Source organism: Lycium barbarum, chromosome 8 (assembly GCF_019175385.1).
Source record: "Lycium barbarum isolate Lr01 chromosome 8, ASM1917538v2, whole genome shotgun sequence".
NCBI lineage: Eukaryota > Viridiplantae > Streptophyta > Magnoliopsida > Solanales > Solanaceae > Lycium > Lycium barbarum.
This window is the reverse complement of record NC_083344.1, coordinates 20,471,688-20,543,776: the sequence shown is the minus strand read 5'-3', so window position 1 is coordinate 20,543,776 and position 72,089 is coordinate 20,471,688. Positions and strand designations below refer to the sequence as shown.

At 38.8% G+C, this 72,089-nt stretch overlaps 1 pseudogene; it reads right to left on the bottom strand.

Moving 5' to 3' along the window:
• Positions 1-27,831: 27,831 nt before the first annotated feature.
• Positions 27,832-55,757, bottom strand: LOC132607747 (uncharacterized; annotated as a pseudogene).
• Positions 55,758-72,089: the final 16,332 nt, after the last annotated feature.

The window sequence follows — 72,089 nt, the reverse complement described above, 5'->3', positions numbered from 1 at the left end:
TACTTTTTGAATAAAAGAGTAGTGACAACAGAGAATCTAAAGTGAAAAAGGTCAACAATTAAGCAAAATTGTAATAAATAAACCCAGGTCTTTTCGATAGAGATTAATGAGAGGGCGCAGAAGATAATTGCTCATTAATAATTTGTTTGTGTCTATTTATAAAGGAAATGTTGTGGGCTGCTTGGGTTTAGCTCTTTTAATTGTATTTTTGGCATTATCTTCAAATTATTTGAAGTTCCACCAGTAACTAGCACTTTTATGATGTTGATTAGCATAATTAATATATGTAGAATTAACTAGATATATGATGATTTAATTGTGACGTATGAAGTTCGCAAGCATACAATTTTGTAACAGAAATGAAAAATAGAGGAAAAGATTAGGAAACATTATTTTAAAAGTTCAATAACTTACTAATAAAAAAATAGGAAAAATTAATTTAAATGTTTGATAACTTACTAATAGTACTGCCTATTGGTAAGTGGATAAATGGTTGTAACAAATAGAATAATTACAAATTCAGATGTTGAGGTCTCATATATAGGAAGGTATACGTTATAACAAAATCAGTAAGGCTGTGTTTTTATATAAGAGAATATAGAAAATATTTTATCTTAGAAAAACAAAATCTAGATCATTTTCAAAGTTTAGTAATAGATCAATTTAGAGAATATGATAGGGAGATAATGGTTTTCTGACGCTTTTGGATGCTAATAGTTGATAACAATATGTAAGTGTTGGCTGAAACAATTTAAATGGAGTAATATGCTCAGATCCATAAGTGATACAACTCATTTTCTTATAATTTAAAAAGTGACTTTAAAAAAATACATTTAAGTAACTAAACACTAAAAATGATTTTATCAAGAAAACATTGCCCTCCGCACTAAATCCCTAAAAGGAAAAGCATAAAAAAAATAAAAAAAAAAAGGACAACAGCATAACCTTGTCTTGACTCAAGAAAGAAAAATAAATAAATAGGTCAAGTCAAAATTATTGTATGGTCAAACACTAAACATGCATACTAGCCGATAAAGAATACTTTATAAATAGGCTTCAAAGGAAGAGGATAGTCTACCAAAAGAGTTAAAGTGTTTCACTGACAAATTCAGCCTTTTTACTATATTTTTCCTTATTTTTTTGTATCTCCTTCTTGTTACGTCCGAAGAAGAAAATTATCAAACTGTTGAAGGAATAGATAATCCCATGACAACTCCTTATCATGATATGATGAAAGAGGTTCGTGTGATGCTCGTTGATCATGATTCAGATGGTTGATTTGCTAAAGTCTTATGCATATAAAGGTAAAAAATCACCTTCGCTAAAATATATACAAACTAAATTATGTGTGATTTTTTCTTAAATGTGAGATTTAATTGATATGATGTGTGTTATCTCAGTTTTATTTTAACATTAGTCATTTTTTAGATTTCATTTATCTTGTAAATCTTGGATCTCTTTTCCTTGTTGTCATAACACTGTTTTTATGCTTATTTATGATATTTACAAGTTAATTAATGAATTTTTTTGTGGTTATAAAGTTCCAAGTTAAATTCTCTATTTTTGGTTCTTCCTATAAGCTTGTTGCATACTAGATTATCATCCTCCATAAAGATGTATATGATTTGATTTTTTAAAAGATGGTCGATAAATTTATGTTAATCTCTGTGTCGTTTCAATTTTATCGGATTTATGTTAATTTTAGTTATTTAATGTTACACCTCGGAAAATCTTCCGTTGGTACGCAAGTGAGTGAACTAGTAAAATACGAGTATCGGGTTAATGATGACTTAAGGGCATTTTGGGAAAGAGTTATAACATCCCTTAGATTGGCAATGAAGTGTTAAACAAGTGTTAAGAAGGTTCCATAAGGATTGGAGATCAACGAAGTGACGAGAACAAGTTCAGTGGACTGGTGAGTTTACAGCACATTATACGGACCGCATAATGTTTTACGGACCGTATAATGGACCGTAAAACCATCACAGCGAACGTTGCTCACTGGTCCAATTTTACGGTCAATTATACGGACCGTATAAATTTTTACGGCCCGTATAATGAACCGTCAAATGGTCATAGTGAAGGGTGAAGGAAAGGCATGTTTTACGGTCAATTATACGGACCGTATAACGATTATACGGACCGTATAATGGACCCGACATATCAGTGAATGGGTTATTTAATAGGGACCAAGTTCATAAAATTATTTCCACATTTCATCTCTTTCTCTAAAACATCTCTCTACATTTATTACACACGTTTTCAAGGATTTTAAGCCATCAACAACATAAATCAGGTGAATCAAGGGTAAGGAAACCCATTAAAGACCATTCAAGTCAAGAAATCTAAATGGAGGAAAACTAGGGTTTTGATCAAAGTGGAGTATTATCAACTAAAGCTTGTTCCTACAACATCTAAGGTAAGATTCATGATATTCATACGTTGTTTAAGGTATTTGAGAGTTAAAATGTGTGGTCATTAGAAGAGTATAGCAAAATGGGTTATGAATGATGAATAGTGACGTTTTTGAGAAATAGTTTGAATTGAATCATGATTGTTGTTGTGTTGTGACATGAATGTGTTATAAATGACGTTAAGACCATGAAATAGACATTGTATATGAATGGACGAAGTTGGGTGTTGTGACCATGAACATGGGACAAATGAAAGTAAATTGAGAAACCTTGATAATGTGGATAATGTGGATGATTAATGGCCATTGATATGATATTATGAATGTATTGTTGACGTTTGGGAGTTGAATTACAATATGGACAAATGTTGTATAAATAAAGGAGATGCTGTCCGATTTTCTCTAGCTTTGGCCATGTGTGTTAGTTATCGATTCTAATGATAGTATGACCTTAATTAAGGTAGAAACGTGAGCACCGAAGGAGTACGTGCAAGTGTAGAATAGTTCGACGAAAAGGTATGTAAGGCTAACCCTTCTTTCATAAGGCATGGTTCTTTGGCCAAACGTCTAAATCCTCAATGAGTCTATGATTTCTTCAATGATTGATCTTCCGAGCTAGTAAGCTCACGATGCTTGAGATGTACTACGATTGTACTAAGTTCCTCATATGACGAGTAAGCCTAGAATATAGATGTCACGATAACGATGATGATAGTATGATGATAAGAGTAAAAATGATGTTAAAGACGCTTATGAGATATTAGGTGTATATGTGCCTATGAAGGGCTATAATGAGACCCCGAGCTTATGATGCCGGGTAAGAATATATGTTTATGAATATGTATAAAGTATGTATATGATTACGTAACGCGCACGCACGTCTGCAGACGGTACGGATAACCCTGATGCCTTGGTAGGGCCATATAGATATAACCTTGAGCCTTGGTTGGCCAAGTATGTATGAAACACCGAACCTTTATGGTCGGGCACGCTATGTATCTATGTATATATGTATATATGTGAATATGCTATGTATAAGAGATGTAAACGATTATGAGGGCAATTAAGTACGGATATGGATGTATGTATGCGGATACGCAATAGGAATGGAAAGTCCCTATGGAAAGTAAGTAAGTGTCATGATGATGATATTATTGTCTCCCCTCCTATGCTACTTCATATGTTGTATATTGTGCTTCTATATCGATATTGATCATGCTTTACATACTCAGTACATTCTTCGTACTGATGTCCTTTTGTTTGTGGACGCTGCGTCATGCCCGCAGGTGCACAGGGAGACAGACTTGATCCATAGCAGCTTTCTCAGAGATTACATAGCAGAGCTCCATTTCATTCGGAGCCATAGCTTTTGGGTACTTATTCTTTTGTGTATATAGTCATGGGCATAGCGGGGTCCTGTCCCGCTCATGTGATTGTGATATGTATACTCTTCTTAGAGGCTCGTAGACATGTGTACGTGGGTAGATATGTTTGGCCTTGTCGGCCTATGTTTTGTATATCATTTTGTTGGCCTCGTCGGCCTTGTACATTTGATGTGGCATAGATGCCTATGATGTTATCCAAGATGATTGTCGCCCAACGGGACTAATATGATTGATGACTAGAATGCATGACTTAATTTATGAATCGCCTAGATATTATGTGAATGTGTGTTAAGGGGTGCCCGGGTGGGATAGCACCGGGTGCTCGTCGCGGCCCCCTAGTCGGGTCGTGATATTTAATCAATTAGAAAAAAATAATCTTTGTCAATTGGCCTAGAGTGACATAGAGTTGGAGGAGAAAATTAATAAAGTCCCTCAAAAATAATTTTTTATTTTTATAAATCTTTGATTTTTACAAATCTTATCTGTCAATTTAGAAAAAATAAATTATCTTGGGTGGTGGAAACACAAGATTAGGATAACGGGTGGGAAAAAAAGAGAAAGAGAAGGACACGATAAGAACTAATATGCTATCAATATTATTGACCTTGAGATAACTTTTTTAAATTTTTTTGCCTTTTATTGGATGTAGACTTTTTTTGCCTTTTATTGGATGTAGACAAAAAAAGAGGAGAGACCCTGATTTTCATAAATAAATAAATAAATAAAATCTATATATTTTTTTTACTGTTCTAGCTTTTTTCCCTTGTAATCAACAAAAAACTTGCATCTTTAAAGAAGTTTTTACTAACTTTGTTAATATGCACCTGTTATTTCATCCTTTTGCACGCGTGCCTTGAAGTTTAGATTATTTCAATTTTATTATTTTTTTCTTCATCTGAAAGAAATAAATTTGGATCTTCTCTAATGGTTTCTTGCCAGATGTTAACTTTTATTTTTGGTCAACTTTAATGGTCATTCAATCACTTCCTCCCTTTTTTTTTTTTTAATCAAAATGCCAAAAACAAAACAAAAGGGGAAAAAGTGCAAAAAGAAAATTACATGTGTATGAATTAGGAAAGACAATTTGAGAATAATTAACGTATGTTTTTATGTTCAAGGTGTGCTAATCGTTTTGACTTGAATTGTTTTGCTAGCTACTTTTATATGTACCATATAGTAAACATGCATAGAATAAGTAATTTTGTGGTAATAACAAAATACCTAATTAACAGTAAGAAATAAATTTTAATTCCATGAAATGTTAAAGAAAAAAATCACAAAATCTGGAGAGAATTAACTTCTATTTTTTCAAGTAATGCATTTTTCTAGAAAGTATATTTATTCTCTTTGCGGTTCAGTATTCTACAAAGATTTATAATTTAATTTGTCGGTTTTATCATCTTATAACCGTTTGTACTTTTGTGGTCGCACTTAAGATTCTTGAAGCAACCTCTCTGTCCCGCGAATGTAAAGTTAAGGTCTGTGTACAACCTACCCTTCCCAGACCCAACATGTGGGATTACAATGGGTATGTTGTTGTTGGTGATATAATAATATGTATGAGACATCTAATGACATCCGGATTTCACTGAACTTTCTATTAATATCTTCATAATTAATTGAACTAGTTATATTATTGATACCAATACTTAAAAGATCATTGCTAGGATAATAGATAAATGAAATGAGAATAATTAAAATTTTATGATAAATACTTTCCTCTTTCTAAATCTTCTAAACTTATTAGTTCAATATTCATGAAAGAAGATTATCTCAAAACTTTTGATCCTATTATCTCTGGGTGTTGATAGTAATCCGTATTCAGTGTTTATTTTCAACAAGTCATTTGAATAAATTGGAATAGATTCTTTAATAATATATTCCTGCATGATTTTTTCTATTCCATATAATCCAATTTTTTTCTAATAATATATAGCTTTTTATGGGAACCTACCTGTCTAAGATTGCACAAATCAATTACAAATTATAAGTTGATTAATATGTGCAATTGAATAAACTAAATCTAGAAATATAACATGAAAATTTATAATTGAAATTGTATATGTTAAATAACAAACCCTCATAATAATTTTGTGTATATTTTTTTTATTTTTTATTCTTCACTGACTTTCAAGTGCATTGATACAATTACGACGGTTGATATTGCTTCCACAGACATGAAAATACTCTCCAAAGGAAAGGAAAAAATTGATGTGATGATAGTCAATGCCCATTCACCTGATTTACTTTGTTTTCAACTTTTGCCTCAAGCTGTAGCCTTGGATATTGTTTCACTCGGTAGGTATTTATTCTAGTACGATTTGATCATTGACAACTGCTGCTATAGTGGGTAAAATTTATTATTTATATAATACACTATTAAGAAAATTAAGTACAAATTCATCAATAATCTACCGCAAAATAGTCTGTAGCTAAATGGATTCATCGTGAATCTAACTAGTCACATAATATTTATGATATGACATGAATATCTTTTATGACTTCATTGTTTTAGTGGGTAAAGTCAATTGTTTTAATCAATATATTACAAAAAGAAGTACTATCTATGTAATTCATCACAAAACAGCTTGTAGCTAACATAATTTTTAAAAATCTGTAGCTGAATAGGATTAGTGACAGATTTATTTTGTAAGCATTAGAAGTTAGCAGTGGCTAATCCTTTTATTTTTGTAGTGATATGAGAAACAATTATTTTGTATCAATAATATTTATCATGGATAAAGTTCAGTAAAAATACGTGAAATTAACTCTACAATATATATCAATCCTAACGCTAGCTTCTCAAAATAATTATGCAGTTATATGTGAGGAACACAATGAATCCTTAGCGAAGAAGGCTTTGGAAGATGGAGCTTACATGTACCTAAAAAAGCCACTTGACAAGGAAATTGTGGAATACTTATGGCAATTTGCAATGAGGAAAAAAATAAAAAGGGAGAAAGCGAGGGAAAGATTAGAAGAAAATGAAGATCATATAAATTTTCAGGAGGCTGAAAACAACATCACATCGAGTGAGAAATACAAGTTGAGGATAAAGAGAGGTAAAAAAAGCGCAAAACAGATTAATGATGGAGAGAGCCATGGCAATGCTATTAATAAGACCATTAGGTGAAAGGTGTGCACAGAATGGACTTTGGATCTTCATGCCAGATTCATGGATGCGGTGCAGCAACTTGGTGAAGGAAGTAAGTTTACTTTCACATTTGTTTAATCTTCTCTACATTCATTTATATAGAGCGATAGGAACAATGAGAATTCATACTTATGGCTAACGTCAACTTGTTTGGAATTAAGGCACATGTACCTCGACTTGATCTAGGAATATTTTAGTTATTAAATTATTGTTACATTGTTATGGAACATGTAGGATGTTACCCGCAAGAGATTCTTGAGGTGATGAATGTGCCTGGTCTTACCAAGATGCAAGTTGCAAGCCATCTTCAGGTACATACTTAGAAACTTTTATGTGGTAAATTATGTATAATTTGTGTGTGTTTGATTTGGAGAAAGTTATTTTGCATAAAAAATATTTTTTTATAAACTTTTTCTTGTATTTGGTTACTAGAATAAGTTTTGCTTGAAAAGATTTTTCACCAAATACTTGTAAGAGAGGTCATTTTTCTACTATCTTAATTTTAACGTTATATAAAACAATCATTTATCAGAACAAAAATTTAATTTTATACCACTTCTTCTAGTAAATGTTTGGACATTATTAGCAATCTATAATACTCAAAAGTTTTTTCAAAACACTCTCCAATTAAAGAGGATTAATTAGCGATAGACTTTTGTTGCATGCTTAGGGACAAAAGTAATTTGTTGCTAATTTCTATTTTTTGTAGTGACTTTTCAATTAAATAATATTATTATTGATTCATATTGTTACAAAAGATTTTTTTTATCATTTACCAATTACAAAACACCAAAAATATTTTCTACGGTGTTTCAAACACACCTAAATATCAACAAGTTCAGATGATAAATATATCCATGGTCCAACTCTCCTTTCCTTTTTGTCTAACACCTCTCAGAAATGTCGTAGCAACAATTGGAGAGCTCCAAAAGACCGAAAATCTACTCGTAAGCCATCAGGTCAAGGATCCTCAAGTGGTTCTCTACAAAGACGTAGCTTTAGAAGATTTGGAACAATGCCTCGTCTTCAAACAAATGTTCCAAATAGGCAACAACATCAACGTAACCCAGATCAAACCCAAAAAGGCTCAGAGTTTTCATTTCCCACAATCAATACCAACAGTATTTTTGCTAGAGGAGATAGTTCAACTCAGCAGCAGCTCTGTCGCTCACAACTTCAGATTCAACCGCACCACCTCAACATTGACAACCCATTCAATAACCCATTTTTGTTGGCCCAAAACAATGCTAGTGGTGAGCTACAACACCAACATGGATCATTATTTGGAATGTCGGGTTCAAAAGGACTACAAGACCCAACTATTGGGAGCACTAATTATAGATTTAGGTTGGCGTTTAACATTGAGAATCATCATACTCAAAATGACTACAACTTGGATCTCAATATGGCCCATGTAGCAACATATTCAGGCAGTACAACAATGCCCGGTACAAGCATTCGAAATGCGACAATTAATGAATTAGGGGCAGTAAATGCTAATTTCCAGCAATATATTGGTGAAGCAAACGTGTCTAATTCAAACAATATTATCGCGGCATCACATGCAACTGATATTGAAGGAAGTGATTCAAATGAGAGGGAAAATTGTGATGCGTATTTCGATTTCAATAATATGGGTTATCTCTTCCAGAATCTTGTACCTCCAAGTGCTAACCTACCTAATGAACATGGCAATGAATTTAATCAAATTTACTCTGATGATCAGGTTAGTGCTTCTATCTAACTTTACTTATCTCGCAAGGCTACTCTATTTATATGTATATTAGTTTGATATGATGGAAGTTGCTTTTCCAAAACATATTTTTCAAAAACTGACATATACTGTTTTGAAAAATACAATTGTCCAAAAAAATTAATATTATCAGATGTTTGATTGTAGGATTAAAACTATTAACTGTCAAAACAGTTACATTGATTGATAATAATCTTAGGGACTGTTTGGTTATCAAGATTAGAATATTAATCCCTCTATGAAATTTGGTGTTACATTTATTTGTGTTTAGTTATTGGTATTAGCTAAAATGAGTATAAATTTTAGGTTAAATTTTTTGTACTATATATTAATATAGAACGCGGGATTAAATCTCATTTTCCGGTGTTTTGCTGGGATTATAATAGTTAGTATCCTTGTTCTGAGCCAAACTAGCCCTTAGCAAATTTGATGAATTAACTTTCGCGTAAAAGTGAAAGAAGTCATTTTCCTCCTTTTGGTGAAAAGTAATTTCCATAAAAGATGTTTTTTTTGACAGCTCAATACTGAATTAATGCTCGGTAATCAACGGTGTATTGAGCACATATTGAACACACTCGTAATCTCCTATAAATTTAACCTTAAGGCTACATATGCAGGCAGCACGAACAACAAGTGTCGAGTTTCCAGGAATAGCAAATTGTTTTAACAAATTATCAACATGATGATCCAGTGCTATTAGAGAATATCAGCGACAGTTCTCATAAAGGCTTTTTGTAGTGACAAGGTTGTTTTTCAAGTGAAAATTGCTATCTTTCATTTTTCTGGAGACTATTATGTTTCATTTGATTTGGATTGTTGGAACTAATGGTATTTTATTTTATTTTTCCGTTCAGAACTAATGGCTGTTATTTAATTACAAGCTTCCGTTATTTTCTTCACTTGGGATTATAATTTCTTTTAGTATCCTATTAATCATCGTGCTATTACAGATTTTTGGTTGACTTATCATATATTTATAGTCTGAGGACTCTTTGTAGAAAATAAAGATATTTTTTGAAATGAAAATTGCGTCTCTTATTTTTCTGGAGACCGTCTAATTTCATTTTTAAATTTTTTATATTACATTGTGGGAGGAAGATAAAAGAGAAAAAGGGAAAGAGAATACTATATATACCTCCTCAAGTGCACCATATTTATAGAGAGACTAATATGGTGCCGAGCAATCTAGCTAACTATGGGTAGACCAGTGATTCGCATAGTCTAGCTAAAGAGAATGTTGTATTTTGAAACTCTCCTCCATTTTACGCTTCACTCTTTTCTTTTCTTTTTTCTCAAAGACTATTTGAAATTTGGATCACCACAATAAGTTCTCTTGTACAATGAACATTTTGATAATCTACTTTTGATTTAAGTCACTTATACTAGTAAAAAAAGGTTCATTTTTGGCTTTAATTAATAGGAAAATAAAGTAGAGCCTAAAAACTCATCTTTATAAATCAAGAACTGCGAGATTAATCCTCATTCTGGGTTGACGGGGGGTGTGGGGGGGGGGGGGGGGGAGTAGGGGGTTTGTACCATTCGAGGTTCCCATGTTAGTTCTACAAGAGTCAATTTTGTTTTTGCTAACAAGAAGGGATAATTTAATTCTCAAATTGAATTTTATTTAGAAATAGTTATTGGTTCGGGTTTACCCATAAGATATGCTAATTTAATTTGTCTTCCTCGTAAACCCTACATATAACGTACAAATGTATCATTATGGGTGAATTTTTAATAGAAAAGATGTTCCACCATAATATGACAGCTAAAGTTTACAAAGAAAACGTTCTACAACTTCTAGAGGATATCTAGGTTATTGACAAATTAAAGGGAATTCATCCGTTTCATAAGGATTCTCAATGATTGGTGACATGAGTCGTGATTGTTGTAGATTTGCTTCCGTAAAAGGAGAAACTCGTAAGTTTCCTAAACTAATATGCACGCTTAAATACTACACATTTAAAATGAAACGAGTTTGACTAGTTATAGCCAGGTGATATGGATATCAATTCCAACAACAAGAATTCAACATTGTAGATCTGCTTCCGTAAAAGGAGAAACTCGTAAGTTTCCTAAACTAATATGTACGCTTAAATACTACACATTTAAAATGAAATGAGTTTGAGTAGTTATAGCCAGGTGATATGGATATCGATTCCAACAACAAGAATTCAACTCCAAATATCATTTTTCTGTATTGGACTTTTGGGGTAACCGCAGCTTTACAATCTTAGAGATTGTCCCTAGTACATACCACCAAATTTTCAATTCGTTTATTTTCTAGAGTAAAAAGTCAATTGCACTCTATTCTTTTCAAGGTTCATTGAACAGTTCAACCCATCTGATTTTATAAATTTGCGCAGTAAACGGTTCAATATTGATCACTAATCTATGGTTCCACAGCCTATTTCAATAATAAAGTCACGGATGTTAAATATTTGGAAGCAACATTGTTTACCCCGAATTTAGATAATCAATTGAATTTGTAAGTGAGGTATAAGATATGTGGATGAACTTTAATCTATTTTGGGTTTATGAGATACAATTATGGATTTGCGTGCTATAGCATGTGTACGTGAATATATACGCTAATGATTTAAATAAAGATATGGATGTTTATGATTAAGCCAACTATGTTAAATGGATAAGCATAAAATGCCACTGATCCGGACCAAAAGAGAGAGAGAGAGCTTCAATGTATTTTCTATTACAATGTTCTTGATCTCAAAAAAAGCTAACCCTTAAAAGTAGGGAAATGTCTCCTATTTATAGTTTTGCCTTATGGGCCTTGCATACAACATAAAGTCTTTTTCAGAATAAAGTAAATCCTAAAAGGATAAGGTTGGGCCGTACGGTCTGACACCCGTACGGCCGTCGGTACAATGTGACAGAACGATGTTGACGCGTGGCGATTTTATAACTGATTAACCGAACTAACGACCACGATCAACTCGGTCATGCTGAAACCGGACCAACGGCCACGATCAACTCGGTCATGCTGAAACTGGACCGGCTATGATGCAGAGTTTGGTCTGGCAGATTCGCTTCACTTTTCTCAGGTCAACCGTAGCCGGTGCAATATCACCAGTTCTAAGGGAAGACTTGGTGATCATGCCTGTCTCTTCTTATCTCGGTCCCCGGTCTCACCGGTCTTGCTTATATCCGATTTTTACCGTATACAGATAGTCCCCACACTTCACGGATCGTAGTTTTACCGGAGTAACGGGAAGTGGATGAATCAACAAACCGATGGTGCCATAAGCCCGTTCTTATCTTTAAATTTTTGGCGGGAATAGTTGTGTCACGTCCCTCAGCCGTCAGCCACGTGTCTCACCTCGAGTGGTCGACTTTGGCAATCGCCGTAACGCACGTCTCTTCAACTCACGTCTCATTAATTGTGGGACACGTGTCACCCTCCGGTTGGATGGCTCCTGTAAACGTTTCAGTCCCCCATGCCTATATAAGGCTTTTAACACTCTCACTTTGCTATTTTGAAAATCTCTCAACTGCCACTTCACTCTTATTATTTTTTGTAACTTGTTCCTTCTCCCTCATTCGAGTTCACCGAACCTCCTTTCTTATTATCTAATTCAAATGTCTACCAACACCGAAACCACCTCCCACGATGTTCCCTCGGTTTCCTCTCAAGGGGCCGAGCCAACTTCATAACCCATGGGCAAGACCGTCGTTGAGCCCACTGCTTTGGACATAGTACCGTCCAAACTCAATTATAATAAAGAGTTCGAAGTTGAGAAACCTTCTCTGGTTGCGGATAGAGGGTTCGATATAAGGCGATTCCGATCGTCCATTACCGAGGATAAACTCGACCAAGTCCGAGCTGACTGCGGATGGGATAACCGTCTGGTGCAAGTGTTTGCACCCAGGCCCGATGAATCGATCATCAATTATAGAGAGGGCTTCCTGTACGTTTATACCTATCCCTTTACACTCAAGTTCGACCCCCCAATCGACCCGGTTATATTGGATATGTGCCGGACATATAATGTGACCCTGGCCCAAATTGGCCCGACAGTCTGGAGGACTGTGGCCTGCCTCCGGTTGTTGGCCAACGACGTAAAAAGGAGTTTACGATGGCTCATTTCATCCGTTTATATTCTCTGAGGTTGTTCCGAGGGGGTGTGCTCAAGCTCGCCAAACGGATCCGAAATTCATTCTTTTCGAAGATGGATGAAGACAGGGACCGAGGTTGGCTAGAGAGCTACGTCCGGGTGAGGACCGCAGACATTATTTCAGCTAACTATATGCCCTTTCCGGAGAGGTGGAATGATAATCGTAAGTTCCTCAGTTCCTTCTTCAATAATTACCCTTGAACGCTGTGTTAAACACTTGGCCCCTCGTATTAAAACGGTTTCTCCCTTTCTTTATATCAGTCGTGGCATGGATACCTCCGGCTGTCCGGAACATGAATGAATGGGTTGGAGCTCTCCTCGATCAGCACACCTATGGAGAACTGACATGGGGAATCCTGTCGCGTGGCCGATGGATCGCCCAAAACCACGGTAATATTCTGCTTGATTTGGAACACATTATATCCTGACCTTTTTCCTTTCCCTTTTCCCTTTTATAACATCTTCGGTGTTCAGGTTTACCCAAGGGCTCGGTGGACCCAAGACCGGAGCCAGCAGCTGAACCCGCTGTGCCGGCACCCGAATTTGATTCAGAGGGTACATCCCGTATTATTACTGCTGCCAACAAAAGGAGGAGAAACCCCTCGGACAAAGGGCAAAAAACCGGAAAAGAGGGCAAGAAGCGTCGTTCGGACTCTAAGAGACGTAACAAAGCCCGATTTCCTTGTTCGGAGGGTTGGTGTGACTCCCTCCGTTGACTCTATACCGGAGGAGGATACAACCATTCCGCCATTTCCTTCAGCCGGGGAAGAACCGTCAGCTCTGACATTGCACACAGGTGGGGAAAATGTTCTTTACCCGACTCCTCTAAGGTCAATTGAATATGTTCACATTTCAGGTGATGCTTCATCCGAAGAGACCCCCTTGCAAAGGACCAGAAGATCAGGGCATGCACCAACTACCGAGGCCCAACAGAGGGCTGAGCCGGTCCCCGAGACCGAGGTTCCATTGGATACCGGTTCAACACCCGTCGAGGACCCAACTACAACACCCCGAGGCACCCGCTCCTACCGTGGCTGCCGGAGCTGTTCCGGCTTCTCATGCTCCTTCTCCGAGGTCGGACAACCTCGATGATATGTTCTTGGATACCCCTCCTGCAACCGGGGAAGCTGCCGATTTCGGACATCTTCCTATCCCTCGAGTCACGAGGGCATCTGGTTGGGCCACCGAGACTGGTTCGAGAAATAGCCTGGTGCATATCTTTCCGACCCTGAGTGTGGAACCTAGAAGGACCAGATCGGTCATGGTCACCGTCCCTGAGGATTGCAGCTTTTTGTCTCGTCCGGTGGAAGTAGCAAGCTATCTGAGGTCCCTCGTCTCGAACTCGGATAAGCGGAAGATAACCGGAGTCCCCTGACAGAGTCTCATTAACGAGGGCATGCACGCGGGCAATCGAGTTAGCTTATCAGCCTATCCTTGCATAATTCAATATGAATTTTAGCTTCTCGTTTATCCAAGTTTAACTTCTCGTTTCTTTTACAGAGTGTGGTGCTCGTTAATGAAGCCTTCATCCTTGCTCAGCAAGAAGTTGACGACCTTAAGGGCCAGCTGGATGCCCAGGGTCGAGAAACGGAGAAGTTCCAGCACCTTTAACCCGAGCTCGAAGCAGGATGAATTGAATCGAGCTATTGCCCTTTCCAATCTTCAACCCGAGCTCGAAGCAGCGAATGCTGAAAACCTACGGTTAAAGGATGAATTGGCCGGGATGGTTGAGAAGAATTGGCTTCTGGAAGTGGACAAAGTCGGCCTTAGCCAAGATAATGCTCGTTTTTCTTCGAGGCTTGTTGAACTCAAAACCATTATCTCTCAACTCCGGGGGGAGCTTGACTTGGTCAAGACTGATGCTGTGAACATGGCCGAGAGGCATCGTCTGCTTGAATCCGAGAGTGCTAAGTATAAGGAGAGGATGAGGGTATTCGTGAAAAAAGCCGAGGATAGGGCCCGGATATGCGACGAGCTGAAAACCGAACTCGAGGAGACAGTCGAGGCTAATGACCTTCTCAAAGCCGAGCTCGAGTCAGCCACTCAAATCCAAAGAATCCTCGATGAAGATATAGATGAATTAGTGGCCAAGCTGGCCCAGGCTGAAGCTGATTTGACTGAAGCCCTTAGGAGTGTGGAGGCTGCCGAGGCTCATACCACGATTGCGGTGCAGTATGAACGGTGGAAGTCCCAGAGGGCCACCCTTGAGCAAGCCGAGCATGGTTTTGCGGATCTCCCGGCCCTGATACTCGAAGCTAAAAGGACCGAGGAAGAAGCCAAGAGAGCCCTGGATACTGACTCCGAAGATTTCGAGTGGAGAGTATCCGAGCATTCTAGATCCAGCCGCACCAGATAGATCAGGGCCTGCACTTGGCCTTTATTTTTTCTTTGCCTTTTTGGCTTGATTTTGGTTTTTCAACGTCGTAGGAATTTCAGGTGTAAAAACCCTCCATATATGAAATGTGCATTTTCCGTTCCGATTCTCTTTATTCTTTTGCTTGAATGCTTGTTATGACTTTTGCTCGAATTGTCGGTCCGTTTTAAGGACAAGCAGAGACTCGGAGTTATTTTTCGGACTGTGCCTGAATATTGGCTTTTTCTCTTCGTCCGATACGTTTTGTCCGGGAATTTGATCGAGTGATTTGCCCATGGGACTTATTTATGCTTTGTGAGTTTAAACGTCTCCGAATCACGTTAGGCATTTTTAGGGCCGATATTTTTTTGGCCTTACCAATTTTTAATACAGCAGTCCCCATTTGGGGTGTTTACAAGATTTTGGCTCGGTTCAATGTGACCTTGTTGCCTTTGTCGAATTTCGACTATAATCCCTGGTATAGGGTATTTAGTTAAAAATGATGCCGAATTTCGGTGGTAATCACCAGGGTAGGCCGTTTTAATAAGAAGACACATCCACAATGAATATTTAATGATCTTAATATTGCAAGTATTTTCATGTACATGATATGAAGACTTCGTCCGTTTCCTTCTATTTTTGCCGTAGCAAGTACTAAATGGACACGATTCGTTCTGATCATTTGGTCCTTACATCGAAACCTAATATAGAAGGTCCGACTTTAGGCGAAGATGGGAAATACAAAAATCTCGAGGATTTTTTCGGGGTACCATCTATTACCGTTCACTTGCTTTGTTGAGCTCCTCCGTTTTCGACTAACCGGGTAAACCTCGATGTGGGTATAGTAGTCCCCTAGTGCTTATCCAAGCTACAAGATCGGGTAAGCACTATCAAGTCCCCACTTGTAGGGTGTGGCCCCGAGTTTCCGGGCATTTGTCCTCGTCTTTATCTAGTAACACGTTGTACTTGTTGCCTCATTAAAAACCTTGTCGGAAAACCCATTTTGGGACAAAACCGTACTATGGAAAAGAGTACAACACGTGTTTTCAGACCTAGCACCTAACTTTATCCGGTACTCGACTTCCTGCAAAAAAGAAAAAGTTAATAAATAAACACAAAGTGTCCATACCTTAGCAGTAGTATCTCTTCAAATGAGCCACATTCCATTTATTGCGCAACCATTGCCCGTCCATGAATTCCAGCCGATACGATCCTTTGCCCGTTACCTCGGTTATCTTGTATGGCCCTTCCCAGTTCGGATCCAGTTTTCCATCGTTGGGATTCTTGGTGTTCAAGGTAACTTTCCGAAGCACCAAGTCCCCAACTTGGAAATGTCGAAAATTGGCCCTCCGGTTGTAGTACCTTTCCATTCTCTGCTTTTGGGCTTCAATACGGACTAATGCGTTGTCGCAAATTTCATTCGTAAGATCGAGTTTTACGGCCATGGCCTCCTCGTTTGACTCCTCGGTGGTGTACCTGAATCGGAGACTCGGTTCACTAACTTCTACGGGAATGAGGGCTTCGGCCCCGTAGACCAACGAGAAAGGTGTTTCTCCCGTGCTTGATTTCAATGTGGTTCTGTAAGCCCACAATACCTCCGGTAGTACTTCCCTCCAGTGATGCTTTGATGTTTCAAGTCTTTTCCTCAGATTTTGAATTATTTTTTATTCGTGGATTCCGCATGTCCGTTCGCACTCGGGTGATACATAGTTGATACGATTTTCTTAATCTTCAACCCTTCGAGGAAATCAATGACTTTGCCGCCAACGAACTGAGGACCGTTATCACAAGTTATCTCGGCTGGGATGCGAAACGACAAATAATGCGGTCCCATAAGAAGTCAATAACTTCTTTTTCTCTAATCTTTTTGAAGGCCTGTGCTTCAACCCATTTGGAGAAATAGTCAGTCATAAACAAAATAAAACGGGCCTTACCTGGTGCCCATGGCAATGGACTACAAATATCCATTCCCCACTTCATGAAGGGCCAAGGTGATATCACCGAGTGCAGCAACTCCCCGGGCTGATAAATCATCGGGGCATGTCTTTGACACCCGTCACATTTCCGGACAAAATTCTTCGAATCTTCCTCCATCCGGTTTCAGTAGTAACCGGCTCTGATAATTTTTCGGACTAAGGCTTCAACACCGGAGTGATTGCCGCAGGTCCCCTCGTGTACTTCTTTCATCACATACTCGGTTTCTCCGGGACCCAAATACTTGGCCAGGGGTCCGAAGAAAGACCGTCGATACAATTGACCGTCTACCAAGCAGAACCGCGCTGCTTTTGTCCTTAGTGACCGTGATTCTTTTGGGTCACTCAGAAGCTTTCCATCTTGCAAGTAGTCGATGTATTTGTTGCGCCAATCCCAAGTTAAACCCATTGTGTTTATTTCAGCACGTCTGTTTTCTATTGCTTAATTCGTCAAGTGCACCATAGTCTCGGGGTTGATTTCTTCCCCTTCGACTGAAGATCCCAAATTGGCCAATGCATCGGCTTCGTTGTTCTGCTCCCTAGGTACATGCTGCATGGTCCATTCTTTAAATCAGCGTAGTATCAATTGAATTTTTTCCAGATACCTTTACATCCATTCGTCCTTAACCTCGAAGACGCCATTCACCTGATTAACGACCAGAAGAGAGTCGCATTTTTCTTCAATTATTTCGGCCCCCATACTCCAAGCTAATTCCAAACCTGCAATCATAGCCTCACACTTGGCTTCATTGTTAGTCAATTTAACAGTTCTGATGGATTGTCGAACGGCATCCCCGGCGGGAGTTCTAAGGACGATTCCTAGCCCGGAACCTTTGAGGTTCGAGGCCCCGTCTGTGTGTAACGACGAAATACCCGAAGCTTTTCCCGAGGTCAGCAAAAGTTATTTCTCAACCTCGGGTATTATAGCTGGGGTGAAGTCTGCCACAAAATCGGCCAAGATCTGGGACTTGGTGGCCGTCTGAGGCTTGTATTAGATATCATATCTGCTAATCTCTACAGCCCATTTAGTTAGTCCACCCGATAATTCCGGTTTATGCATGATGTTCCTTAGAGGGTAAGTAGTCACTACACATCGGATGGCATTGAAAGTAAGGCTTGAGCTTTCTAGAAGCACTTACCAATGTCAATGCCAACTTTTCTAGGTGGGGATAACGGGTCTCCGCATCCCTTAAAGTTCTACTCACATAATCTATAGGGAATTGCGTACCTGATTCTTCTCGGACCAAAACACCACTTACCGCTACCTCGAATACGGCAAGGTAGAGAAAAAGCTGCTCGTCCGCTTTCAGTGTGTGCAGTAGAGGTGGGCTGGACAAGTACCTTTTCAATTCTTGCAAAGCTCTTTGACACTCCGGTGTCCAAATGAAGTCATTCTTCTTCCTTAGTAAGGAGAAAAAACGGTGACTCTTATCCGAAGACCTCGATATGAAACGACTCAGTGCCGCTATCCTTCCGGTGAGCCTCTGCACTCCTTTGATGTTATTCATCACCTCAATATCATCGATGGCTTTGATCTTATCCGGGTTAATTTCAATTTCCCGGTTTGACACCATGAAGCCCAAAAATTTGCCAGATCGGACACCGAAGGCACATTTTTCCGGGTTAAGCTTCATGTTGTACTTGCGGAGTAGATTGAAGGTTTCCTGTAAATGCTTTAAATGGTCCTCTATTTCTAGGGACTTGACCACCATGTCGTCAATATAAACTTCTAGTGTTTTCCCTATTTTTTCTTCGAACATTCCATTAACTAGGCGTTGGTAAGTTGCACCGACATTTTTTAATCCGAAGGGCATGACATTGTAACAGTAAGTCCCGTACCGGGTAATAAAGGATGTTTTCTCTTGATCCTCTGGATGCATCCGGATTTGGTTATACCCTAAGTAAAAATCGAGAAAACTTAACATCTCATGTCCGACCGTCGCATCGATCATTCTGTCGATGTGAGGCATCGAAAATGTATCCTTCGGGCATGCTTTGTTTAGATCCTTATAATCAACACACATTCGAAATTTATTACCTTTTTTCGGCACCTCTACTACGTTAGCTAGACAGTCCGGGTATTTTACCTCCTGGATAAAGCCTATTTTCAAAAGCTTTGTTACCTCATCCTTCCTGAAGGCGTGTTTTTCCTCTACCATGGGCCTTCTCTTCTGCTTCACCGAGGGGAACCTTCCGTCAAGGCTGAGCTTGTGAGTCGTCACTCCAGGTGGTACACCTGTCATATCTATATGGGACCATGCGAAACAATCGGCATTAGCTTAAAGAAATTTAATTAACTTGTTCCTGAGCTCCGAGGTTAATCCCGTGCCTAGGTATCCCTTTCTATCCGGTAGATATTAGAACAAGATGATTTGCTCCAACTCCTCTACTGTTGACTTGGTTGCATTCGAGTCATCCGGCAAGACAAACGATCTGTGTACACCGAAATCATCCTCTTCATGCCCCGGGTCCGACCCATTCTGCTCCGTTGTCGAACCCGTGTACTTTAGTTGCTATTTAGGGTCCTTGCTGCTGATTGATTCACCTTCTTTTTTAACCGGTTTTTTGGGAAGGGTTGATGTTTCCTCCACCACAAACATCTCTCTTGCATCGGGCTGTTCTCCCCAGATGGTTTTTATCCCCTCTGGGGTTGAGAATTTCAGCAGCTGATGTAATGTCGATGGCACAGCCCTCATGCTATGTATCCACGGTCTACCCAGCAATGCATTGTACTTCATATCCCATTCGATTACATAGAACACCGTTTGCTGAATGGTGCCGTCAATGTTGACCGGCAAAGAAATCTCCCCCTTCGTGGTTCCACTTGCCGTATTGAATCCACTGAGCACTCGGGCTACCGGTACGATCTGATCGAGTAGTCTTAGCTGTTCAACCACTCTCCACCGAATGATGTTGGCCGAGCTACCTGGGTCAATCAAAATATGTTTAACTTGCGATTTAAAAATAAGAATAGAGATTACCAATGCATCATTGTGCGGTTGAATGATGCCTTCTGCATCCTCGTTGTTGAAAGAGATGGAACCCTCGGGTACGTAATCCCGACTGCGCTTCCCACGCACAATGGAAACCTTTGTCCGTTTCATCACCGACCCTCGAGGGGTATCGGCACCCCCAATTTTCATGTTGATTATATGTTGAGGTTCCACTGGTTTGGCTCGTTTATGGGATTCCCTTTCCTTGTAGTGGCCTTTAGCTCATTCACTTAGCAATTCTCGAAGGTGGCCATTCTTCAGTAACCGAGCCACCTCCTCTCTTAGTTGGCGATAGTCCTCAGTTCTGTGCCCATGGGTTCCATGATATTCACACATCACGCTTGGGTCCCATTGGCCCGGGTCTGACCTTAGTGGTCGCGGCCATCTTGCTTTTGCGATACGGCCAATAGCCGAGATGAGGTCCGAAGTGTTGACGTTGAAGTTGTACTCCGATATCCTTGGCAAGTCTTTGTTATTGTCCGAGCTTCCGACATCACTCCTAAATGAGAGACCTCGACTGTTTGACGGGCGCTCGGTCCGTTTATCACCCCGACCGGAGGATTGGCTCGGGCCAACCCTATATTTTTCCGACCTGAAGCTTGGCTTTTCCGAATGGGAGTATGGCCGATATCTTTCCCTCGATGGTCTTGACTCCGGATCGTAATTTTTCCTCGATCTCTCAGAGCTTTTGTTCATATTTACGGGCCCCGGGGGAAGTTCGAGTTGGTCATCCTCTACCCGAATATTTGATTCGTATCTGTTATGGACATCTGCCCAGGTCACAGCCTCGTATTCCAGCAAGTTTTCCTTTAGTTTGAACGAGGCCGTCGAGCTCCGAGGATAAAGCCCTTTGGTAAAAGCTTGTGCAGCCCATTCCTCCGGAACCGAAGGGAGCTCCATCCGTTCCCTTTGGAACCGGTTGACAAATTCACGAAATAACTCATCATCCCTTTGGGCTATATGGAAAATATCCGCCTTACGAGCCTGCACCTTTTTGGCACCGGCATGAGCTTTTATGAACGCATTCGCGAGCATTTCGAAAGATGTGATTGAATGCTCGGAAAGATGGTCGTACCAAGTCAATGCTCCCTTCGACAGAGTTTCCCCAAACATTTTCAACAACACGGATTTAATTTCATCCTCTTGAACATCATTTCCTTTTATGGCACAGGTGTATGAAGTCACGTGTTCCTGAGGGTCCGTTGTGCCGTCATATTTCTGGATATCCGGCATTTTGAACCTCTTCGGGATCAATTTCGGAGCCGCACTCGGAACCAAAGGCCTCTGAATGTACCTCTTCGAATCCGGTCCTTTCAGAATAGGCGGAGCCCCCGGGATCTAGTCCACCCGAGAGTTATATGTTTCCACTCTCTTCTCAGTCGAGTCTACCCGCTTCGCCAATGTTTCGAGCATTCTCAGAACTTCGGTGGATGAACCAGCTCCGGACCCATTACTCTCGACCATCCGTGTTTTTTCCTTTCTGGGTTTGGCAACGCCTTTCGTCCTCTCCGGGGCCGTTTCATCATTTTTGCTTTGCAACTGGGATATTGCGACTCCTTGTTCGGCAATAGCTGCCCTCTGTTCCTGCAACATTTCAAAAATTAAACGTAAGTTAATATCATCCGGGGTATCCGTCACTTTCCGACCTTGTGCCCAGGATAAAGTAATTGAATTGTGAGTATTTAAGGGATCGGTGGCCGATGGGGCGGCATTCTCCTGGTTCACGGTATTCTGTCGGTTGAGGCCCTCCCTCGAATCAATGGAGTTTGGGCCAATGGGTTCTGCTGGTAAGCCCCGTAGCCCACTGTTCTCATTCTCAGCCACAATCTGGTTGTTGTTGACGTGACCAGATTGTCCACTGCTTGCCATTTGGTTCGTTTTCACACAGACGAACAAAAGATTTTTTCAATCTTAATGGGTAAGTGATAGAAACCAAGATCAAAGACCACTATTATCCTAGCCCCACGGTGGGCGCCAAACTGTTTACTCCGAATTTAGGTAATCAATTGAATTTGAAAGTGAGGCATAGGATATGTGGATGAACTTTAATCTATTTTGGGTTTATGAGATACAATTATGAATTTGCGTGCTATAGCATGTGTACGTGAATATATACGCTAATGATTTAAATAAAGATATGGATGTTTATGATTAAGCCAACTATGTTAAATGGATAAGCATAAAATGCCACCGATCCGGACCAAAAGAGAGAGAGAGAGAGCTTCAATATATTTTCTATTACAATGTTCTTGATCTTAAAAAAGCTAACCCTTAAAAGTAGGAAAATGCCTCCTATTTACAGTTTTGCCTTATGGGCCTTGCATACAACATAAAGTTTTTTTCAAAATAAAGTAAACCCTAAAAATATAAGGTTGGGCCGTATGGTCTGACACCCGTACGGTCGTCGGTACAATGTGACAGAATGATGGTAACGCGTGGAGATTTTATAATTGATTAACCGGACCAACGGCCACAATCAACTCGGTCATGCTGAAACCGGACCAACGGTCACGATCAACTCGGTCATGCTGAAACCGGACTGGCTGTGATGCGGAGTTTAGTCCGGTGATACCGGACCAAACAGATTCACTTCACTTTTCTCAGGTCAACCGCAGCCGGTGCAATATCACCAGTTCTAAGGGAAGACTTGGTGATCATGCCTGTCTCTTCTTATCTCCGGTCCCCGGTCTCACCGGTCTTGCTTATATCCGGTTTTTACCGTATACAAACATAAGTCAAATAGATAACATACAGTGGTGATAGATATCCTGTCTTGCCAGGGAGTGCAGCAAACTACACTTGCAGAACATATTCTGAAGTCACTTTCTCTACTAATTCTTCCTTGAGGAGCGCATTAATAACAACCCAATGAAGAGAAAGAACAATTAAGGGAGATGAATTCCACTACCTTACCTAACGGCTCATCCAAGAGTGAGCATAGCAATTGGAGAATGAGTATTTAGTTGTTGAGAAGGTGCCAAACAAAGATGTTATAGAGGGAGAGCTGAAACACACTAGCGATAATGTTGGACCAAGTTATCGAATCCGGCGTGGATCTTTGTCAAGTATAAATCTATCAGTTTTGTAAGTGATTGTCTAATAATATTCTCAAAACATATATTCAATTATTATTGAGAAAATGATGTCAAATTAAATGTTTCTATGTGAGTCCTGAAAAGTTACTTGTAACTGGTAAAATTGTTGTCATGTGACCGAGAGGTTACGGGTTCGAGCCGTGGAAACAGCCTCTTGCAGAAATGCTGGGTAAGGCTACGTACAATAGACCCTCGTGGTCCAGCCCTTCCCCGGACCCCATGCATAACGAGAGCTTAGTACACCAGGCTGCCTTGTTTTGAGTCCTGAAAAACACAAACCAGGTCAAACGAAATGGAACGTAATATTTGAAGTGGACGGAATAGTCATCTTATTCATGGTTGTTTTGTTCACTGATATAACATTCAGATGACCATTGAGATACAACAATTTGGAATAGGTCGATTAACTATTCATTTTATTCATTCCCATCCAATCAAAAAAGACTTTTTTCGAACTTTATTATCTGTCCTTCCCTCTTTTTGCTTCGTAGATTATTAGCCCCGGGACATCTACACCAAAAGCTTAATGTGCAATTTGTGTGAAATCTATTTTTCAACTTCAAATGGATCTAATTGCACTTCACTCTCCAAATTTTTGATGATTCAATTTATATTTCTATGGAGAAATGGGGGATATCTCGATCGATGGATAGAACGGGGAAATACCATATGCTGAGTTCAGTAGCTTATTTTCTTGAATAGGTAGTCCAGTATTTTTTTATTAGAAGTTTGATTTAATTGACTAAAAAGGATATCTCTTATGTGGGAATTCCTTGGTCTCCAAACCTTTCGACAGACCAATCCTAAACAGAAAAGAGTCTTGTACACTCTAAGCCATTGAATGTGGTGCACTTCAAACCCATAGGTGATAGAGTACATGAACATAGTTTCCGAAGACTTCGAATGCCTTGCTGTCCAGTTTTTAGTAAATCTTCCGGTGTGAGCCTAATCGATTGCGGGATTTTTTAAATGAAAGCAAATAAAAGCAAAACTTGAAAATCAGCTGTGGTTGAGTGTGGTGTGGAGCGATTCCAAATTCCTGTCCATAGAGCTTTACTCTCATTGGCACCCTATCTCGACCGGCTGCCTAAGAAAAGTTCCATGTATGCTTTGGATCGATCTAGATCTAGCTTTGATCAGCCTATTCATTTTCTTGGCGGCTTCAAACCTGTTTCAATCTGCTGGATAGAAACATGGTCGGCCCTCTCGGTCGGTATAATCCTCTTCAGATGTTTGACGTCCACTCTTGCATGCCGAGCTAGAAAAAATTAAAACACTTCAGAATGATCCTCTCAACCTCAAAAATAAGTGTACTGAAGCAGTTCGAAGGAACAGGTTCTCAAAAAAATTAACAAAGTGGTCAAACAACAGAAAATCTAGAACAAATAAGAATCAAGACTATCCACAAGAACAAAGAGGCTCACACCACCCGAAGACTTCCGTACACTAAACATGGAACAAGGAAGCGTCGCGAAGGAAAGCACATAACCAGCCACAAGACAAAACAAAAAAACCAAAAAAGTAAGTGGAAACAAAAGGACCCGGTCCTTTAGTGAAAAAGGGAGAATTGCCTGGATTGGTCAAAATCCTATTAATTCATCCTCTATCGTACAAATGGGGACTCAAATTAACATGAGTTCCCAACTATGATGACCTAAAATTCTAAGGTCGTGAAGGCACCATCTCCCATTATGTCGGTAAGCCATCCACAATCAATTTAAACCAATTAATAAGTAAGAACATGCAGAAGAATCATACAAATCATTTTAAAGTCTTAATAAGTCAGATACACATAATAAATACAGAATAAGTGCTACGAATCCCAAAACCTCGTGTCACTAGTACAAGAATTACTAAGACAAAATACAAGTATGGGATACATCCTGAATACACTATCAAGAAATAGGAAAGACAAAAATAAAGATAAATGAAGAATTCGATACCACGGATAGACTAATGGCTCACCGTGAATCCTCCGAACAGCCTCCTCAATGACCGGCGTAGTCTCGAGATCCGCCCGTGCTAGGAACAGAATTTGGATACAAAAAGGTACATTAAGTGTAGAGTGAGTACCATATAACGTGTACTCAACAGCATCGTCGACCTACCCTAAGCAAAAAGGGAGACGAGGGTTGGTCTTCGAATACTACTTCCACACTTAACTGTTGTTAGTCCATCATAATAACAATAACAATAATAGCAGGTTACAAGCCTAGGTAATAAGCCTCTACATCCTCAAGTCCGTCTAAGTAACCAATAAGCAAGCGAGTACAATGCAATCAACATTTTAATCAATACATCTAAACAAGGAATCAATGAGATGATATGATATGCAAATGCTTTGCAATGTAAGGCCTTTCCATTACTGGTACACACACGTTCAAATACTATGAATCGTGACCCATGGGGGACTCGCGAGGTCCATATACCACCCAGAATCATTTCCCTTCGGGTTACTATTCTTTAGGCTTCCAAATCATCATACTAAGATCGTAGGCTCACATTACCTGTCTTTAGCCAATTCGGAGCTCATACTATCAGCATCACTCCATCCAGAATCATTTCCCTTTGGACTTTACATATGTAAAATAAAGAACCGACCACATCAAAAATTTAAGCAAGGTCTTTGAAAGGTTAAGAAAACATCAATTGAAGATGAACCCGAAAAAATATGCGTTCGGGATCCAGCATAGGCCAACAATTAGTAGGGCAATAGCATAACTATTGTTGACCTAACCCCTATTACATTACTTAAGCCTACTCTTTCTTCAAGATACGAAAACTCCTCATCTAGTGAGAATGCCAAGTTCCTTGCATGAGAAATTCATATGTCATATCTTTGTCAAATGACTTACTTCCACAAAGTTAACGACTTCATCAGATCATGTGTAACATTATCACAAGCTGATGAAAGATGGTCGTAAAAAGGCTAACTATGCTAATGATATATATGTAAGCAGGGGAAATCATTTGTCGTCTATAGTACGGGGTGCAGAGGTGGCTTATACAGGGATATCATTGGTTGTGCTTTGCACGAGGACCTTTGAGGCTTATGCGGGGAAAGGGACATTGGATGTATTTACTTATATTAGGCCTTATGTGGTTCACTTTTTCATATGTGAACATTATGCGGGGATTATATAGGGAATCATTTGCTACTAATTGCGGAACACAAGGGGGGACATGGAAATTTGGCGTACATGTATGTATTAGGTCCGACGTGGTGTATTATACTAAACATCGGCTAACAGTTACTTAACATACATTCAAAGGTAGTTCCTCAACTTGCTATTGTATATTATGGTTTCCGTTTGATTTGTCTCTTATATGAGCCACGGTATTTGCATACATTATCCTGTCTGCCTTACATACGAGTATAATTTTTTTTGTACTCACGTCCCTTTTGCCGGTGGCGTTAATTCATATTGCAAGTTCAGATGCACAGGTTGGAAGACTTCATCGCTAAGCACATGCGGGTATTCAGCGGTTGAGTGGTGAGCTCCATTTCTATCTGAAGCCGAGTTGAGTCTCTTGTATTCCCATTGTTGTATAGAAACTATAGGTAGGTCAGGGCTGTGTCCCGACAGTATGACAGTTGTACAGTTCTAGTCATCGTAGAGGCTTCATAGACATGCATTGACAGTCATTTGTGTACACTTATGTATCAGTCATATGTTTCAGACCCGACAACCCTCTTACATACATATATACCAATGACATCTTTCATTTGTTCATACACAATGTTGTATCATTTGATTCGGGTGCATCAAAATTTGCATAGTTCACATATATGGATGGTTCGCTCAGTCAGGTTAAGGTATCAGGTGCGGTCCGCCTCACCCAGGTTTGGGGCGTGATAGACATATTATAAGTTTATTACCTTGTGATTAATAGAAAGAGAGATAGCCCTTTTACTATGGCTGAGATTGGCGCGTGAGTCGCTGCAAGAAATATAAAGGTCTATTTGTTTTAGCTCTTCAATTATTAAGAAGCTTTGTTAGGTTGTTTGTTTGCTGCGAGAAACATTTTGTACTTGTTTCAAGTCAGAGTTACTTGAGGGAGTATAGAAGTCAGGTGATTATTGATGTCAAGGCTTAGAGTTGAGTCTTAGATTGCAACAATATTGTAATCTGAATTTTTGGTTCACTTTGTTTAGTGGAGTTTGATGATAAATCCTGCTGGAGTAGCATGGTTTTTTCATCTTTTGAGCCAATTGCTTTTTCACGTTAAATCACGTGTTCTTACTATTCTGCACTTTAATGTTTCTTGTTACGTTAACTGATACACGTAAGAACCAAGCCCTGTGGTTGAGTAAGGAAAATTTGAAGATGTGACCAAAATTTGATATTCCCCAATTCACCCCCTTCTTGTGGTGCATTTCACATAAGCTAGCAATAATTGACACCAATGCATCTGTACATAACTAGCTTTCACAATTTTCATGAATTCATTTATTAAACTGTTTAAATTTCAAATTTCTAATGGGATGTTTTCTCAGTTTAACTCACTTTTCAGTTATTATTTCCTATTCCCCACTAGGACTGAAATAATATACGAGTATTACCATAACATAAGAATAAGATGGATGAAGTAGATTTTCTTTCTTTATTGACTTTTCTTACAACTACATAGCAGTCCAGGTTCTAGCTGCTGTTGAAGAACCATCTTGGAATGTTGTGTAAATTTTGAAATCAATTAGGTGTGTATTTGTGTGTGTTTCATTATGGAACAGCTGGTGACTGAGTGATGCTAGCTACCATATCCAATGCCAGACAAGGTTGATCCACTGGAACCTTCATTCCATCATCAAATATTTGAAATAAACAATAGAGAAAATAGCAATTATATACTTTCCCCAAAACTAAGAGTTTCTAAATGTTTTTGTTCAAAAATTGAGAGGGTGATGATATGGACAGGAGCTATTGACCGTGGAAGTGATGAACTACTAAGCCTACACAAAGGCGAATCCAAAATTTAAAGTTTATGAATTGCGGCCTACAACGACCTCAAAATAATATATAATAATAACTAAGTTCATATTCAAATAATTTTGAGATAATTAGTGAATATTTTAATATATACAGGATTTGAACAAAAGCTACTGATGTGAGGAGTCCTTTCGACATCCTGTATTAAGAAACATCTCAAGACAAATTTGACTTACAAAATGACCAGCTGCAAGAATCCAATAGAAGTGAAAATTCTTATAAGACTTGGTGAAACCCTTAGTAATTTTGTCATCCCCACAATACATTGGACTCCTTTCCATATTCAAGAAAGTTTTCAGACCTTCCCACCTGCAATTTTAGACAATAATGACAATGCAAGTTGATATGAGGAGAATAAATCCTTCAAATAATAAGTAGGCAATTCAACAATATTAGGCTCTAGAAGAGTTTGGGGTTGCACATATTTTACAAGAGATGATTACTTCTAAATCGGATCATATTAGAGCTCGCTAGGAAGTAATATTTGAGAATTTGTGAGTGAAAACTGAAAATCGTATTTTTAATATAACTCCTCAAATAAGATTTTCAATATTTCACAAATAATTCAAATAGTATTATCAAATATAATGCAAATACTGATGGATAAACCAACTTGAAAATGCCGAATTTAAGAATTTAAAAATACTAAAATATTATTTTTGAGCAGTTACTTGTGTCCCCATATCATAGTTACTACAATTATGAAGATCTGAAATTTTCACAAAAATAGGGAGTCATTTCTTACTTTAGCTTCTTAACCCATGCTTCTGCTCCATTAGTCGAACAAATGACATCAAGCTGCAACATTTCATTCACAAAAGATAAACACAATTAATGATTATAATCAAACAAAAGAAATATAATTAATATTTCTGAACAATTTATTTTCTCCCAAATTTGTCTTTTATTAGCCAGAAAAGATAAAACAATTGGGGCCATTGAAACGATTTAGTAAAAAAAGGGATAATTTCATGGATAGTCATTTACCATTTATTTTACTGCACTAAAGTTACTAATCTATTTTTCTCATAATAAAAGGTCACTCAATTTTGTCTATGTATCATAGAAAATATCTCATTTGTTTCTTTCCCGTGATATTAATGATATTTTGAGAAAAAGTTGAGTGATGCATTGGTCACAAAAAAAGTTTATTGATTTTAATTATATTTACGTAATGTTGAATGACTATGTTAGCATAAAGAATAATGTAATAATTTTGATGCAATAAAATAAAAGTTGACTGTCAATGAAATTAATTAACGCTACAAAAATTAACTTTAAGATAGTTGCATAAACTCTGCATTTGGGAAAGAGCCCTACTTGCCCATTGTACACAGTTACATTCACTCCTTTAGGTAATAGTTCATCAACCTGAAAAAAGGCAAAATCATATCTATTACAGCATTAGAAACCCAAAGAAAACAGTGTGCATATTTCAAATTCAAAAATGCACAAGATGGATGGAGAGACAGGAAGAGTACAAAAATTGCGTATAAATGGGTCTGAGTAATTCCTGGTACAAGACAGAGGTATGATTAGATACAAGAGGATTCACAAATTCAAAATCAAAGCTAAGTGTCAAAATATGAATTACCCCGTCTGTATACGGTAAAAATCGGATATATGCTAGACCGGTGACCGAGGGAAGAAAGAAACAAGTACGAGTATGAAGATTATTTTGGGACCGGAGGAGAGCTTGATCGAAGAAAGTGAAGGACATTGTTTGGTTCGGTTTCTCCATAGCCGAGCTGATTGTGGCCGTTGGCTCGGTTGATCATAGCCGTTGGTCCGATTGATCGTGGCCGTTGGTCCGGATGATCTGTTACACAAATGCCACGCGTCAAGACCGTTCTGCCACCTTGTACTGTCAATCGTACAGGTGTCAGACCGTACGACCAACCTTATCCATTCTAGGGTTTTTCTTTATTCTTTAGGGCCTTATGTTGTATGAAGCCCATGAGGCAAAACTATAAATAGGGGTCATTACCCTACTTTTAGGGGTTGGCTGATTGAGTTCTAGAACATTTGTAATAGCAATAATATATAAATCTCTCCCTCTCAACATCTGATTTTGGTCCGGATTATTGTGTTCATCCTTTTAATCTGTTCAATCAAACAATAATTATATATTATTAGATACATATATCTATAGTAAATCACCGATTATTATTAGCTTCTTCATAGCATATCCTCATATACCTTTCTTTTACCAAATAGATTAAGGCTTAACCACATATCTTATACCTCACTCATAAATTTAATGGATTATCCAAATTTGGGGTAAACAGTTTGGCGCCCACAGTGGGGCTAGGATAATAGTGGTCTTTGATCTTAGTTACTCATCTCTTACCCGTCAGAATCGAAAGAATCTGTTCTCTGTGAAAACGGACCACATGGCTAACAGTGGACAATCTGGTCACGTCAACAACAATGAAATCGTGGCTGAAAATGAAGACAGTGGACCACGAGGATTACCAAATCCTGCTGACCCGAACCCCGTTAATTCGAGAGAGGGCCTTAACCGGCAAAACACCATGAATCAGGAGAATGCCGCCCCTCCAGCACCTGATCCTTTAGATACTCACAATTCAATTACTTTGTCCCGGACTCAGGGCCGGAGAGTATCGGATACCCCGGGTGATAATATTGACTTACGTTTAATTTTTGAAATGTTGCAGGAACAGAGAGCAGCGATTGCCGAACAAGGAATCACAATAGCCCAGTTGCAGAACAGAAGTGATAAAACGACCCCGGAGAATACGAAGGGTGTTGCTGAACCCAGAAGGGAGGAGGCACGGATGGTTAAGAGCAATGGGTCCGGAGCTGGTTCATCCACCGAAGTACTGAGAATGCTCGAAACGTTGGCAAAGCAGGTAGACTCGATCGAAAAGAGGGTGGAAACATAGAACTCTTAGGTGGACCAAATACCGGGGGCTCCACCTATTCTGAAAGGACCGAATTCGAAGAGGTACATCCAAAGGCCTTTTACTCAGAGTGCAGCTCCAAAATTGATCCCGAAGAGGTTCAAAATGCCGGATATCCAGAAATATGACGGCACAACGGACCCTCACGAACACATGACCTCATACACCTGCGCTATAAAAGGCAATGATATGGAAGAAGATGAAATTGAATCCGTGTTGCTGAAAAACTTCGGGGAAACTCTGTCAAAAGGAGCGTTGACTTGGTACGACCATCTGCCCGAGCATTCGATCACTTCTTTCGAAATGCTCGCCGATGCTTTCGTAAAAGCTCACGCCGGTGCCAAAAAAGGTGCAGGCCCGTAAGGTAGATATTTTCCGTATAGCTCAAAGAGACGACGAGTTACTGCGTGAATTTGTCAACCGATTCCAAAGGGAACGAATAGAGCTCCCTCCGGTTCCGGAGGAATGGGCTGCACAAACTTTCACAAAGGGGCTCAATCCTCGGAGCTCAACGACTTCATTCAAATTAAAGGAGAACTTGCTGGAATACAAGGCTGTGACCTGGGCGGATGTCCATAACCGATACGAGTCAAAGATTCGAGTGGAGGATGACCAACTCGAGTTTCCCCCGGGGCCCGTAAATATGAACAAAAGTTCGGAGAGACCAAGGAAGAATTACGAACCGGAGGATAGATCATCGAGGGAAAGGTATTGACCATACTCTCATTCGGAGAAACCAAGGGTTGGCCCGAGTCATTTCTCCGGTCGGGGTGATAAACGGGTTGAGCGCCCATCGAACAGTCGAGGTCTCTCATTCAGGAGCGATGCCGGAAGCTCGGTCGGCAACAAAGACTTGCCGAGGATATCGGAGTACAACTTCAATGTCAATACGTCGGGCCTCGTCGCGGCCATTGGCCACATCGCAGATGTAAGATGGCCGAGACCACTAAGGTCAGACCCGGGCCAACGGGACCCGAACGTGATGTGTGAATACCATTGAACCCATGGGCAAAAAACTGAGGACTGTCGCCAGCTAAGAGAGGAGGTGGATCGGTTACTAAAGAATGGCCATCTCCGAGAATTGTTAAGTGAACGAGCCAAAGGTCACTACAAAGAAAGGGAGACTCATAAACGGGCAGAACCAGTTGAACCTCAGCACATAACCAACATGATAATCGGGGGTACCGATACCCCACGAGGGCTGTGATGAAGCGGGCCAAGGTTTCTGTTGTCCGCGAGAAGCGCAGTCGGGATTGTTTACCCGAGGGTTCTATCTCTTTCAGCAACGAGGATGCGGAAGGCATCATTCAACCGCATAATGATGCATTGGTAATCTCTATACTTATTTTTAAAACTCAGGTTAAACGTATTTTGATTGACCCAGGTAGCTCGGCCAACATCATCCGGTGGAGAGTGGTCGAAAAGCTAAGCCTACTCGATTAGATCGTACCGGTAGCCCGGGTGCTTAGCGGGTTCAACATGGCGAGCGAAACCACAAAGGGGGAGATCTCATTGCCGGTAAACATCGATGGAACTATCCAGCAAACGGTATTCTATGTGATCGAAGGAAACCTTCGATGTACTCCGCAAGTATAACATGAAGCTCAACCCGGAAAAATGCGCCTTCGGTGTCCGGTCTCGCAAATTTTTGGGTTTCATGGTGTCAAACTCGGGGATTGAAATCAACCCGGACAAGATCAAGGCCATCGAGGATATTGAGGTGGTGAATAACATCAAAGGAGTGTAGAGGCTCACCGGAAGGATAGTGGCGCTGAGTCATTTCATATCGAGGTCCTCGGATAAGAGTCACCGCTTCTTTTACTTACTGAGTAAGAAGAACGACTTCGTTTGGACACTGGAGTGTCAAAGAGCTTTACAAGAATTAAAAAGGTATTTGTCCAGCCCACCGCTATTGCATACACCAAAAGCGGACGAGCAGCTTCTTCTCTACCTTGCTGTCTCCGAGGTGGCGGTAAGTGGTGATTTGGTCCGAGAAGAATCAGGTACGCAATTCCCTATTTATTATGTTAGTAGAACTTTGGGAGATGCGGAGACCCGTTATTCCCACTTGGAAAAATTGGCATTGGCATTGGTAAGTGCTTCTAGAAAACTCAAGCCCTACTTTCAATGCCATCCGATATGTGTAGTGACTACTTACCCCCTAAAAAACATCATGCATAAACTGGAATTATTGGGTAGTCTAACTAAATGGGCCGTAGAAATTAGCGGATATGATATCGAATACAGGCCTCGGATGGCCATCAAGTCCCAGATCTTGGCCGATTTTGTGGCGGACTTTACCCCGGCTATGGTCCCCGAGGTTGAGAAAGAACTTCTGCTAACCTCGGGGAAAGCTTCGGGTATTTAGTCGCTGCACACGGATGGAGCCTCGAACCTTAAAGGTTCCGGACTAGGAATCGTCCTTAGAACGCCGGCCGGGGATGCCGTTCGACAATCCATTAGAACTGTTAAATTAACTAACAATGAATCCAAGTATGAGGCTATGATTGCAGGTTTAGAATTAGCCCGGAGCATGGGGGCCGAAATAATCGAGGCAAAGTGCGATTCTCTTTTGGTCGTTAACCAGGCGAATGGCGTCTTCGAGGTCAAGGACGAACGGATGCAGAGGTATCTGGAAAAAATCCAAGTGATACAACACTGATTTAAAGAATAGACCATACAGCATGTACCGAGGGAGCAGAACAGTGAAGCCGATGCATTGGCTAATTTGGGATCTTCGGTCGAAGAGGAAGAAATCAACCCCGGGACTACGGTGCACTTGATCAATACGGCGATAGAAAACGGACATGCCGAAATAAACACAATGGGTTTAACTTGGGATTGGTGCAACAAGTACATCGATTACTTGCGTGATGGAAAGCTCCCGAATGACCCAAAAGAATCATGGTCATTAAGGACGAAAGCTGCGCGTTTCATCTTGGTAGACGGCCAATTGTATCGACGGTCTTTCTTCGGACCCCTGGCCAAGTGTTTGGGTCCCGGAGAAACGGAGTATGTGATGAGAGAGGTGCACGAGGGAACCTGCGGCAACCACTCCGGTGCTGACGCTCTGGTCCGAAATATTATCAGGGCCGGTTATTACTGGAACCGGATGGAGGAAGATTCAAAGAATTTTGTACGGAAATGTGACGGGTGTCAGAGACATTCTCCGATGATTCATCAGCCCGGGGAGTTGTTGCATTCGGTGGTGTCACCTTGGCCTTTCATGAAGTGGGGAATGGACATTGTTGGTCCATTGCCATGGGCACCAGGTAAGGCTCGGTTTATTTTGTTTATGACTGACTATTTCTCCAAATGGGTTGAAGCACAGGCCTTCGAAAAAATTAGAGAAAAGGAGGTCATTGACTTCATATGGGACCACATTATCTGTCGTTTCAGCATCCCGGCCGAGATAACTTGTGATAATGGTCCTCAGTTCGTGGGTGGCAAAGTCAACGATCTCCTCGAAGGGTTGAAGATCAAGTAAATTGTATCAACTCCATATCACCCGTGCGCAAACGGATAGGCGGAATACACGAACAAAACAATAATTCAAAATCTGAGGAAAAGACTTGAAGCATCAAAGCATCACTGGAGGGAAGTATTATCGGAGGTATTGTGGGCTTACAGAACCACATCGAAATCAAGCACGGGAGAAACTCCTTTCTCGTTGGTCTACGGGGCCCTCATTCCCGTAAAAGTTGGTGAACCGAGTCTCCGGTTCAGCTATACCACCGAGGAGTCAAACGAGGAGGCCATGGCTGTAAAACTCGACCTCACGGATGAACTTCGCGAAAACGCGTTAGTCCGTATTGCAGCCCAGAAACAGAGAATGGAAAGATACTACAATCGGAGAGCCAATTTTTGACATTTCCAAGCTGGGGACTTGGTGCTTCGGAAAGTTACCTTGAACACCAAGAATCCCAACGAAGGAAAATTGGGTCCGAACTGGGAAGGACCGTACAAAATAACCGAGGTAACGAGCAAAGGATCATATCAACTGGAATCAATGGACGGACAACGGTTGCGCAATAACTGGAATGTGGCTCATTTGAAGAGATACTACTGCTAAGGTATGTGCACCTCATGTTCTATTATTAACCTTTTCTTTTTTGCAGGAAATCGAGTACCGGATAAAGTTAAAATCTAGGCCTGAAAACACATGTTGCACTCTTTTTCTTAGTACGATTTTGCCCCAAAATGGGTTTTCCGACAAGGTTTTTAATGAGGCAACGAGTACAACGCGTTACATGATAAAGAAAGACAAGGACAAACGCTCGGAAACTCGGGGTCACAGCCTACGAGTGGGGGCTTAATAGCTCTTGCCTGATCTTGCAGCTCGGATAAGCACTAGGGGACTATCACACCCACATCGAGGTTCACCCAGTTAATGGAAAACGGAGGAGCTCAACAAATCAAAATCGAACCTTCTATATTAGGTTTCGATGTAAGGACCAAACGATCAGAATGAATCGTGTCCACTCAGTATTTGATACGGCAAAACCATGACCGGACCTTCTGCGTTAGGTTTCGATGTAAGGACCAAACGATCAGAATGAATCATGTCCATTTAGTATTTGCAGAAGGAAACAAATTCTCATGTATGTACAAATACTTGCAATACAAAAATTATCGAAATTTCGGATTACGGTATTTCGGATGTCTTCTTTCTAAAACACCTTACCCCGGTGATTATCGCCGTATTTCGGCATTACTTCATATACAATATTCCGGGCACTACGGTCGTAATTCGACAAAGGTAACAAGGTCACAGAGAACCGAGCCAATATCTTTAAACCCTCGAATGGGGACTGCTATATCATATTTTGCTAAGGCTGGGATCCAAGTATCCGAAAAACACCGGCCTTAAAAAATAGCCGAAAAATACCGGCCCTAAAAATGCCCATCGTGATTCGGAGACGTCTGAATTCACAAAGCATAAGATAAGTCCCACGGGCAAAAATTCGGTCAAATTCCCGGACAAAACGTACCGAACGAAGAGAAAAGGCCAAAATTCAGGCACAGTGCGGAATAATGAATCCGAGTCTGCTTGTCCTTAAAACGGACCGAAAATTCGGGCAAAAGGCATAACCAACATTCAAACAAGAATAAAGAAAATCAAGAAAAATGCATGTTTCATTCATATGAAGGTTTTTACATCGGAAACCCCTACAAAGGCAAAAAACAAAAAGCTAAGTATAGGCCCTGGTCTATCCGGTATGGCTGGATCCGGAGTGTTCGGACACTGTCCGGTCGGAGTCGTCGGAGTCATCCTCGAGGGCTCCTTTAGCCTCTTCCTCGACCCTTTTAGCTTCAAGTATCAGGGCCAGAAGATCCGCAAAGCCATGCTCGGCTTGCTCAAGGCTGATCTTCCGAGACTTCCACTTTTCATACTCCGCAGCAATAGTAGTATGAGCCTCGCGGCCTCCACGCTTTTAAGGGTTTCTTCCAAATCGGCCTCGGCCTGGGCTAACTTTGCCACCAGTACGTCCCGATCTTCTTCGAGGACCTTTTGTATTTGAGTGGCCGACTCGAGCTCGGCCTTGAGAAGGTCATTAGCATCAATCGTCTCCTCGAGCTCGGTTTTTAGCTGATCACATATCCGAGCCCTCTTCTCCGCCTTCTCCTCAAATACCCTCATACGCTCTTTGTACCGGACACTCTCTGATTCAAGCAACCGATGCCTCTCGGCCATGCTCGTTGCATCGGACTTGACCGAATCCATCTCCCCCCGGAGTTAAGAGATGGTGGTTTCGAGCTCACCAAACCTTGAGGAAAGTCGAGCATTGTCCTGGCTAAGGCCGACTTTGTCCGCCTCTAGTAGCCGGTTCTTTTCGACCATCTCGGCCAGCTCATCCTTTAATCGAAGGTTTTCAGCCTTCGTCGCATCGAGCTCAGGTTGGAAAGAGTAACTGCTCGGCTCAGCTCATCCTCCTTCACCCGTCGAAGGTGCTGAAACTTTTCCATTTCTCGGCCTTGGGCATCCAGTTGGCCCTTGAGGTCGTCAACCTCTTGCTGAGCACGGACGAAGGCTTCGTTAACAAGCACCACACTCTGTAAAAGAAGGAAGTTAAAACTCGGGTACGGGAGAAACTAAAATTCTTAATGAATTAAGCGAAGGATGGCTGATAAACTTACTCGATTGCCCGCGTGTATGCCCTCGTTAATGAGACACTGCTAGGGGACTCCATTCATCTTCCGTTTGTCCGAGTCCGAGATGAGCGGCCTCAGGTAGCTTGCTACCCCCACCGGTCGAGACAAAAAGCTACAATCCTCGGGAACGGTGATTACGGCCGATCTGGTCCTCCTGGGTTCCACGCTTGGGGTCGGGAAGACACGCACCAGGCTATCTCTAGCTCTAGTCTCGGTGGTCCGGCTGGCCGCCCTAGTGGCTCGAGGGATCGGGAGATGTCCGAAACCAGCAGCTTCGCCGGTAGCAGGAGGAATGTCTGAGAACATGTCATCAAATTCATCCGGTCTTGAAGCCGGAGTTGGAGAATTCGGAGGGACCTCAACAGCTTCGGCAAAGGCAGGGATCTCCGAAGTTGCGGCAGTCTAATAGTCGGGTAGCGGACCAACATCCATGGGGACTTCGGCCTAGGGGACCGGCTCAGTCCTTTGACCGACTTCGGCAACAGGTGCCTTCCCGGATCTTCTTGTCCTTTGCAGAGGAGTTTCTTCGGAAGAAGCATCACTTGAAATATCAACGAATTCAATCGACCTTAGAGGAGTCAGGTAATGAATTTCTACCCCACCTGTGTATAATGCCGGAGCTGAAGGTCCTTCCCCAGCGAAAGGAAATGGTGAAACGGTGATACCCTCCTCCAGAATGGGAGCCACGGAAGGGGCCACACTGATCCTCCGAATGAGGAGCTCGGGCTCTGTTTCATCCCTTAAAGTCCTAACGACGCTCCTCGCCCTCTTCTTCGGTTTCTGCCCTTTGTCCGAGGGCCTTTTTCTCTTGGCGGCGGCAGTAAGGATACGGGATGCACCCACTGAATCGAACTCGAGTGCCGACGTTGCGGGTTTAGCTGCTGACTCCGGCCTTGGATCCACCGAGCCCTTAGGTAAACTTGAAAATCGAAGATGTTACAGAAGGGTAGAAGATGCAATGAATACGGATAGAAGCAAAGTATTACCATGGTTCTGGGAGACCCATCGGCCATGTGACAGGTGTCCCCACATCCGTGCTTCGTGGGTATATTGACTGAGAGGAGAAGTAACCCACTCGTTGATGTTCCGGATAGCCGAAGGTCTCCAAGCCACGGCTGGTATAAAGAAGAGGACAAGTAGTGAGAATGTGAAAAGGCTAATGTTTGATAAAGCATTCGAAAGCAATTATTAAAAGAACCGAGACTTACGGTTATCATTCCATTTCTCTGGAAAGGGCATGTAGTTGGCCGGAATGATGTCCGCGGTCCTGACCCGGACATAACGCTCCAGCCAACCCTGGTCTCTATCTTCATCCATCTTCGAAAAGATAAGGTTTCGGCTACGCTTAGCAAGCTTTATTACACCACCCCAGAATAACCTCGGGGAATATAACCGGATGACGTGAGCAAGCGTGAACTCCTTCCTCGAATTATTGGCCAACAGCCGGAGGCAGGCCACGGCCCTCCAGACAATCGGACCAATCTGGGCCAGGGTCACATTGTAAGTCTTGCACATCTCCAAAATGACCGGATCGATCGGGGGGTCGAGCTTGAAAGTGAAAGGGTAAGTGTAAACGTATAAGAATCCCTCCCGATGGTCGGTGACCGATTCATCTGGCCCGGGGGAAAAACGTGGACCGGACAGTTGTCCCATCCACAATCAGTTCGGACTAAGTCGAGTTTGTCCTCAGTGATGGATGAGGGGTATCGTCTCACATCAAACCCTCTATCGGATACCAGAGAATGTTTTTCAACCTCGAAATCTTTATCATAATTGGGTTTGGACGGTACAATGTCCAACGCAGTGGGCTCGAATGTGATTTTTCCCTTAGGTTGTGAAGTCGGCTCGGTTCCTTGAGATTAAACCGAGGGAACATCATGGGAAGTGGTTTCGGTGTTAGCAGACATTTGGAGATTACGAAAAAACAGATTTGGCGAATTCGAAGGGAAGTTGAAAATAGAAGTGAGAACAGTCAAATAAGGACTCGAAGTGGTGAAGAGTAAGGAGAAGAAGCAGCAACACTTACAAAAACAACTAGTGGAGAAGTTGGCAGAATTGTTTCTTTTCACGTAGTATAAGCAGCGAATCAACAAGAAATGTGAGTTGAAGGGTGATAAGTGATGAAATGGAAAGGAATAAAAGGGAAAAGTGAAGAAATGAAATGGAGAAGATGAAGTACTGAAAATTGAGAGTGAAGTGGATCGTAAAAATGGAGAAATGAGGCAATGGAAGACATTATATAGGCATAGGATCAAGGCGGTTATAGATCCCGGCCAATCGAAAAACGCCACGTGTCCCATAATTAAAAAGAAGTGACTTGAAACGACGTGCGTGACGGCGGTTGTCAGTGCTGACCATCCGGGATGAGACACGTGGCCGATGACAGAGGGATATGACGCAACTGTTCCCGCCAAAATGAAAAGATACCAACGGACAAATGGAGCCACCGGTTCCTTGATTCATCCACTTCCCGTTACTCCGATAAAACTACGATCCGGAAAGTGTGGGGACTATCTGTATACGGTAAAAATCGGATATATGCTAGACCGGTGACCGAGGGAAAAAAGAAACAAGTACGAGCATGAAGATTCTTTTGGGACCGAAGGAGAGCTTGATCCGAAGAAAGTGAAGGACATTGTTTGGTCCGGTTTCTCCATAGCCGAGCTGATCGTGGTCGTTGGCCCGGTTGATCGTGGTCGTTGGTCCGGTTGATCGTGGCCGTTGGTCCGGATGATCTGTTACACAAATACCACGCGTCAAGACCGTTCTGCCACCTTGTACTGTCAATCGTACAGGTATCAGACCGTACGACCAACCTTATCCATTCTAGGGTTTTTCTTTATTCTTTAGGGCCTTATGTTGTATGAAGCCCATGAGGCAAAACTATAAATAGGGGTCATTACCCTACTTTTAGGGGTTGGCTGATTGAGTTCTAGAACATTTGTAATAGCAATAATATATAAATCTCTCCCTCTCAACATCTGATTTTGGTCCGGATTATTGTGTTCATCCTTTTGATCTGTTCAATCAAACAATACTTATATATTATTAGATACATATATCTATAGTAAATCACCGATTATTATTAGCTTCTTCATAGCATATCCTCATATACCTTTCTTCTACCAAATAGATTAAGGCTTAACCACATATCCTATACCTCACTCATAAATTTAATTGATTATCCAAATTTGGGGTAAACACCGTCCATTTTAATTTATATGATCCTATTTTCTTTTTAATTCATTTAAGAAAATTATACATAAGTTTGAAAGTATGTTAATATAAACTTCTTATTTTACCCTTAATAAGAAGTTGTTTTAGCCACACAAATGTTATGATATATTTAAGATTATAAATTTCAGATATTTTTGAGTCGTATAAATGTGAGAGTTGGCATGTATAAAATCATAAGTTTCAAAAATTATTTTTCCTTAAATTTCGTGCATTTAAATATATTTCTATACATTGAAAAGAGGGAGTAACACATTTTAAATCTTATTTACCAATACCAAAAAAAAAAAAAAAAAAAAAAAAAAGATGTCTTGTATCAAAGGAATTCAACAATCAGTATAAATACATAAATGGAATTTCTCTTTTGCACAATATAACTTGATGACAAAAGAACACTTGCTAGAAAATTAGTTTAAATATCAAACAACTCTAATAATACGTAAATCCACATTACCTCATCCATTCTGGGCCTCATAAAATCACCATATAGGGAATCAAAAACGGGATACGACTGTGATCCCCATCTGCAAAACACAACATTTAGCCTTTTCCTTTAGACTTCATTCTGGAAAAAGTGATTTTTACACTATATAGCCGCTTATTAAAATAAAAGCCGGAAAAATATATAATATTTGTATATTAATGTATATATTCATATAATATACATATTTCATATATAAGTAGTGTATACTTAACTAGAAGATGTAATTATTTTTATTGACAGCCAAATGTGTAACTTTTCAAAAAAAAAAAAATAAGAAACTAACCGAACACTTTTTGGAATGATTTTCAGTTTCTTTCTCACAGCACCATTCATCATGCTTTCAAGATCACCATTACTACCTGGAGTGTACCTCGAAGATTGCAGGTAATTTGAGTATCTCTTTATTGCAATTGCTCGTGTCAATTCTGAATTTGTTAATGACACTGGGTCCATTCCTGAATCCAATAAGAAATTATAGAAATCCTGTAATCAACCAAATAATAATCAGAGTTGAAACCAGGATTTAGATTTGATGAATTCTACTTGTAAGGTTGTCAGCTCCGAAAATATCGTACTTTTGAAATTATGACTCCATAGCTTAATACTTTTTGTGTCTTAAAATAGTGTCGCTTTAGCAAAAAGTAATTGTTCCAAAATAACAGTTGTTTTAGATATTCAGGACAAAAATTAGTATTTTTTTCCTATTATATTCTTATATTGAAGATCTACTTCTTCTAAATAGTGATCAATCCTCAAGAAATAATTAATAGTCAAAATATTAGAAGTATAACATTTATTGGAGATAAAACACCATTCACACTATATAAATACTCCCTCCGTTCATTTTTACTTGTCACATTTCACTTCACGAGAATCAATTTGACTAATCTTCGGAGCTAAATTGAATTAGATTAATCTATTATTTTAAATTAAAAAATTTAGATGTTCAAAAACAATAACAAAAATAGTATAAGTTGAAATCCTTCTCATATTAATATGATGAAGAAAAATTAAATCTTAAAATATTGGTCAAAGGTCATACAGTTTGACTCTCGTAAAGCGAAACGTGAAAAGTAAAAGTTGTAACGACTAAGTTTTCATTCCTGAAAAGTAATAATCAAGAAAAGAAAAATAGCGACAAAGAATAATATTTGATTTCAAAGATTTGTGCCAGGGTTACAATCTTTATAAAATATTAAATAAAAAAATGGATCCTCTATTCTTCTCCTTACGACCGTCAATCAAGGGCTTTGCTTGTTCTTGAATGGACGGATTACTTGTTGTAGAGATTTCACTACGAATGCGGAGCCGAGCTTTGATCATAGACGTGGAGGTATGGAAACTTACGACTCACTAGTTGGAGCGAAGACTTCATAGTATGCGGAAGACTTGCGAATCACCTTTGGGGATGAGAGCTTCTCTATGTATTTTTCTTGATGCCTTTTGGCTTTATGAAGACCTCTATTTATAGTTGCAGGGAAGAGCTAGGGTATGTATATGATTGATTAAACCATGTCATTTGGACACTTGGCGACATTTGATTGGTTCTTCTATTGACTTGACATGTTGTGTCACTTATACACGTGACACAATTTTATTGGTCCTTGACTTGACGCGCCACGTCATTTGACACATGGCATGGACCTTGGGCTAATAGGGTGGGCTCATCATGTGCAGTTCGACAAGATAGACTAGCCCAATTGAATTGGTCTTTCAATTAAATCCTTACATGTTGGACTTAAGCAATAAATCTGATTATATTAGCCCATAATATTTGTTTGGACCAATACATCTCGAATTTAGAATATGATTCACAAACTAATTTGTGAATTTAAGTCCGACTAAATTTCAGTGCCTACAAATGCCCCTTGCTTCAAGGCTTGTTGAGGTGCATGACTTGTCGGGCCTTTAAAGACGAGACTTGAAATATTCATGAAGCAAATATTTTTTTTTGTTTGCATTGCGTCCTCAAGCTCAACTTGATGATGTGTCTAATAATCGATGATAATTCCAACAGGCCCTTTAGCTTCTTTGAGTCGCCACGCAGACTTTACGACCGCAGTAGCTACCATAAGCCTAACCTGACTTTTCTTACATAAGCCCATACACAAATACTTTCCATATATAACAGAAAATATGCAACAAGAACGGAAGCATCCTTTTCCTTTTTCTTTAATTTTTTATTTGATGCACCTTAGGAAACATACAACCCTTGACCTTGATATGCATTAAACTAGGTAAGGATACTGCTAGTATTGCATGAGTTAGCCTCATATTTCATGTTGCAAAGTAGTCACTTTTCATATATAAGCTTAACCGCCACATATATCCCAAAGATTCCGTAATTTGCATGGTATTCCTTTCCATATTTTAGGAGAGACTTTCCATAAGCTTAAATTTTCCATATATGAGCCCTTTCCCATATTAGGAGAGAATAGTGACTTTCCATAAACTCAAACTTTCCATACATAATTCTAAACCTTCCATAATTTGATTCCAACTAGAATGATGATTTCTTATGATTTCTTTGTGTAGTCCATGTAGGAACCAGATTTTGACATCTATAAATACCCCGCATTATCATGGTGGTTTAATGTCAATTTGCAGCATCATCGAGTTGGTTCAAACGCCTCTCTTTCAGGTAATTCTCTTCTTCAATATGAATTTTCGTCACTTTTTTCACAGCTCTGCACGTCTGTGGTAGAAAATTAATATCTTGATGTAGAAACATCAAAATCATGATCCATTTGATGTTTCAGAAACAGACTCGTAGAGATACATCATACAAGAAAACCGCGACCAAATTGCTTCTATATTTGCACAGATATTGATCGAGAATCAGACTTTGAATTCTGGTTCGCTACCCATCTCGATCAAAAGCCCCTTCTTTCCTCGTCTGAGGGACCTTTTCTTTAGAATTTCTTAATAGAAAGAGGAAATCCGCTGTTCGGAAGAGAATTCGCGATGGTTTATTAGTTTTGCGCTTCCTGACGAAAAATCTTATATCTTGACTTAGGAATATGGGAATCATGATCGGATTGCAGCATCTGAAAGCAGACTCGTAGGGCTACGTCATATACAAAAACCACAATCAAATTGTTTCTATATTGGCCCAAGTATATTTTTTTATTCGGCCGCAAAAATCTAAATTTTCTTTCTTGGCTTTGGACATGCTCTACGAATCTTACCTTTCCTTTTTAATTTCCTTTGTAGGTTGTCAGGCGCATCTATACGGATTTAACCTCCTGTAAATATGATTCACTGTAGTGACCACAATAAGCCACGTCCTCATCTAGAGATATTGATCGACAAACGAAATTCGAATGCCAAAGTACTTACCTTGGAGGTTCAACCTCCGGTGATCGGCGCCTTCTTACTTGATAGAGAGCTATCTGTCAAATCGCTTCATCTTGCTGAATGGTCAAAAAAGGAGACCAAAGGCGCCATGAGCAACTTCTTGGGCAAGGCCATTAATATAGATGTCCCTCTGTTGAAGTCCGCTATTCATCGGGAAATCGCGCCTACCGAATCTTCTCATTACGATGGATGTTCCAATACTTGGAGTATTCCCCCTTCCGGATTTGGAGCCCGTTTGGATTGGCTTATAAGTTGCCTATAAGCTGTTTTCAGCTTTTTTGAGTGTTTGGATGGCCAGCTTAAAGCCATTTTGTGCTTAAAATAAGCCCAAAATATTAATTGGGCCCATTTGATTTAGCTTATTTAAAGCAGCTTATAAGCTGGAAACAGCTTATAAGCTGCTTTTTTTAAGCCCATTGGTGAAGTTCATCAGTTGAGTACTTGATAACAGAACCACCGAACATGTCGAAGTTGACGTACTAATAGTAGTGATATTCAAGACCGAACGATTGGTCGCAAGATGAAGATTCATGATATTGGGGCCGTATTCACCATGTAAACTAGATTGTCATTCTACAATCCATGTTTATCATGACAAATTGAAGCAATGTTCCATTAACACTGATCTGTATAGAACCAATAAGCTTCATGCAAGTAGCACTGTGGGTGTCGATTCATATAGAACCAAGAAGCTTCGGGAAGTTAGCACCACCGTGGGCTTCGATCCATACAAGCTTCGTGCAGTTTGCACCGTGGGCATCATCATCTACATCATCCTTTTTTTTAAGGTTTATGAGGAGGTGCAGATGGTCTTGATATCAGGCCAAGAAGATGCGAGGGATGGCTGTATGATTGGTGAAGAGCCACTTAGTATACCTTCCTTTGCAATTGCGGCTCTGGCGACGAACCACACTTGGTGCATCTTCCTTTGCAGTTGCAGCTTTGGCAACGAAGCACATGAATCATGGAGCTTCCTTTTCTTGAGTTTTCCGAAGGCGTAAATCGTGAATTCTTCGTCCAAGCTTTGGCGAAGAAGTAGTCCAAGCACTTTCTTCTTCCAGATTCCAATAGAAGGACTAGATGAAGCGTCCCCTCCTTGCATTTCAGTGAAAAGCACTTGGAGCACTCCTTTGGTAGCCTTTAGCATCCCATGTTGAAGCTTGGAGAGCAAACATGTGGAGCATATCATTATTACGACTTGGCGAGGTTGACTCTTGGCGAATCCCTTTCCGAACTTTGGCTAGCAAGTACTTGGCGCATCTCTGCAAAACATATTTATTCATTATGTAGGAATGAAGAAATGGATATCTTCTTTATTCTGAAGAAACTAGACTTCAAAAGGTAGACATATCAAAATATTAGAGCCAAACTCCTACAAGATCGGCTTGAATTAAATTTGAAGTTGATCAACGGATCTGCCGCAATAACTTTCCAGATTTGCATGCTTAGGCGGAAAAATTCATATCCCGAGATGGAAGTGTTCAAATTGAGATACTTGATCGTACAGAAGTGTAACTAAAATATCTGCAACATATCCAAAATTCAAGGTGAAATTCCTTCTGGTTCAACCGAAATTAATTTCTGAAGTTGATTTACAAATCTGACACGTTTACTTCACAACTTTGTATGCTTTCTTCGAAAATTCATATCTCGAGTTAAGACTGTCGGAATCGGTTCAACCGAAATTAATTTCTGAAGTTAATTTACAAATCTGACACGTTTTCTTCACAACTTTGTGTGCTTTCGTCGAAAATTCATATCTCGGGTTAAGACTGTCGGAATCGTAATCCGTCTGTGTGATTGGAAAGTAAACTCATATTCCTGCAACATATTCTAATTTTGTGGCAGAACTCATTCCGGATTAGCTGCAGAAATTTTGTGAAGTATGTTAAAACGTTTTCTTATCTTGCTTTCCAGCTTTGCGCAATCTCGCTGAAAAATTCATGTCTCGAGGTTGGAGTGTCCAAATTTCGAGCCATCTGCGCCATAGGACAGAAGACTCATAGACCTATAACATAATCATATTTCATGACAAAAATCCTTTCAGGTTAGCTGCAGCAACTTTTGAAAGTTGATCCAACTGTGCCGAAACTTCAAATTTGCATGCTTTCGGCCAAAAACAATAATCATATTATATGTTTTCAAAGTCCGAATTGCAATCCATTTGTTTCTTCAGCTTCCAGTCTTCAAAAGCTATGGTCATGCCAAAGTTGGAGACTGAAATTATCTTGGATTGACCCGCACAATTTATTTTTTTCAAAATTGATTCAACAATGCAACACATGCCTACTTTTCATATCATGCTCCACAAGTGTTCACTTCTTTTGCAGGTTTGCAATGGAATGTCGAGGGTATCAAACCAAGGAGATACACAATATGTGGGTATAAGAAACATCTCAATGCAAAAGAAAGATTTGTTGCAGCAGATCAGCTTGCAAAGCTGCTTCTTTCTCCAGCATATACTTGATTTGTTTTTTGTATTCTTGAAGCCTATTAAAGGTGGCTCTCCAATGATTGTTTTTTTTTAGGGAGATAACTTTTCACATATGGAACCTTCACTAAACACTTGCACAAAAGAAATAAATCACCATGCTCATGGCTTAACAAAGAGACCCATTCTCAAGCAATCAACACAACTACTTAATGTGGACGCATGTTGTTGAGGGTGATTCATCAAATGTTTAAACATCTAACGAATTTCGGAGAGGCATTCCAAATAAATTGACAATGAACCTCAGCTTTCAATCATTTACATGACTTTAAGCTCTTTGTATAGGATGTTGTCTATCTATTTTCATCGTTGCTCCATTTTTCGGACGTATCAAAATCTTGTAATCTAATATTGAAGCAATGAAATGTCCCTTTCAGTTTGATGCAATCGCCTTGATCCTTTAGCAATGTATATCTTTGTATTTGAAAGAATTAATGTGATGCCCTCAACTTTAATTTTGGTGACCACATCTTTCCACGCCTTTTTTGTTAAACATATGCGACTTAACTTAGGATATAACTCTAAGCGCCTACATACCTCGGTAACAGGATCAAGTCATAACGTAGTTCAGGAAGATTGATTTTTTTAGACGTCCTAACTTTCTCCTAGGCCACCTCATTTGAGGTCTTCAACCTAGCGGACGTTTATTTGTTGCGCCATACACAGTTTAAACTCAGGTAGGCCAGGAGTATTCAACTTGAAGATGGAGCTTTTGTAACTTCAAGACTCTGCTCGATTTTGAAGAGATTTTTAACTTGAGAATTTAGCTCAAACTTGAAGAGCTATGTAACTTGAATATTCGGCTCAAATTTGAAGAGCTTTGCAACTTGAAGATTCGGTCCGTATTTGAAGACTCAGCTTGTATTTGAAGAGCTCCGCAACTTAAAGATTTGGGTCGTATTAGAAGAGCTTTGTAACTTGAAGATTCAGCTCATATTTGACCAGCTCAGTGACTTGAACACTTATCTCAAATCTGAAGAGCTTTGAAACTTGGGAATTTAGCACAAATTTGAGAAGCATCATAACTTGTAGATCTAGCTTGAATTTGAGGAGCTTCTTCATATGAAGATTTAGCTCGAATTTGATGAGCTTGATGACTTGAGGATTTAACCCAATTTGAAGAGCTTGTGCCATACAGTTTAGACTCGTGTATCAAGGAGCATTTCAACTTGCAGATTTTGCTCAAATTTAATGAGCTTTGTGACATGCAGTTTAGGCTCGTATATCATGAAGCATTTCAAATTGCAGATTTTGCTCGAATTTGATGAGCTTTGTGACATGAAGTTTAGGCTCGTGTGTCATGGAGCATTTCAACTTGCAGTTTAGGCTCTTGCGTCGAGTAGCGTTTCAACTTGCAGTTTAGGCTCTTGCGTCGAGGAGCATTTCAACTTGCAGTTTAGGCTCTTGCGTCAAGGAGCGCTGTGACATACATGGACTCTTCTATTTCATCTTCGTGAGGCTCACGGACAGGAAACCGTTGATCTCCACGTGTATCAATGCTTAATTCCATATCATGTGCAAGGGTTGCCAACTCTTGAATATCTTGGACTTTATTCCTTGCAATAGGTAACGAAGACCACAATGCGTACCTTGGATGAAAATTTCGATCCTAGAAGTTTCATTAAGGCGATCTTTGCAGTTAAGGCTCAAGCTCCTCCACCGATTGATGAAGCTAACAACTTGCTCACCATTTCTTTGGCGGTCATGTGTAAGCTCTATCATGCTCACAACACACCTTGTGTTATAGAAGCGGTTGAGGAATTCTTGCTCTAGTTGCTCCCACCTATCAATGGAATTAGGTTTGAGGTCAATGTACCAATCGAAGGCATTCACTTTGAGGGATCGAACGAATTGTTTGACAAGGTAACCACCATATGTTCCAGCATTGTTGCAAGTTTCAACAAAGTGTGCTACGTGTTGTTTCAGATTTCCTTTGTCGTCGAATTGCTGCAACTTAGGAGGATGATAGCCAGCAGGCATCTTCAAGTTATCAATCCTTTGCGTATAAGGCTTTGCATATGTAAGAGAAGATTTGGATGCGGACTCAGATTTATGCTTGACAACCTCCATGATGAAGTCCTTCAATTAGCCAACAGGAATCAGACCTTCGGCAGAGACTTGGACCTTCTTGATCGTTGTTTCTTATTTTGCGGAGGACTCTCATTCCTTCTGTGTTTCATGAAGCTTCGCAGGTGCTTGGGTAGATTCTCCTTCGGCCATGCTCTCCAATTTATTTGTTAACTTGGTGATTTTAGCATCTTGATATTTAACTTACTTTGATGGGCCTTCAACTGCTTTCGTTAAATTTTCAAGTTGTTCTTCTATGGTTAAAGTATTAGTCATCATCGCATGCACCACCATCGTAGGTGATGAAGAATAACATGAATTTTAGCAAACAAGGATGCGAACATGTTATGCGGAGTAGATTCAGTGCTTAATACATCATTATCAGCTTGTGTGAAGGATTTCTTGGACTTAGATAAAGAAAGTTGGGCAAGAACCCTCTCGACCATTTTGGCGGCATCCTCCCCTTCTTCTGTGGTGTTTGCGGGAGATCTCACGCCTTTTGAAGACGAATCAAAGACGACAACAGATTCAGACTGTGCTTGTGGAGTTCGTTGTCCTAGCCATTTGGCTTGGCTCCTTGTGAGGGTCCGACGCTCCCCTCAGTAACATCCAGGATGTTTTCCATAGCAATGGAGAATTTGGATCCGATAGTTTTTGCGAATGCGGATTTCGAGTTGACCTTCTTGGAAGTCATCTTGGGAGTTTTGAACTTCGATTGTTGGAGAGAAGATGAGAGGTAAAGATGGTCCCACTGGGCGTGCCAAATTTGTAAAGACTAAGTTTTCGTTCCTGAAAAATAATAATCAAGACAAGAAAATAGCGACAAAGAATAATATTTGATTTCAAGAATTTGTGCGGGGGTTACAATCTTTATGAATTCTTAAATAAAAAGATGTAATCCTCTGATTCTTCTCCTTACGACCGTCAATCAAGGGCTTTGCTTGTTATTGAATGGACGGATTACTTGTTGTCGAGGTTTCTCTACGAATACAGAGCCGAGCTTTGATCACAGACATAGAGGTATGGAAACTTGCGGTTTACCGCTTGGAGCGAAGATTTCTTAGTATGCGGAAGACTTGCGGATCATCGTTGAGGATGAGAGCTTCTCTATGTATTTTTGTTGATGCCTTTTGGCTTTATGAAGACCCCTATTTATAGTTGCAGGGGAGAGCAAGGGTATGTATATGATTGATTAAACCATGTCATTTGGACACTTGGTGACATTTGATTGGTTCTTCTATTGACTTGACATGTTGTGTCACTTATACACGTGACACAATTTTATTGGTCCTTGACTTGACGCGCCACGTCATTTGACACGTGGCATGGACCTTGGGCTAATAGGGTGGGCTCATCATGTGGAGTCCGACAAGATAGACTAGCCCAATTGAATTGGTCTTTCAATTAAATCCATACATGTTGGACTTAAGTAATAAATCTGATTATGGCCCATAATATTTGTTTGGACCAATACTTCTCGAATTTAGAATATGATCCACAAACTAATTTGTGGATTTAAGTCCGACTAAATTTCAATGCCTACAAAAGTGAATAGAGGGAGTATTTTTTCTTTTCAATATTCAAATTGAAATTTGTGAAGAATGTTTTTCAATGTCAAAACAATTTCAATTAATAAGATGCATAGTATTCGAGAGGGGAAAAGTAATTCATTCTTATTAAATAGGTAATTTAGTAAATTATACATTATTTTTGTTGATTATTTTAAGGGCGGGAAATAAACTAAAATGACACTAGTTAATACAGACTGCATCCGCCTTTGATAAAAATGATTTAGAACCATTTCGAATCTGAATTCACTATATTAAAAATGAAAATTTTGGGGGATAAACATATAATAATATATACCACTGAGTTAGTGTTATCAAGTATGACGTCTTCGAGTTAGATGATTGAAATTGGAATTCAACAAGAAAAAAAAAATAAAAAATTGAAGAGCAATTTGAGAGGAAGAAGTTCAAAACATTGACCTGTCTGATTGTTTCAGGCCATTATCATCAAGCCTTGATACATCTTTCAGAAGAGGACCCCATGAGAACTGCAATTTAAAAGATGTACCAAAATAAAAATGAAAAATTAAGAAACACTTGGGTAGAGATGGATTCAGAATTTAAATTCTATCGAGTTAAACTTTTTAGGTTTTTAACATTGAACACGTTATATTTCTAAAATTATGAGTTCAGATGAATCCATACCACAAAATCTTCAGGTAAGATCCAACTATCACCCAATGCCACTCCTACAATAACAAAATAGCTGAGTATTTCACAAGGCAGTTTTATGTTTGTCATTGGACATGTTGATTCTTTTAATCATAGCATGAAAAAGAAGAAGTTAATTTACATTTCTAGTGAATTCAAGATTAACCCTTCTGAATATATATAATATTTTACACTGGGTATGTTATTGTTGTATAATAATATTTTCTTCAAATAATAAAGTTACATAACTGTTACTACTAGATTGTTTTGCCGGCCTAAAAAAAATAAAGATATTTGTGTGGTTATAGATCATCTCGTTAACAATAAAAGTAAAGTTTAAAGTTAAATTATGGCCAAATAAGGAAATGTGTCATTTCTTTTGAACTGACTAAAAAGAAAATTATGTCATATAAATGGGGACAGATGAGAGTATTAACTAATGTGCATTTTTACATTTATTATTGAGGAAAATGTATGTTATGATCACTTACAATTTGAATGAAATAAATTAAAATGGTCTTATTTAGATCTTCTATATTCTCTTTTGTCACGACCCAACCCCGTGGGCCGCGACCAGTGCCCGAGCTGGGCACCTATACGTACCCGATACCCCAAATTAGCATATTAACAGAATAATAATATAATAATAATATTAGTGGTCGCTACAGAATTTAGTAGAAAAGCAGACTTGGCACACATAGGCCGATAAGGCCATCACAGAACAGAATATCCCAAACATATGTACAGAACCCACACAGATGTATCCACAGACCTCTACAGAACATATCATAATCATAAGACGGGACAGGGCCCCGTCATACCCTGAACAAAGTACATATCCAGATAGCAGTGACAGACTGTACCAAAAGATGGGCTCTGTAGAAGAGAGCGCCCCAAATAGCAGAAATAGGATCCTAAACGTGTGGATCAGCGAACCTGTCGTCAGTACCTGCGCGGCATGAAAACGCAGCCCCCGAAGAAAGGGGGTCAGTACGAAATATGTACTGAATATGTAAAGCGGAATCACAGAAGTCAAATCATAATGGTTACAGAAAATGAGTACAGAATCCAGAGTGTCAAATGCATATTTCCAAAACAGACAGAATGCGTACAGAAACATATGTCATATCATCTCATATCCGGTCCCTGACACGGGACTCGGCAGACAGAATGTGGCCACCCTCCCGACGCTGGTGCCACTATACAGAGGAATCAGAAAAAGGGGCGTGGCCCCGTATCATATAATGTCATATCAAAATGGCCATACAGATCAGATCAGAATAGGCGGACATGGCACATCATACTCCACAGACCCATGTACGCGTATACCTGCCCCCTCACATCGGGACGCGGCGAACAATGCAGAGAATTTCGCTTGACAACATATCCTGGCCCGGGCTCAGTGTGGGAAACATTGGGACATCCACGAATGGAGTAGTGAGAGACTAATGCAATTTAAAAATATAATAAATGTTTTCAAAGACTCGATGAAGCGTATCAAAGACAAACAAATCCAATGGGGTCGGACGGAATCATAATAAATGTATTTCGGATATCATAATAAATTACAGAAGTATAACTTTCCCGAAGTCATTCCGAGTGTCAAAATAATTTATAATATTTAACAGAATATTTAAAATAATATTCGTTAAGCGATTAGTAGGGTAATTAAAACATTTCTTTCAAAAATCGCTTAAAAAGGAAGCTTTAACACATTAGGGGCAAAACCGTAAATAGCGGGCCCGCCTTGGGACAAACAAGGCGGCGGGCTCAAATTGTGCCCTCTAAGCATATAGTATCACCTAAAAAGGTTATACAAACATTCTATGATTTTCTGAATAATTTAGAGCAAAATTGCATAATTTCAGAAAAAGCGTATCAAAATGGTTCAATTCTACTGAAGGAAAAACTGAAATTTTGTCTTGCGGATTCCGAGGGCCAAGAGGTCCTTCGAGGCCCGGATCCGACCCTAACACACTAGGGGCATGCCAAGGGAAGAATTGGGGTTGCTTTACATACCTTTCGCGCTCCTTAAGCCTTTCCAAACTCACTTCCCGTTTCGTCGAAAAACTGCAATTGGTCAAGTTTACCAATTGTGAATTATTAATGCCATTATTTCAACTTTAAGCATATTTGGCTACCGAAATTTCGGCAGCACTTCCCCTATACATATGACACCCCGAGAATTCAACTCGGCTATAAATCATCAACAACAACCCAAACGACAACAACAATATCAACAATGAACATTAAAAACACAAATATCCTTCAACTAGTCATTTTTCTCACAAGTTGACATAATCTTCAATTCAACCCAACTTTCAACTAAGATCAATAATTTCATATTCAACAACCATCATGATCATCACCATATAGTTCTAGAAACATTTCATATCGTTTTCCTTAAGATATACACTCGATATACATGATATACAATCTTCCGCCAAAATCATAGCTTATGCAAAACATCAAATCTTTGGCATACAACTTCATAACAAGTTTCCAACTTCCAAATTCATCAACCATAATCATAATTCACATCTTAACAACTTCATTTCCATAATATCACAAAATTATTCTAAAGTGACATAATCATCTACATTCCAACTTCAACCAAAATTCATTCAACTTTCATTCCCAATATAATTTCCATCATAACCACAACTAGAATGCAACATAAAATTCAACTCATATATGTATACAACATATATACACCCATGGCTACATATATATATACATACCCACTTTGCAAACTTCCTTATTTCCATAATTTCTACTCATTTCCACATACCACAACATAAACAAACCTTCATAACATAAGAAAAAGGAATTGATTCTTACCTTTTTCTACAAACTTCTTCACTTGAACAAGTTGTCAACTTGAAGAAATAAGTGCTCCTTCTTCCAAAACAATTACACCAAGTTGTAGAGGACACTTAATTTAGTAGGAATTCAACAAGAAAAAAATTTTAGAGGCAAGATTTTGAGGGGTGATTTTTCTATGGCCAAACCCGAAATGCCCTCTTTTTGTTCTTGTTTTTCTCTTGTTTTTCCTCCTATTCTTTCTCTTGAAAGTTCTATGGAATTTGGATGATTAAGTGGTCTTTTATTCATTGACCACATGACTTAATTCCATGGGCTTGGATCCTTTTTATGGACCATGGCCGAATGGCTCCTCACTTGGGCCTGAATTTTTTTTTTTTCATTTTTTTTGGGCCAACTCGGTTGGTCCCGAGTTGGGCCTAGCCCACTGACCTTTCGACCTTAAAACGTTCATATCTCCTTGTACCGACGTCACCTGGGAACCCACGACCTATGGATGGAAAGCTAATTCAATTATCTACAACTTCTATTTCAAGGTATTTTCGAAATTCCAAACTTACAATACAGTTTTTGCCCCCCAAAGTCAGGTCACCCGAAAACGTTTTCTTAAAAATATTCGTTTGGAGGGTTTCCACTTTGATTTGGTCCAAAGGTACTTCATGAGTTGTGTTTAACTTTACATATGTGATTCATATGACTTTTCAGAATTTCCAAAAAAAATCTCGGTATGTGGGCCCCACCCCAGCAGATGCTCCGAGGTTCAAAAATACGGGATATAACATCTTCGTCCCAATTTAAGTGTCTTACTTTCATTTTTTATTTGTTCGAAATGAAGTGTCTCTTTCTATATTTGGTAAGTTGACAATTCAAACATCCTACATGACAAGTTTATAACCACAAGATTCAAAGAACATTTAGTACATTAAACACATCTTTAATTTAAGACCACAAGATTAAAAAATCTCTTTTTGTTTCTTAAACTCCGTGACTAGTCAAATTAAGATACTTAAATTGGAACTGAGGGAGTAACTTGTAAAAAGACATAAAACTAAAACATGTCTGTAATAGACTACAAAATCAATGGACCCGTTATTAGTTGAACTAATAAATTAATATAGTTTGATATAAATACCTAAGAACGAGCCAAGTGTTCTGGGAACCAATTTTACCTCCAAGTTTTAGCTTCAGTTTACCAGACTCTATAGCTTTGAGGGCTGAAAGTCCAAGAGTGACTGCAAATTTTCCTCCATATGACTCTGCTACTATATAGAGGGGGCTCTTTTGTAGGCTTTTGTTCCTATTAAATATTCTAATTTGCATTGTGGTCAAATCTGTTGCAGCTTCCACATCAGTCTTCACTAATAGGCTTTCATCCTCCACAAAGCTATATCCAGTTCCAACTGGATTATCCTGTAACAGCCAACAAAAAACGAAATAAATAACCAAAAAAGTTGAATTTTTCAAAGTTCAAATAAATTTTCATTAATTAAGAAAGTTGATCTCTCATATGGTCACTCAGTTAATAGTTATTATATCAAAAAAGTCATTTTCTTTATTGAAAGAACTTGAAATCGAAAATAAATGTGACTTTCTGATATAGTTATCAATTGAGTGACCATAAAAATCTAACCCTAATTAAGACATGACTTACCACAAAAAGGAGATCAGCCTTTCTCAACCAAGTTGAGTTGCAGGGTTTTAGATCCCTGTCCAGTGGACCAATCTCTTCAAAATCTCCGATTCCAACACCCGAAACTCCCTATATCATTTTTATTCCAAGAAGATCAGCATCAACTAGAGAAACTATTACTGAAGTATTTCCTGCTCCAATTACTATTTCTAAACACGCTAAAGTAATAGCTTGGTCCCCCTTTGTGCAGAAAAGATAAAATTGAAGAGTGATGGTAGTGTTAAGACGCAACCGAGAGATGCTGCTTTTGGCGGAATCTTTAGAGATGATCAAGGAAAGTGATTGTCAGATTAATCGGGTAGATGAAATCTGCTTCAAGCCTGACTGTAGAATTGTGGAGCATCAAGCAATGGTAAAATGTCGCAATCCGAATGAATTATGAAGCAATAGAAGTGGAATCAGATTGCTTAATAGCTGTCAAGCTTAACAATGAGTAGGACGTACAATACTGTCCGCTTAGACCTATTATTGAAGATTGTAGACATTTGTTGAAGGCCAACAAGGCTACTATTAGACATGTCTAGAAGGAGGTAAACTAGTGTGCCGATTTTCTAGCAAGAGAAGGCCACAATCATGAAGAGATGTTGATACTCTGGAGTACTGCATTTAAGGATATGAAATTTCTATTTCTAGCAGATTTAAGTCGTGTTGCTTATGAACGATTGTAATATTTTTGTTTAGTTTGCTTTCCAATATACCAAAACAAGAACAATATGGTTTCAAATAGTAAAAAAACGACCTCATAGAATTATGCAAGATAAAAGCAGCACACAATAAACCAATATAGTCTACCCATCTTCATATTACGTCCATAGCGAAAGTTTAGTGCACCATACTTCTTTTAGACCAGGTAAGATATAAAATGGATGACTACAAATTTGAGCATTTTAATTATAATGCATCACTCACAGGCCCACCCTGCAACCAAAGTATTACTGGCCATGGTTCATTTGGATCTTCAACTCTGTATGGACTTCTGTAGTACCACCAGAACATGTGTGCCTCTGTATATATTTTTTTTTCAGAACAAAAATACAAAGAATTAGAAAAAAAGAACAATAAATGAGTCGAAGAGTTGTGCATTTGAACATGTAGAGGAATAGAGTACTTGGTCTAACTTCAACATATCCCCATGATTCTGAACCATCATAGTTTGTGGCAGCTATTGCTGTTCCTATTCCTCCATGAAAAAGTAGAACCAACAAAAAGGAAAGAACAAGAAGATAGAGAAAGAGATGGGGTTTTAAGAGTTCCATTTCCCAAGCCAAAAGGGCTAATTCAGTATAAAGAAAAGCTGTTGTGCCACAGAAAAATGAGAATGTGATGAAAGAAATATATACTGACAAGGGGATTTGCCCTCTGTTTGTATTGATAAGAAATGGTCGATAGAAAAAAAGGGCATGGGTTTGACTAAATTCCAAAATTATATAAGAAAATTATTTTTTTATTCCACAATCGATGCGGGACAATTTAGTACTATTGCACACCTAGGCCTGCAATCAAAAGCATGGTCAAGATAATATGGGGTTAAATGCTGAATAAATTGAGATGGATTTGTCTCATATCATATTAGAAAATAAAATTTAGGCTTAATTTAACTTTAAAAACTAGCTGATGAGATGAAAATTGTGGAATATCATTTATCCAATCAACATCCCACAACTGAGGTGGGACATGAACTGAACATGATCTTCAACTAATGTGATTCAAACAAACAAATATTCTATACAAAAAATATAACCAAACACAACTCCATCTTCAACTTCAGCTTCAAAATTTCAAAAAAGTGAAAAATATTTGATTTTAATGGCCAAACGCCTACTTAGTATTTTATGCATGCAAGTGGGATGGTCAAAGGCGAAGGCTGGGTATTGATACCGGATTCATTTGAATCCAGTACTTTTGATGCAAAATATAATTGTATGTGTAAAATTCACATAAGTTATTAATAAATATTTTCCTTCCGTACCAATTTATATGACACTCTTTTCTTTTTAGTCCGTCCAAGAAAGAATGACACTTTTTCTATATTTAGCAACAATTTAACTTTAAAATTTGCGTTTCACCATTAATGAAATAATTTCTAGCCACAAAAATTTCTTTGGCTTGTTTTAGACCACAAGATTCAAAAGTCTTCTTTCTTTCTTAAATTTCGTGCTCAGTTAAACACCCTCATATAAATTGGGACAAGGGGAGTAGTAGATATGAACTGATAACTTTAGAAACATAATGAGTTTACGGCAAAAAGCCTTAAAGATTGAACGTATAAAACTTAACTCTAAATCTTCCTCTGAGGCTGGTAATCTACATTAAGAATTTTTTTGACTAGCTAGCTATTACTGTTGGGATTGAAATAGCATGATGTCATGCGGAAGCTAATAATTGCAAACCTTTAAGGCAATAAATCAGACTACAAAGAACATATACTAAAAAGCATTATATTATAATATGATTTGGTCAAGTGACCTAAGTGTAAACTAATATAAAAAGAAAATATTAAAACTATGAGAGAGTAAATCTCCCCCTAAATGAAACTCTTTTTTTTTTGGAAACTCCAGGAAAACCCGCAGTCGCTACCCTTCGGGTGCGCACTGGGTAAACCCCCCATTGTGGAATAACCTGCAAACCCCACAGGGGATGTAAACCGCACTAGGCAAGCCCTGTGCGACAGACTCGACTGAGAAGGCATTAGGGGGGGGGGGGGGGGGGGTTCGAACCCACGACCTCCCTTACGGAGGCCCCCCCCCCCCCCCCTCAAACCAACTCAGCCACACCCGAAGGTGCTTTTTGGCTGACTATATTGTGAATGCTATGGTGTTCTCTAGTTGTGAGAAGGAGATCTTCAATTTATAGATGTCCAAAACTTTTTCTCCAAGAAAAGGGTTACTCAAATATAGAAGATTTATATTTTTCTTTTGGAAAAAGTAAAATCAATTATGGTAAACTCGTTGCTCTTCCTTCAAGAAAAGGTAAAATCCAAATATGGTAAGAAAATCAGGACAAAACCCTAACAAATCTCCCCTTTTGGCTTGGATTTTCTTAACAAAACTTAATCTGCTTCTTCACGTAATCTTCATCACTGCTGCTTGCCATTGTTAAAAATAAGGTTCAAAATATTATGGGTTAAAAATTGGTTTAATTTATTTTATTTTAAACAGCAGCAGGGATGTTGAAAATTATAGTTGAAATTCATCTCCACGTGTAGTACTCTCGGATAAAATCTTCATTATCGTGAAATTGATTGCTCTTGATTTGAAACCGCCTTGAATATGTCCTGAACATCACCGAATCATTGGTTGAACCATTGGCTCGGATACCAATTGTTGTAATCGAAATAACATGGTGTCATGCGGAAGCTAATAATTGAAAACCTTTAAGGCGATAAATCAGACTACAAAGAACATATACTAAAAAACATAATATTATAGTATGATTTGGTCAAGTGACCTACATGTAAACTAATATAAAAAGAAAATATTAAAACTATGAGAGAGTAAATCTCCCCCTAAACGAAACTTTTTTACTGACTATATTGTGGATGCTATGGTGTTCTCTAGTTGTGAGAAGGAGGTCTTCAATTTATAGATGTTCAAAACTTTTCCTCCAAGAAAAGGGTTACTCAAATATGGAAGATTTATATTTTCCTTTTGGAAAAAGTAAAAAATCAATTATGGTAAACTCTTTGCTCTTTCTTCAAGAAAAAGTAAAATTCAAATATGGTAAGAAAATCAGGACAAAACCCTAACAATTACTGTTTCCCTCCCTTTTGGGAGCAAATGAATAATCAAAGTTGTGGAACATTTTTTGTAGAAATGTATATGATGCAAATAAAGCATTCTTTTTCTTGTTGAATAAAACTAACGACGTATATTCTTAAACTTTTTAATTTTAAGTTAATAAATCCCATCCAATTGGCGAACTTTTCCAAAAAGAAAAAGCACAAAACACGATTAAGGTAGTTTTTAAAAAAAGAGAAGTACATAAGAGCTGGCTTGAGAAATCTATTGTCCATGAATCCAACTAGACGACTTTTTCCATTGAATCCGACCAAATGATGAAAAAACAAAATGGGTTTTTCGAAGTTCTTAAAAGTAAAAATTAACCGTTTACATTATTTTTTAATTACAACATCACACAATGGAAGTTCGCTTTACGAAAACACATCTAGAACTAGAAGAAAACCTCTGAATTCGTAGTAATATGTATACTTTAAATGTAATAATAACACTGAAGATGATTTTGGACAATCCGGTATTCCTATTCCATGCCCTTTTCCTATCCCTCATTACTCTGAGAAGGTTTATTTTAGTAATCTAGTATTACTTATCTTAGTTTTCTATTACTACTTCTTGTCTCTTCTGCTTCAATTTTCTTACTATCCTATTAATGTTACTGCGTATGTTTTAATAATTGTTGTTTTTCTTCTTTACTTGAGCGAGGGTCTACCGAAAACAACCTCTCTCTATTTGTCAAAATAAAAGTAAGATCTGCGTACACTCTACCCTCTTCAGACCACACTCATGAAATTACCGTGGGTATACTGTTATTGTTGTTGATTACTCTAAGAAGGTGATTGCAATAGCCCATAAAAATAAGAGAAATCCAAAAGATAGTACGGAGAAAGTTGCTGTGCAACAACCATGGTCTACCTAAGTGTATTTTTATTTTATACTAAGAAGCGACACATGAGAAATTTATAGGGATAAATTAATTATTTAAATGGGGAGTGATCAACAGTCAAGCTTGTCCCTCGTGTGATCAGGACTCAGGGAATGAAAGTCTGTCACATCTATTTAATAAGAACATTGTTTTCCGAATAAAATATTTATTTTTCGAATCATGGACCTTGATATTCAAACTATACAAATGTAGTGAATAATAAAATAGATTCATCTAGAAAGTCTAGATGAAAATGCAATGATATCACTACAAAAAAATGAGTAATTTGTGGAGGTTAAAAGTTGCAATTCACGGAAGTTTTAGTCTCTTCTAACAACTAGCGGAGGTTAAAACCTCCGCGAATTATAACTTTCAACCTCCGCAAATTACCCATTTTTTTGCAGTAATTGTCTTAACGCCGGCTCAAGGTTTAACTACAAATTGATTATTATTTTTACAATTATGTTATAGAAAAATAAGTTCGATCAAAGGCCAGAAGTTTGAAGATGCAAATAACTCCATACTTTAGTGTTTTGATTGAGAGATTGGTGACAAGCTCAAAATATATACCAAACTTCGGTTCGGCTATTTCGGTTTTATCAAATTTCAGTTCGGCTATTTCAGTTTCGGTTTTTTGACGGTGGACACCAAACACTGAACCAAACTAGTTCAGTTCGGTTCGGTTTGTTGAAGTCACGGTTAGGTTCGGTTCGATTTTTCGGTTTTCGGTATTTATGTCCAGCCCTAGTTTAAATTGATTATGATATTCTTGTGAGACGCGAAAGGAAAAGTTATGGTGATCAAAATAGGAGTTAAATGTTTTGTTGTTTGGAATTATGTTTTTACCAATGCTTATAGAATTTTATCCCATCGATCACTATTTATGTTATGTCCGAGAGTTAGCAAGATTTCATTCTTTATTCGTTTAGCTAAGTATGACCAACATTAATAAATTTATTCGTTTAGCTAAGTATGACCAACATTAATAAATTTAAATAATTTACACATCTAAAAAAATATTTTATAATTTAAATATATTATTTAAGAATATTTTTTAATATACTCATTGATATAGGTACACGCACAAAGCGCGTATCCTAAAGCTACTAAGTGAAAATATGTTAATCTTTTCTAGAGTAAACTCAAGTATTTTAACCACAAGAACATTGTCATGTCATTTACCTTTACTTCAACCTTTTCCTCTTTAAAGGCAAAATCTTCTTTGATCGGTACTAGGTAGGCACTAGCCAGTCTAACATCGCAAGTTACAAGAAAGAAGGAAAATTAATTATTGTGTATACCTAACTCTGGAATTATTTTGTGGGACAATCCGTCACAGCTTGCAATGGAATTGCTTTTTATTTTGTTTTGTCCCAGTCATTTTTAGTAATCTCCCATAGACAAAAATTAGCATATGACCTATTTTTGTATTAGAATATTTAAGTGTTTCAAGAAAATATAATTATAATTTATTCTCTACTTATGGACAGTTTTAATCATAGTAAATTATTAACTCTTAAGAAGAAAAGTGTGCCCAAACAAAAGCGATACTACTGCGTTAACTTTTAAAATTGTATAATCACAATATTAGGGGAGGAGGTATAAAATATTAGAGGATATTTAGTTATTTAAACTTCGGGAATTTGAATAAAGAAATTCTAATGGGGGGCCTTTTATTTTTATTTTTATAGACGACAAGATACATGGATTTTTTTTTAAAACCATAACTGGTATATAAGGACAATTATTATTTCAATTTATTAGGTCAAAGCCAAAAGAATCAGAATATTGTTTGTTGAAAACTTGCCAAACGAAAAGTTTTATTGCAATACGACAATAGATGATAAATGACAAAAACAAGGAAAATGAAATAGCAACTAACTTGGGGCTTTTAATTAAAGGTGACAAAAAGGTTTTAAAATTGAGTTGGGGTAACTCTAGTTTTTTTAATTGAGTAGGGGTGATAAACTTTGGATTAGTGATTAGGGAGTTTTGACTTGCCCCAAAGTTATACTTTTAACACTTTGACCCCAAGCTTTATTTTTTACACTTTGCCCCCAAGTTTTGTTTTTAACATTTTGACCCAACTCATATAAAACCTACAGAGCCAAAAAAAACGCAAATTTTTTTGTTTGCCTGCGCCGTTTCCACCATTTTTGGCTCTTCTTTTTTTGCTTCATTTCTTCTTCTTATTCTGCTGCTCGTTTCTTCTTTTTCTTCTTCGTCCTCCAATTGCTTTCTTCTTCTTCTTCTTCTTCTTCTTCTTCTTCTTCTTCTTCTTCTTCTTCTTCTTCTTCTTCTTCTTCTTTTTATTCGTCTGCCATTGTTGCTCAGGAAAGAAAAAAACAAGACCACCCAATTTTTTCAAAATTTTGATTGGATTTTGTTGGTGTAGCACTGGGAATTACTTCATAAGTGCTTTCAGCTCATTTGGTAAGTACAACAATGCTGTTTTATTTCAATTTTTCATCTAGGTATAAATCTACTGATTTTCCAACAACTTACAGTAGCTGTTGTAGTTGTTACAACAAATAATGTGGTTGTTGCAACTTCTACAACAGATTATGAAGTTGTTGTAATTGTTGTATAAATAACCATCAACAACTGAGTGAGTTGTTGCAACAGGTATTCCACTTGTTGCAACAACTCAACGATCTGTTGGAGTCAGCTTTAGTTTTTGTTTGAAACAGAACCCAAAAAACTGAAGCTGCTTCCAACAGATTATTGACTTGCTGCAACAAGTTGTCTACTTGTTGCAATAGGTATTCCACTTGTTGCAACAACTCAATGGTCTGTTGGAGTCAGCTTCAGTTTTTGTCTGAAACAGAACCCAAAAAACTGAAGCTTGCTTCCAACAGATTATTGACACGCTGCAACAAGTGGAATACCTGTTGCAACAAGTAGCCAACTTGTTGCAGCAAGTCAATAATCTGTTGGACATCTTCAACAGTCTGAAACATACCCAAAAAACTGAAGCTGCTTCTAATAGATTATTGACTTGCTACAACAAGTGGACTACTTGTTGCAACAGGTAATACACTTGTTGCAACAAGTCACTAATTTGTTGGACATCTTCAACAGTCTGAAATAGTACCCCAAAAAAACTGAAGCTAACTCCAACAGATTAGTGACTTGTTGCAACAATTTTATTACATGTTGCAACAAGTAGTCCACTTGTTCCAACAAGTCAATAATCTGTTGGAACAACTGCTGCAGCTGCTTCATTTTGTTATAGTTTAGTATGTACTCTCATAACCAATTTTTTGTTAAACAAAATATCTTCAGGTACCTCGAACACCCCTAATAGGGGACTTAATAACAATAGGGGTTGATTGCCATGGTGAATGGATCGAGAAGAACAATCGATATATTTGGCGATGGAAGGGTAGTGACACGTTAGAGATGATAGCGATGACTGTCCAAGGAGATGTTCTGTTTGATGATTTTTTGAACCTAATCATCACCTATTGCGAATTAACTTGTGAACCAAAAGATCTTGCCATCACTTACATGCACAACGCTTTTGAAAATCAGAGGGCCTTGCCATTTAAGATAACTGATCAGGTTCGTTTGCGTGCTTATTTGAATGATGTAGCTAGGCCCATTTTAAGGGTATACGTTGTTGGAAGCCTGGTAGAGAACCACAATTTATCTTAAGACCAACAAGATGTGTTAAATAATGAATTAGATGGGGTAGATGTGGCTATCCCAGATAATGGAAATAGGGCTGACCCGATTCCTGTACCCGAAGTTGCGAGCAATACAGTGGGCACTACACAATCAATACAGTCTAGCCATGTTCAAGATGATGAAACGGGTTTTTATAAAGGAATGCCATTCAAGAACAAGGAAGCACTAGCAACTTCGTTGAAACTTGCTTGCTTGAAGAAAGATTTTAGAATCTAGAAGGTGATTAATTCGCGTACTATGTATTGCTTCAGATGTGTACATCCGGAGTGCAAGTGGTGGCTGAGGGCTGTGAAGCTTTTAAGTTCTGACAGATTTTGTATCAGAACCTACATAAAGCATCACACATGTGGTTCTGAGCACATTACGAGCCATAATCCACACGCTATAGCGAAAGTCATTGGTTAATACTTCAAAGATAAGTTTCCTTACAGTAAAGGCCCATCGACAAAAGATATGAGTCAATCAATCCGTACAGATTTGGGTTGTAAGGTAAGTTATTGGAAGGTCTAGAAGGGCATGGAGATTTCAAAGGCTTTGACAAGGGGGACACATCAACACGGGTATGCAGTGCTTGATGCGTACCGTTATATGCTTCGTTCTGCAAATCCAGGAAGTAAGACGACATTGAAGGTTGATGAAAATGGGAAGTTCAAGTACTTTTTTGTAGCCTATAAGCCTTGGATGCTTGGTTTTGCGCAAATGAAAAAAGTCATAACTGTCGATGGGACATTCTTGAGGAGTAAGTACGAAGGAGTGTTTTTGTCAGCAGTCGCACAAGATGCGGAGAATCATATTTTTCCAGTGGCATTTTGTGTATTGGACAAGGAGTGTGATGCTTCATACAAATCTTTTTTTGCAAATGAGAAGCTATATAGAGGATACCCCTGAGTTGTGCATAATTTCTGATAGACATCCAAGTATCAAAAAGGCGGTTTCAATTGTCTTCCCTACATGTCATTATGGATTTTGCATGAGGCACCTAGGGGAAAATCTGAGAGCCAACTTTCACAATGGGGCAGTCGTATCTCAATTTTATAAAGCAACAAGAGCGTACAATATTGATGTCTTCAATGACCATTTCAATCAAATAAGAGATTTGGTTCCTAGGGCCGCCGAACATCTTGAACGTGCTGGATTCCACAGATGGAGTAGGGCATTCTGCCTCGGAAATAGGTATTTGCACATTTTTGTTTCCAACAAGTAACATATCTGCTGCAACTAATAGGTAACTTGTTGCGGCAGATATTGTACTTGTTGTGATTTTTCCAACAGCTGAGCCTCAACCACCTGTTCCAACACTAATAAGTTTGTTTTGTCAGGTATAATTTTATGACGACAAACGCTGCTGAGTCGGTGAACTCAATGTTAAATGTTGAAAGAGAATTTCTCATTACTGCTCTATTTGATTCCATAAATAGGAGGTTTACTGAGAAATTTCATGAGAGGCGTATGGAGTTCATCGACTCACCAACCATCTTTGTTCCCTCAATGGAAAAAAAATATCAAAATGTGTCAACTTGGGTAATAAGTTATTGGCCCATCAAATTGCCAACTACAAGTTCAACATCATCGGCCACGGTTCAGTTGCAATAGTCGATCTGCAAAGAAGATCCTGTACTTATAGAGTTTTTGACCTGGACAAAATACCTTGCCCATATGCTATGGCAGCGCTTCGAGTCCAATATGGTGAAGACTTTGGAAGGCGGATTTATGACTACTCATCTCCATATTATAGGGTGGAGAATTACATAATTGCATGCTGTGAGGAAATGAATCCCGTGCCTTCTGAAGAATCTTGAAAAGTTCCTATGGAGATTTTAAAGAGAGAAATACCTCCTCCACATGTTGATCCGAGCAAACCGGGAAGAAGACGGACAAAGAGGAGGAGTGGAATCGGGAAATCATTTGCAACGAGGAAAAACAAATGCTCCATATGCAAAACAGCTGGCCATAAAACAACTACAAGCCCAAACCGAATTGTTCCATAGTTGTTAAATTTGTAATGTCTTGTAATAATAATTACTTTTGTTTGTGTTTGTGAAATTGGATTTTATGACATTTTTTATGTTGTTTCTGTTAGCGAACTTGGTTTAAATGATATGTTGATCTTGCTCAAATCACCAATGTATGTTCTGTGATTTTGCAATTTTTGAACAGTTTCCACCAAGTAAAAATTCTGTTGCAACAGTTGTGTAACTTGTTGGGATTTTCCCAACCAATAATCGGACTTGTTGCAGCAACTAACTTAACTTGGTTTTCCAACAAGTGACATGACTTGTTACAGTAAGTTATTTGGTGTTTTGAATTTTTACAACAAATGGAATGAGTTGTTGCAGAAACTCCTTAACTTGTTGTGTTTTATCCAACAAGTGATATGACTTGTTCAACAACTATGTTACTTGCTACAACAGATTATGCAATTGCTGCAGCAGATCATGAAATTGTTGCAACAACTAGGATATGAGTCACATATATTTAGTGATTAACAGAGGGAACCAATGATATTTAGTGTTAAACAAAGGGATTCAATGATATTTAGTGATCAATATATTTATCTACTAACATCCTTAATGAATTAGACTGTAATTTCATTGATTAGATGGGTAATTCTAAGCGTATACTTCCCAAATCGAGTGATCGTTGGAGTAATTTGATGATAACTACTTGATTCGCCCATATTTAGACGTAAACAAAGAAAATCAATGATATTTATTGTTGACTATATGTACCTAACCAATTGGATGGTATTCTGAGTCGAGACATATGATCAACTAAGCGTATTCTTCCCAAATCGAGCGATCGTTTGAGTATTTTGATGAGAACTACTTGATTCACCCATATTTAGATGTAAACAAAGAAAACCAATGATATTTATTGTTTACTATACGTACCTAACCAATTTGATGGTATTCTGAGTCAGGACATATGATCAACTAAGCGTATACTTCCCAAATCTAGCGATCGTTGGAGTATTGATGAGAACTACTTGATTCGCCCATATTTAGATGTAAACAAAAAAAATCAATGATATCTATTGTTTACTATATGTACCTAACCAATTTGATGGTATTCTGGGTCAGGACATATGATCAACTAAGCGTATACTTCCTAAATAGAGCGATCGTTGGAGTAATTTGATGAGAACTACTTGATTCGCCCATATTTAGATGTAAACGAAGAAAATCAATGATAATTATTGTTTACCATATGTACCTAACCAATTTTATGATATTCTGAGTCAAGACATATGATCAACTAAGCGTATTCTTCCCAAATCGAGCGATCGTTGGAGTAATTTGATGAGAACTACTTGATTCACCCATATTTAGATGTAAACAAAGAAAAAACCAATGATATTTATTGTTTACTATATGCACCTAACCAATTTGATGGTATTTTGAGTCAGGACGTATGATCAACTAAGCGTATTCTTCCCAAATCGAGCGATCGTTGGAGTAATTTGATGAGAACTACTTGATTCACCCATATTGAGATGTAAACAAAGAAAACCAAAGATATTTATTGTTTACTATATGTAGCTTGTTTAAACAGGTTACTCATCTGTTGCAACAGATAAGCCACTTGTTGTAACAGATTATCAACTTGTTGCAACAACTAACCAATCTATTGTAACCGATTACAAACTTGTTGCAACAGATGTGTCAGTTGTTGCAACTTCTTCAACAACTGCTAGATTTGTTGCAACAACTGACTCATCTGTTGCAACAGATCAGAAATTTGTTGTAACAGATTATCAACTTGTTGTAACTTCTTCAACAACAGTTAGATTTATCGCAACAACTGACCCATATATTGCAACAACTGACTCATCTGTTGCAACAAATTATCAACTTGTTGCAACAACTGATGCATCTGTTGCAACAGATTACAAACTTGTTGCAACAAATTATCAACTTGTTGCAACTTCTTCAACATCTGTTAGATTTTGTGACTTATTTAAAACTACTGAAACTACTGAACATAATGTACTGAACACAACTTAAATACTGAACACCTAATATATACTTAACAAAATGTCTTAGAAAGATACTGAACACCTAATATATACTTAAATTACATAATGTCATAAAAAACACCTAATATATACTTAAATTGTTCAACAGGCCACATTTGGGCTCCAAAAAATGCAAAATCAATAAATTGTTTATCAGCCCATCTTAGGGCTCCAACACCTTTTCAGTGACACCTAATACCCATCTCCATTGCATCCTCCCCACAGAGTTGTCGCTGATTAGACTTTTGGGTGTTGTCACAGTTGTGCCGGTAAGCAAAGCCTCCATAAAAGCAATTGACCATGAACCACATGCCCTACTAGTGACATTGCGGGGGAGATTCTTTAGCCTATTGAATTCCCACGGTTTATTGAGTAACTTTGCAGGTAAGTGTGCGAACATGCCACTCGGTTTCAATAACTTGGGCTACAATTCCATTACCGGCTGCATGAAACAAAAGAAAGCATCATCTTCATAGACAGGAACGTTGCAGTCATACACATTTACCACTCCCTCTTCAATCTTGAACTCGAGAGTGAAAAAATGTGTGACCTCAATATTCATCACTGTTAAAACCCTCTTTGCACCAGCCCACGAGCAGCCACCTGGGTAGGGTCTAACACTTCTATAATAATCGACCATATCATCGTCCCACTTGAATTCAGCAAGTCTAATGTTCATAGGCACAACATTAGGAACTGTACTCTCATTTGTCAATTCTGCGTACCTCTTGAGAATATTGTTGTAGAAGTTGAGGTCCAGGATTATGTCAGTGGAATCATAGTACTCAGGGAAATTGATTTTCCTCATACACATTAGAAGCAGGACTTCATCTACATACTGAAGTAAAAGTAGTAAAATAGTTAGTTACTTGTTGTAAAAAATAAGTAACTTGTTGCAACAGATTATCTACTTGTTGCAACAGCTAGTTAACTTGCTGCAACAGATTCAACAAAATAAAGGACCTATTGCAACAACTAGTTAACTTGTTGCAACAAATTATCTACTTGTTGCAACAACTAGTTAACTTGTTGCAACAAATTCAACAAAATAGAGGACCTGTTGCAACAACTAGTTAACTTGTTGCAACAACTAGTTAACTTGTTGCAACAGATTATCTACTTGTTGCAACAACATACTTAATTAGATAGATATATACAAGTGTTGAAACTTACCCAATCCTCCCACCAAATTTCCATGCTTGTCAAAGCCTTGAAGTCTGCTGCTCTAAATTCATGCATTGAGCACATGGTTTTCCCACTCTTTTTGGATTTGATTGCAGTCTCAATCTTTTTGTTTCTTTGGGCATGTACAGGCTTGAAAATGTCCACCTTCTTTAGCACTTTTGACCCAATATCAAGAAGAGGAGTCTGAATTGACTTACTGGGAGTAGCAACAGATTTTCTTGATCTAACTGATGCAAGTGCCTTGACAATTGCTTTGCCCCTCCTCCGAACATGAATATGAGTATAAGGTGAGGAAAGATTCTTTGATGGATTGATACCCTTCTTGGATATCAACCTCTGGATAGAAGTGTTTGTGGCTTCTTGGGCCTGCACCAATTCCTCCACCTTACTAATCAAATTATCTATTTTGTCCTTGCAAGTGGCGCACTCACAAGCACATGAGGGCACCTTAGAGGTACTGGCACCAACATCAGCAAATCTTCTACCACTCAATCCACCACCACTAAAATTACCACCAAATCCGGAAAAACCATTAAATCCACCAATATTAGCATCACCATCTCTTAAATTTTCCCCAGCAATACTTGCTGGGACATCATCACCAACACCACCACCAACACCATCAATAACAACATCAACAAGCTGAACAACACCACCAACAACATCAACAACAACATCACCACCAGCACCAACAACAACATCACCACCGGTAACTTGACCACCACCACCAGCAACTACATCATCAACCCTAGTAATGGCTGTCACTCCAGCCAATTCCCCTTTGAATCCATCAATCAATCTGTCAGGCACAGATTCTATGGGCACAAAGGTGACAAGGCATGGCATCTCCAACTCTCTTATTATTGGGACAAGCCATGGGTTCACAACCTATAACAAGAAAGTAGATATATCAAAATGGTGCTAAATCATAAAAAGCAAAACCTATTTAAAACAAGTTATCAGGTTGTTGCAAAAGGTTACAAATCTATTGGACATTGTCCAATAGATAGGTAACTTGTTGCAGCAGGTATCTCATCTATTGGACATTTTCCAACATATGGGTAACTTGTTGCAGCAGGTTACTCATTTGTTAGATATTATCCAATAGATTAATAACTTGTTACAACAGATTATTGTACTTGTTGTAAAAACTTATTGTAACAAATTCAGAAGTTATCAAATTAGCAAATAAAGTGATCTATTGCAACAGATGTGGTACTTGTTGGAAATTGTCCAATGGATTGGTAACTTGTTGTAGCAGGTTTATCACCTATTGGACATTGTCCAACAGATGGGTAACTTGTTGCTGCAGGTTACTCATCTGTTGTAAAAAACTAGTTGCATGTTATAACAGATTCATCTGTTGGGTAACTTATTACAATAGGTTAATCATCTGTTGGACAATGTCTAACAGATGATTAACCTGTTGCAACAGATGCATGTTTTGTTGCAGCAGATTATAAAAGCTGTTGCAACAACTAGTCATATGTTGTGTTCTAATGCTTACAGCTTCCTTAGGGGGGTTGAAAAAGTCAACACTCAATTTTGTGTTGTTCCTAGCAGTGAGCCATCTAAGAATTCTTGGATAGGTAACTTCTTCGGAGTATTCATTGACTTGATGCCTGAGGTGAGGAATGGCTTCAAATGCCCAAGCCTAGAAAAAAAAGATGCCATCAAAAATCAAAATATTGATTGAAATACTAAAAAAAAAAAAAAGATAAAACATTGAAGAAAATTTACCATGAAAGCCCAAGGGAAGCCATATAGGTTTTGTGTCTTCCCCGTTGGCTTCAAATCCTTCATCAAATATTCAACAGTCAAGCTAAAACTTTTAAAACCCCAGACATAGTTGTTGAAGGCATCATAGTCCTCAACAAGTTTAATCAATCTAAGCGGTACATTGGTGTTTACGTCTCTTGCCCAAAGAACACTATGCACAAACCAAACTAAGCACATTGCCTCCTTGTGTTTTTTTGAGAAAGTTTTGGACTCCAAATCTTGCAACAATTTCTTTTGAATGTAGCTCTTTCCCACTAAGTTTACCAAAGAGACATCATTCTTAGCTTTGGAACCCTTTGCTTTCTTAGCTGCCTTGGGAGTCCGGGCTGCCTTGGTTAATACAATAGTAGGAAGAGGCTCACAAGGATAACATCTCAATCCGGTAACTATCGCAAACTCCTTCATGCCAAAACAAACCTTGGCATGCCACAGGAATTGATCCAAACCTCATCCTTTCTATCACAAATAATCCTACGCTTCAAAAGCTCAGACACCATTGTCATTTGAAATCGGGCACCGGTGTCTTCAGGCAAATCTAAATAGAGCCCAAAGCAGCTAGCCTAAAGAAATTCTCCAACCCTTGCTGCCAAAGAATGCCCATAAAGGTGTCAAAGCCCTTGCCCATGCTTGATCTGACCACAAAATCACCGGAAAAATCATTATTTCCATTCAGCGGCATCGTCACGCCGTACTTTTCAATGCTGAAACTCTTGACGACCTCATCAATGGAAGGTCTATTGGGATCTGTGGCAATACTAGAAGACTCAACAAGATTGGCATCCACATTATGTTTCATTTTTCTTCTTAACTTGGCCAAGGTCTGATCTGTTGATTCTTCTTCTTCTTCATTGCCCTTTTCAGTTTCTGCATCTTCTTCACCTCCTTCATCCCCTTCATCTCCTTTTTCTTCATCTCTTTCAGCATTTTCTTCATTTTCTTCATCTCCTTCAGCAGATTTTTCATTATATTTTTCACTTTCTTCTCTAGTTTCTTTACTTTGTTCATTTTATCACTTTCTTCTTCATGCCAACAGAGGTTTCGTGGGTTTCCTCCTTTTTCTGAAGCCCCAGTTTCAGTAACTC